We start from the raw sequence: 68,679 nt of genomic DNA, 5'->3' as shown, positions 1-68,679 counted from the left end.
TGAGATTTTTTTTTTTTTTTTTTTTTTTTAAAATGTTTTTTCCCCCCCCCCCCCCCCCCCCCCCCCAATTCTCTCCCTTTGCTTGCACTTTTTCTTTTTGTTTTACTAAATGACCTACTATGGTGGTATGATTCAAAATAATAATAATAATAATAAAATTAAAAAAAAAATCACAAGACCAAGAAAAAAGGAAAAGAAAAATAATCAAAAGATCACTGCTTTCTTACCTTATTATGAGCTATCCCTGCAGAACATGTGAATTCAGTCTCTTCCAATACTTGCAATCTAAGTTCAGAAACAATAAGTGCTCCACAGGCTAATAATTTATCACGGTGGTCAGCATCACTCTTGAGGAACCATTTCCTCACACTCTCTCTAGCATTGTCTCCATCCTGCTTTACACGATAGTTTAGTATAGCAGCTTTAACAGATACAAGTAATGAATATAAAACAAGGCAGACGGGGGTGGAACAGAAACTCCACACATAATCCTACCTTTCAGAAAAACAAACATTTTTTCCCATAATATGGTATCAACTACGTTTCTGGAATTTCTTCATAATATGGCAAGAATAAATGCTCATTTATCTCAAAAGCAATAGAATGATGTAATGATATTTGCAAAGTTTTGCCAACGGAAGGGATCACAATTACATAGGTTTTGCACTTTAGCTAACAATATGCCCTATGAAACTACTGGCCTTTAAATCTTGACCATAGCCAAAAAATGGCAGAACCATAGATGGGGCTGAGGAAGATATTACATTTCTATTTTTTGGGGTGGGGCAGACGCCAGGGGGGGTGCGGGGTTCGTATGAGTAAAATATAGGTCATCTTGTCACTCTCGGGTTGTTGCCTCATTGTAGCATAATTTACATCTTAAAATAACGGACACTAAAGTGAAATATCCTACCACATCAAGCCCCAAGACATGTGACTTAAGAGCTTCTTCATTAATTGATTCCAATCTGTGAGGTGGAAGTTCAGCCAACATTGTCTCTGCAGATTCAGTAAGGTCAAGATACACTTCATCAATAGAAGCTCGCTCACATCGTCCCTTCCTTGAAAGGATAGATACAACCTGCAAATCTTCCGCCAATAATTAGAAGATATAATACAATTGAATTATAAAGAAGGTTTCCGAAGTCTTTTAACCTCTGAACCGGCATTCCGGTACACGCTCAAATCAGCTTTTCCACGAGCGACTGGAACTTGGACGAGCTGAATTTCCGGACAGACTTCCTTTGCTTCAGAACCTCGCATGGAACTAGAAATTACACAGTAGATTTCAACACTCAATGGTGAAAGATTGCCCCAAATTTTACATAAAAAATTATCAATATCACATAAATACCGTTTCACCCCAAACATACGAGCTTCATAACTGACAGCAATGAGGCCTCCACCTTTCCAGGAGTTATACTGCACCACTGCAGTTGGTTGACCTCTTAAAGTTGGCTGCTTACGCTGCTCGACTGATGCAATGAAACAAATAGTTATCCTGGAAAAATTCTGGATACAGTAGAATGAAAATGAAAATAAAAAAGAAGATTAACAGACAGCATGCTAGCCTTATTTATGTTGCTACCTTGGAAAACAACAGATACAAATACAGCCCATCAGCAATGAGGTAAAAAAAATGTTTGATCAGTTTATTCAAGAAGGATGAAAGACTTTAACTAATTAATGGTTACTTAAAAAGGACGTCTTCAAACAGAATTACTACTTTTACCAAGTATCATGGTGCGAATAAATTTTCATGGGTCTACCCAGAAGTTCTGAGCAAACCAAATATCCAAAATGTAAATGGAAGGTGCAATGTTTTTGTCCAAAAAATTCAGACTTCATCACTTACCAAATTGCAAATCCATTCCGAAGGGAACAGTTAATGCCTTAATGGGTCTAAAAACAAGAGAGGTTAGTGATTTTAGACGGAAATCCATTTCTACTTGTTCCTTTCTGGTTTAAAATAAACTTAATGCTTTTACATGCTTCTGGATTTAAATTACCAATTTGAAATCATGAATTTTTTTATTTTTTATTTTCAAATAGGAATTCGAAAACTGGCAACCGATGTCTGGGAAACAATAATAAAACCTCAATCCTTTTTTCCTATAAAAATTGCTTCTAGAACTGGCTTCGTTCGCATTGAGTTTACTTCCATTTCCCATCAGATTAACTGATAAATTGAAGTTTGAGAGCAGCAAATCTTTGTAGAAAAGAAACAAAAAACAGTAAGTAGAAGGAAAGAAGGACCTTGGACGTAAAAGCAATCCATATCGACGTGAGCGATGATTCTCGAATCTGATGACTGTGCCCTTGACACCGGCATCCTCGCGTCCTCCCTTCCCGTATGTGCCGGGAAACTGAAAATGAAAATCTTCTTAGAGCCCTAGTAATAATGCCCTTTGGCTCCCATTTTTTGAAAAAGTATTTTTTTAAAAAATGAGAAGTTAAAAAAAAAAAAAATAATTCTATTTCCGTATAATATTATTTTGTGAAAATTTGTGTTGTTAAAAATAGAATGGAGAAAAATGAAATGTAATGTAATGAAATTTAATGAGGGTCAAACGAAGACAAATATTTTGGAATTGAATAAGTTTTAGAGGGCGTTTGGGAGCCATTTTTTATGTAAAAATGCATTTTGGAATAGTAAATTGATGGAAAATATGTAGTTGAAAAATAAAGAAATTTTTTTTATTTACATGTAATATTATTTTAATGAAGAATGTGTAGTTGAAAAAAAGATAGAGACAAATGTATTTTTAAAAAAAGGGTACCAAAAGGGGCCTAAGATAGTATTTTTTAGGGAAGTATATAATTAAAAAACAAGTAAAAATTTCTAATATACGTGTAAAATATTTTATTATTTGAAAGTATAGTTGAAAATGATCATGCAACAAACTATAAAATAAATTAATAATCGTCAAACAAACACTAACACATATTGTTTACACTTTTGTTAATAGAAAATAAGGTTACATGAAGTTTGACCATTAATTTAATTAAATCAAAGACTAAAATACGTGTTATCGCACTTTTTATCTACAAATATGTACATATAATAGTATTATTTTGGAATAGTGATTTCTTAAAAATTGTGTGATTGAAAAGTTAAAAAATATATATTCATGTTTATGTATGAAATTATTTCCTGCACTTCAGTTTCTTCTCTTCATTACTCTATCAGGAGAAGAATCAATGGAGAAATCAATGGGGAAGGAAGAAGATCAGATGGATAAGAAAGAAGAAGGAAGCTAACTGTATTAACTGATACTTGAAGTGGAGATGACATCGTTTTGGGTATTATATTAATTGTAATTAGTCCTTTTATGCTTTTTCTATTTTGCAAATTGGGCACATGCTTTCACCGTTGGGAGATAGAAAATATTGTTACCTTAACTATTGAAGGAGCAAGAGGAATGAATGGGAATGGGAAACTGACTCCTCTATATAAGTAAAGACTTTGAATTTATAGGGGAAAAATTTCTCCCCAAAACCCAAACCCACTTATGGGGTGTCATCTGTGTAGTGTTGTCAGTACCTTACTCTACTTGGATTGCTCAACCCACTTATATTATACCGACTATCGACGAAAGATGAGCAGACAAAAATAAAATGCGTAGAGGGATGAAGATGTTACCCATTATCAATAAATATCGACAAGAGGTAGAGGGGTTAGTGATATTGGATTGTACTAATAATTTTCTATGAAAATCAACAACGTGAAGGCTACTCAACAGGCGCTATACTCCTTGCTAGGCTGTTGAACCCCATGAGTGCTCTACATCCATGTTCGGCCGTTGACTCCCATGAGCACTCTACGTCCATGTTGGATTGTTGACCCCATGGGACCATCTACCACGACGCAATCGACCTAGCACTTAGCTATAAAATCATCAATAAATTGAATGGAGATCGCTTAACAATTGTCACGCACGTAACCAACTGTCCAATAGTTGGAGGCTCCCACTCAGAACGTAGGGTAGTGGAAAAGGTAACTTGGACACGTGACACCATAACCGCCCAGAATTCACGTGGCGTCAGACACCTATAAATACACTCAAAGCGAAACAGTTATCTCTCAAAAGAATTTTGACTATCTGAAAACATTCTTTGTATTTCCTCTCTCAATACTAATTCTCACGTTGGAGGTAAAACAGGGAAAATCGCCGTACCCTCATTTTTCAGGTAACATTTGTTCATTAGAGTTGCAGGAAGACCTTGCACCTCCAAGAGGGCACGGAGTATTATTTCACAACTACTTAAATAACCAACCAAATCCCACTCAAATTTTTTGCAAAAGTCAGCCACTCAACCCTCAACCTATTTTTCCAATAGGTGGGACTGTCACCGAATGTCCCGTGTTGGATGCTAGCTTTTTTCCTATGCTTCGTGTGATAGCTTTAAGGAAAAGGCCAAAAAGTAGTGATTAAAAGTGAAGAGTCACAAGAGACTTCCAATCAAGGCGGCATGCATGGTCCGTATCGCAGTATTCATAACGCCAGCTGCCTCTGCCTCTGCCTCTGCCTCTGCCTTACCTTCTTCAGATAAATCAATCGAAAAAGACCAAACCCTATTGCATTTCTGTGTCAAATCTTAAGTATAATTGTTGGTTTGAGAGGTTGAAGCTGCCAGCATGATCTGGTAACAAGAAGTTGCCATTGTAAAACTGATTTGAAGTTAGTGTTAGGTTCGACCAGGTCATCTAGTAGCTTCAATCACTCACCAACAATATCAAAATTACTCAAGATTCCTCTTCTTCTATATACGTTAATTGCTTGGAGTCAGGTAACTATGTGCACTTATTAGTAAAATTTGTTCCATTTGTATATTCTTACCTCATTCTGCCATTTTTCTAAGATTACTGACATTTTGATGAACAAAATTAATATGGAAAATAACCAAATATTATAACGAATCCATTTGTTTGCATCCTCAACCCAAACACTACAAACACTAAAACGCAATGGTATAGAAATTGCTTAATTTTGTTCGTTTATTTGTTGATTGTCTGTGAAGCACCAACAAGCTATTGACGTCGGTGTATTGATTTTCAGTGTGTCAGTGTCCAACACCTATTGGATACCAGTACGTCTCCGACACTGTGTTAACACATGTTGGAGGTCCCTTATAGCGATTCTTGGTCAAGAAGAAATGAAGAAGGCTGAGGGCTGCTGTGGATGGTTTGGTCAAGAAGAAAGAAAAATCAGGCGGCTGAAAAGTAGAAGGCTAAGCTGCTGCTTCGACGGGAAGAAGAAATCCATAATTTGTTGAAGAAAAGTGAAGAGGCGTGGTTATACGCAAATGAAAAAAAAAAATATTGGCTCAATTTTTTTAACAACACATTTACTACTTTACCCCCATTTCAAAAACAAATTATAGGTTTTATAATATAGTTATAAGGGCATAATAACTTTTATTTATACACTCTATTTTAACTGCTGTTGAATTTCTCGATCTTCGCTTATTGTAATAATTATTTTCTTAATTTTTTCGTCAAATTTTTTTCTTCAACTTTCAATTGATTAGTAATCTCATTGTTGATGATGATTTATGACAAAATATTTTATTTTCATGCATTGAGATGGGGGGATAAATATTTTTATGTTTTTTATTTATTTATCTTTTTAAAATATGCTGGAAAATAAGTTGATATATGCTATTTCAATCGGACGTTTTGTACATAAATTGTTATCAAATACAAAGTGTGTCTGATAATGAAAAGTTTTTAAGGATAAGAATGCCATGAAAAATTATTAGGACATAAATGCGATGATGAGTAAAAATTGAGAACTTTAAGTGTAATTAAAAAATGGTGCAAGAAATAAGAATGAAGCCGTTATTTACATCCACCATTATTTTATATACATCCACTTTTAAAAGAAAATTATATTATATTTTTAAAGCTTATGTAAATTCACTTAAATAAACATGTAAAATTAAATAAAAATATATCACTCTAACTTCAATTACTAATATTTATTTTCATTGAATTCTTTTGAACATTTTTATAAAACCCTAATATTCATAAAATATCATCTTTAACTAAAGTCAAAACAACAATGGAAGAGATACCTTAAAGCAAATACATAAGACATAGCAATACACAAAGAAGAATTTGAAAAAGTAATGATTTTCTTCTGTTGGAATTATCATTTTTCTTGAATTGAAAATATTGATGGCTATCTTTTTTTACTAGGATTATCAAAATAAGGATTTTAGGTTTTCTATTGGGATTATTTTTTTTAAAATTCAAAACAATGGTGGTTAATATGTTGGGATTATCGAAACAAATAAAGAAATTTGAAATATGATGGCAATAATAGAAATACATCAAAGAAATTATGACAGGATAAACGCATAAATGGTATGGATGTACGGATATATAAAAATGGTGTAGATAGATAGGATTGAAGGAATTACGATGGAATAGATATATAAGAATGGTGTGGATATATTAAACAAATGAATTTAACAAGGGTAATATTGAAATGTGATGTGGATGAAAATAATATATTTTTTAAAATTTTAAAATTTTAATAGAATAGATATAGAGTGAGGTAGATATATAAAAATGGTGTATATAAATACTAATATTGACTCTCAATAAAATTTGTTAAGTGAATATAATTACCTTTTTAAAATTAAAAAAGAAAGGTAACTTTCGAATCATCGTAATTTATAATTTTATCCCAAATACGTAGAGATGTTAATTTAGCTTATCAACTCGGGTGGCAGTGGCTCGACCCGAGAAAAGTCCATGCTGGTCGTGCTCACAGCTCGGTAGATTCGAGTCGAGACTAGGGTCGAACCCCATTTTGGAGCGTCGGCCCAAACTCGATCTAGTTGAAAGCTCAAGTCAAGCTTAGATATTTTAACCGAGCAACAGCTCTGCTCATGAACCGAATGGGCTCATTAACATCCCTAGATGGACATTTAGGCCCCGTTTGGTAGCCATTTTTTCAAAATGTATTTTTCCCTCTCTTCTTTTCAACCACATATTCTTTATTAAAATAATATTACATATAAATCAAAAATTCCTTATTTCTCAACCACGCATTTCACATCAATTTACTATGCTAAAACGCATTTTTACATAAAAATATCTATCAAACACCCCCTTACTTTTATGGAGTTTGAAGTGGGAAGGGTGAGGACCTTTCTACACCCCATCTACAAGTGGTGAAAATATACAATTTTTTTAGGGAAAATTGCAGCCACAATACCAAATATTTCAAAAACTTGCACTCAAAGTCCAATTTAACATAAACTGTTAGTTGACCAGAGAATTGACCTTGACCATTATTTTGACTAATTTTAAAAGGATAAAATTGTAATTTTACATTTTTTAACAAAAAAAAAAACAATTATAATATATTAATAATTAAATAAAAACAAAAATTAAACACACCATCTACCTCCATCCACTTTTTTCCCAAACCCTTTACCCTAAAACCACTAGCGGCTATTGCTGGCAACACTGCCACCCTACGTCAACCACCAATCCTATCAAAATCCATAATGCACAATATAAATCTCACTCTCAATTTGTACAGGTAAATGAATTGAGCATAAAACAAGTATCGAGCATTGTGTTATGAATTTGGTTCTTATGAGTTTACTTTAACTCAATCTGTACTTGCTTATTGCGATGAAGTTGTTAGGCTTGAATCTTGTGAGTCCTTCTCCTCTTCTTCTTTAGTACGTGGTGGTGTCAATGGGTCATTACCGTGCTAGTAATAGTGTGGTGATGGTGTTAGTAGATTTTTGCTATGGCTGTGGGCTGTGGCTATGGTGATGGTGTTTCGATCTCTTCTGCCATAGATGGCTACTGATGTGTGGGATCTGGTGGAGATGGCAATGAGATTGTTTCAACATGTTGTTTCAATATAGCAGCAGGATATGATGAGTAAGACTTGGTAAAGGTATAAACAAGCAAAATTAAAGGTAAAACCCATATTAATGGTGTTTTATTACAAATGGATGGTGGTCAATGGAGAGGATGGCTGTGATCGGGAAATTGGGTAAGTTCTGGTTTTTGGTTTCTTTTTTTTCTTTTTCTTTTTCTTTTTTTTTTTTAGTTTTTTATTTTAGTTATTTTAATTTTTTTAATTATAGAAAATATAAATTTATCATTTTAACCTTGTAAAATTAGTTAAAATTTGATCAAATCATTGACTTTTGGTCAACTAACATAGAAAGTAATGGTTTCTGTTGTATTGGACTTCAGGAACAAGTTTTTGAAAGGTTTGATACCCTAGATGACACAAATTAAAAATTTTGGTTAAGTTTGCATAAAAGTGAAAGGTTTGGTACCGTGGCTCTTTTTGTTTTTAAGGAAGCAAAATTTAAGTTGTAGCGTTTTTTTTCCTGATGATTTGTTCGACAAGAAATTAATTGATGATTTAGATCTTTAAGGGAAAGTCATGGATAAAACCTTAAATTTTAGAGAAAAATAATTTCAAAAAAAGTCGAAAAAAGTATTTAAACTCAGTAACCTCACATGACTCGGCCATTGATGTGTCGTGTGATGAGTGTGCCAAGCCTTTTCGCATAATTTAGTTCATTATGACTAGTCAAGTGATTGGAGAGGGGTTGCCTCGTAGATCCTTGTTTTTTCTACAAGTTGAAATAGATCAAGAAAGGAATGAAAGATCAGAGAAAAAGGGATCAGACTTAGAAGTTCATAGATGGTTAAATGCAATCCTTGGGAGAAAGAACTAACGTAACAGGGAAAGAGAACTCCTTGCAATCGCATCATTACTTAGAATTCACATGTAGGTTATTTAGAATTTTGCCTTTATATTTAAGATTACGTTTGCATGTTTGAAATTTGTTTTTCCTTTTTCACGTTTAGTAATTAATTTTTATATATAAATTATATTGTATCTATATATAATTAATATTTTTAATCTGTTCAAATAAATTATGTCATTTTTTCAAAATTATAATTTATTACTCCCGAAGAAGCGCAACTGTACAAATCTTAATATTCTAGCATAAAACATGCTCTTGAAGAGTTAATATTTCTAACTTACAATTTGTTGGTGCTTGTAAAGTAGCATGACATTATTAATATTTTTTAAAATATATTAATTGTTTCAAAAGAGTATGATATTATAATTTCAATATTTCAAAAGAATATTGATCGATTTCAATGTAAAATCACGAATTAAATTACTCTATTTCTTTACATGTCTATTCTACTGTATACGTATTTATATATTGATATTCTAATTAAATTTTGACTTGCTCTAGAATAACATAATTATATTTTTACTCCTGAAGAGTAAATCTTTACATGATCTATTTTAAAATAATTATAATATTTTATAACTCCTGCAAAGCATTATATTGAAATTTCAATATTTCACAAGATTATTGATATATTATTCTTGAAGAAGTAATAGTAAAATACAAAATGCTCTCGAAGTAGCATATCTCTAAAAGAATATGTGTAATTTTTGAATTAGTATTTATCCCTTAAAGAAAACATATAGCTCATGTCATGTGGACACTGATTATGCTGACTATTCGATTAGTTATTATATGATTATAAAATATTAATTATAATACAACTACATATACTATTATTTACGATAAAAAAATATTTTCTAGACTTAATATTAGTAGAAAATTATGTTAATATGACATTAGTTACATTAAAAATTGAAAGCTCCGAAAGAGTTTGTATTATTTGATAATAAAATTATATATTGACGATACATTTTATTCTATTAAATTCAGAATAAAATTGTTTAATTTGAAAGATATCCGCTAAAATAGGTTTCACATTGAAATGATACAAGAAAATAATATAAAATATATTTGTACAATTTCTTTTGTATTTGACCAGAAGCAGATAAAAGAAAACCCTCGATACTCACTTCTACATGTACTATACTTTCAAATGATTAAAATCAAACATTATTAGGAACTTGAAGTTCTTTGACCACGTATTGACTCTATATACTATAGAAGATATTTTTGATTATTTTGAAGTCAATCTGGCAGAAATTTGTAGAATCTGGATGGCCTGCACAATTGTAATAAAAAAAATTGATATCTCAGCATTTCGTGGTCCAATCGTCATGAAATTTGGATGGGAAGTTCACAATTCATTACGCTGCAAATTCAACAATTCTTATCAAAATCTAACAATTCAATTGTGAGAAACAGCTACATAAGCAGTAGCAAAATTTTTAAATACTATAAAATTTTCAAATTTAGATTTTTGAAAAATGTGAGATTTGTCAACCATTCAAGGTTTTCTATAACTTTTAAATTGAAGTAAGTATATTCTATCGAAGTCTTTCTAATCCTGTTGTATATTATGTTTGTTATTTTTTAAACTAATCAAATATTTTGATTTAAATTTTTGCTCTTGAAGAAGCACAATTAGAAATTATATTTATACTGAATGGTTATAATCTTAATGTTCTGGAAAAACACAACTCACCTTATATAAATGTTTTAGAAAGAATTATCCTCTCCTGAATAGCATAATAAAAGAGAATATGAAAGAGTCAATACTGCAACGTGTTAGAGAATATAATATTACTATTAATAATAATTTATTCTCTACTAAATTAAAGAGAAATATATAATTGAAATAAACACTTTATTGAACCAAGATTCAATTTGATTTTATTCTTTGGCTTGACCAATTGAACCATTAATAGATCAATAATAATGTGAAACTAAAAATTTCAATGGACGTTCAATGAAAAACCTAAAATAATTTTAATCTAATGAATTCATATACGTTGTTTGTTCTTGTAATCGAAAATTGATCACTACACATCATTATTTAAAATAGGAACTAAATTCCATGTATTTTTGAAAATTAATCGGGGTGATAAATGGGGCTCTATCATCTTTCATGTTGATTATCTAAATGATATTTGTATCTAAGAGATTTGATACATATACTATACGATTACATGGTGTTTGCAACCTGAAGTATACGAAATTATTGCTCAAATTTAAATTATGAGCATATTTTTCAGATTATGCATTCAAGATGGTAAGTTTTGATGATAATAGTGATCCTAAATCTCAACATTTTAATTAATGTAAGTTGGAATGTCGGTAAATGGTTTAACATCATTATTTATAAAACACCTCCAATTAATTTAATTGAAAACAAAGTACTTCTATTTCTGTTTAGGGAATGTTATTGTGCATCATGCCAACATCATAATTCTTCTTGTTATAATTAACTTATGGTCAAAGCCTAATATTTTTTTCATCTACTTATTTTTTATTGTGTAATATATGTAAAACTGATCTATCACTATACACTAAGATGAAAAATAAAGAATGCTGAGAATAAATGAGAAGTTTGAACCCTTGTAGAAAATTCTCTTTAAATGATGCTTTTATATGTATGAAACTTCCGAAGAAATTAATAAAAATTATTTTTCAGATCATCACGTTACTGTAGTTATCAAATGTTGATAAATATCTCTATAAAACAAGATGGTATTATTCGGAAACTGTATAAGACAACATGAAACATGCTTTACCAAAAATTACAATATTGAAGATATTAACATACAAGATATGGATCGCTTGATACAAAAATTTTATTTATTGAAATCAAGGGAGCAACCGTACTATTTTTCCTTCAATCAAATTTTGTCTTACTGGATTTTCTCGGCAAAGTTTTAACAAGACAAATATTTTTGTAATATATCATTCAAAAAGTGTGTTGTAATGATATATTTATCTGTGAATGCCAATTTTACCCTTGCAACCCTCGTGATTATTTGCATTGTATCCTTAATTCTTCCATATAAATATGAGACTTTGATTCTTAATAAAATATATATATGTCTATTTCTTATCTTTTTCTTGATGAGCTTCTCTTCTTGCATGACTTTCACACTTTATTTTTAGAATATGATATATGATTATTAAGCACAATCACAATTGTCACAAAAGTTTAATTTTGGTAGAAAATTGTTCTTTTAGAAGTTTAGACACAAAAATGAAACAAATTAAGAGCTTGTTTGGTAGGGATTTTATTAATTAATTTTTTGATCGTTAGAGATAAAGTGGGTCATATCTGTGAGAGAAGAATTCAAAAAAGACGAGTGAAATAGTAAAATAACGTTCAAAAAATTAATTTTAACTGAATTTTAAGTTGTATCAAACATGCTCTAAATCCTACAGAAGTGAACAGAAAATAAATTCGGTTCATGCACTTCTCTGCAACCGCAAAGCACAGAGAAACCTCCATATTTTCGAAATGGGAAGGTGGTTAACAGTCTCATCATCCACAGTGGTTCTTTTAAGATTTTCTCAAAAACCCCTTTTGTTTTTCCTTATAATCACCTAAGAGTTTCACTTCTAAAGAATTCTAATGCAAATCCATTGCCTTGCATCGGTCCCAATTTTGGGTTTTGTAGGGCACTTCACTTGACCTTTAGAGCCATACATACCACTAGAACATTGTGCACAAATGCTGTTTTATCAGAGGTTCCCATTCAAAGTCAATTCTCTAATGGTGCAGAATTTACAAGCAGGGGCGGACCTATTAAGGGTCCAGTGGAGGCAATTGCCCCCATTGGACCCTAAATTTTTTTGACATTCAAAAAGGCCCATACAATAGATTAATAGAAGCCCATGATTTTTAACCCAAGCCCAACAATCTATAAGTTTTTAACATTGAAAATATGGTCCATAATTCCCAAACCCTATGGACCGGATTCCAGAACCAGTAAGAGGCAACGAGAGTGGGCGACTGTGAGACGGACGGTGCGATGCGAATAGATTGAAGAAAAAAATTTTGGTAATCAATTTCTCTGTGTTAATCTTATTATTTATGTTTTTGTTAGTTATTTATGCAAATAGCAAGTTTAGATATTTGGTTGGATTAAAAAAAATATTTGAAGCCGTAGCCGTCAGCCGTGAACGATGAATCAGTGAAAGTGAATGAAATGAATTGATATTTCAACAATATGAATTGATAATGTGACCTTGAATTGTAAATTGTTAGATAACTTATATTTAATTAATTTCTTCCTAAGTTCCTGTCTCTTGGAAATTGGAATTTGGATCAGGGGCAAAGTCGAAAATGTGTTGAATTTGGAATCTTGGATTGTAGATTTGTAGTGGTTCAGTTGTTGCCTTGTTGGACTTGGATTCTCAAATGTTAATTGTTACCAATTTTAGTTATTTTTATCGGAACTTATAAAAAAAATTTACATTAGGATTTAGGTCTCTTGGGTTTTAGTTGCTTATATTTGATATCCAAGTATCCATCTGAGTATTTGTATTTCATTTATATTACTCAAGAAACTCACTTATTTTTTAGATCAAGGTCGTTTTAGTTCATCAATTTTAGATTCGGAGTTCATCTCTTAACTTTCCATTTCACCGTTGGTATATTTATGCAAGCTTTGTTTGGCTTGTAGGATAGGAAGATATGTTGAGATATTTTAAAAAGGTATCTCAAATATCTACTGAAGAAAATGTTGAGGCAAAGAAATAACGCATTGAGGAAATTTCTATTGAAGAAAATGTCGAGGCAAAGGAAGCCAATGGTAAGGATGCTACTGTTGGAGAAAATGATAAAGCAAAGGAAGCAAGTATTGATGACACTAATTTTCAAGAAAATGATGAGGTAAAGAAAGCAAGTATTGAGCATATTGATGTTGCACAACTTCCCATGGATCCCGGATTAAGAACTCCAATATTGGATTATAATGTTAATCTTCGAGATCAAATAAGAAGAGCATACTTGCAGAGAGGTCCATGTCAACCTCGGAGTCATGTGTTTCCACGTAAAAAATCAAGGTGATTCATTCCTGCTTGGTTCAATGAATATCCTGATTGGTTAGAATATAGTATAAGTAAAAATGCTGCATTTTACTTATACTATTATCTTTTCGGACCAAACAATGGGGAACAAGGAGGTGGCGATACTTTTGTAAAAGAAGGGTTCCATAATTTTAAAAAGAATGATAGACTTGGAGTTCATGTTGGAGATGTCCATAGTGCACACAATCAAGCCCGAAGAAACTGTGAAGCCTTGATGAATCAAGAGCAACATATTGAGACAGTTTTATTCAAGCAGTCAAAAAGAGCATGGAGTACATATCGAATTCTTTTGAATGCATCAATTGATTGTATACGACTTCTTTTATGTCAAGGACTAGCTTTTCGTGGTCATGATGAGTGTGAAGAGTCAAATAATCAAGGTAACTTTCTTGAACAGTTGAAGTTTCTAGCTGATCATAATGAAAAGATTAAAGCTGTCACTTTGAAAAATGCTCCAAAAAATCACAAACTAACATCACCAAAAATTCAGAAGGATATTGTAAGTGCTGGAGCTATTGAAATGATTGATGTTATCATCAAAGATATTGATGATACATTCTTTTCAATTTTAGTTGATGAATCTCAAGATATCTCAGTGAAGGAGCAAATGTCTGTTGTTTTATGTTATGTTGATAAGACAAGACATGTGGTTGAACGTTTTATTGGAATTGAACATGTTTCCAGTACTACAGCTCTATCACTTAAAGCGGCTATAGATAAATTATTTTCAAGATATGGGTTGAGTATATCCAGATTGCGAGGTCAAGGTTATGATGGGGCGAGTAATATGCAAGGTGAGTTCAAAGGTCTTAAAACACTTATTTTGAAAGAGAATCCAAGTGCCTTTTATGTTCATTGTTTTGTTCATCAACTTCAATTAGCTCTTGTAGCTCTGGCAAAGAAGCATAAGAAAATCCAAAAACTCTTTAATTTGGTTTCTAGCATGGTGAATATTGTTGGAGCTTCTTCTAAATGTTGTGATATTCTCCGAGAGAAACAAGAAGCCATAATTTCTGAAGCACTCATTAATGGTGAGATTTCAAGTGGGCGAGGTCTAAATCAACAAGTACTATTGCACATTTTGGTGATACACGTTGGGGATCACATTATCGTACTTTGGTTAGTTTGATATTGATGTTCTCACCTATAATTGATGTCATTGAAATGATTTCAATTGATGGATCAACCCGTGAACAAAGATGTGATGCTGATAATTTATTGGACTCAATGCAGTCATTTGAGTTTGTGTTTAATTTACACCTCATGAGAACTATCTTAGGAATTTCCAATGAATTGTCTATGGCATTACAAAGAAAAGATCAAGATATTGTAAATGCCATGAGTTTAGTGACAGTATGCAAACAAAGACTCCAAGAAATGAGGGACAATGAGTGGGATTCTTTTTTGGATGAAGTCGTTTCTTTTTGTCAAAAGCATAATATTATGTTCTTGACATGGATAGTGTATTTGTACGCCCAGGTCGCTCACGGCGTAATACTGAAGAAATGACAAATTTTCATCACTTTCGTGTGGATTTATTTTATTCTGTCATTGATATACAAATTCAAGAATTGAATGATCGTTTTTCTGAGGTAAGTACAGAGTTACTTCTTTGTTTAGCATGTTTATGCCCCGATGATTCATTCTCTGCTTTTGACAAGGATAAATTAATTCGTCTTTCTAAGTATTATCCTAAAGATTTTTCAAAGATACAGCTCATGACACTTGATGATCAGCTTCGAAACTATATTGTTGATATGCGCTCTAACAAGGAGTTCAGAGAATTGAAGGGACTTAGTGAACTTGCATTGAAGTTGGTTGAGACCAAAAGAAATAAAATGTATCCATTAGTTTACATGCTTGTGACTTTAGGATTAACTCTTCCAGTTGCTACTGCTTCAGTTGAAAGAGTATTTTCGGCTATGAACATTGTGAAGAATCGACTGCGTAATCAAATTGGAGACCAGTGGATGAATGATAGCTTATTTGTGTATGTGGAAAAAGATGTATTTAACGAAATCGATAACAAGACTATTAGACGGCGTTTTCAAAGTATGAGAAGCCGTAAGGAACAATTGTAAAAAAATACTACGTTTTGATTATTATCGTTATTTCTAACTTGAAATTCTTTTTTACGTAATTTTTTCTCGCCCCCACTGGATCATAATCCTGGGTCCGCCCCTGTTTACAAGGCCATTCCTTCGAAGTAGTTTCTTCAGGTGGTTGAAAATGTCGCCAAGTATGGTGCTCAGATTTTCAAGTTTTCCCTCAAAAGTAGACTGTTTTGCATATTTGAAGGACTTTTTAAATGTTAATGATCATTATTAAATATGTTATTCAAACTATCGAACAATGAACTCAAAATAACAACACACGGTTAAGATAAAATAGGTACCTTTACATGATTCCAAATACAACTCCAATGAAGCTCAGACTCAAAATCGTACTCGTCTGTTTGACCAAACCCTAAAGCACACATTTGGTAATTAATGGAAGCTACAATGATCATTCAACAGTACTCCCTTCATGACACACCCAGTGTACATATTTAAAAATAGAATTAGAAGAAATCAACTTCCATTCGAAGTTTTGGAAAAAGAACGTGAAGAGAGAGGAGAAGAGTTTGGAAATCAAAATTAATAATTAATTTTAACCATTATTTCATAAAATTCACAATTTTTCAACCACACATTTTATTAACTTTTATCAAAATATACTAAAAATTTGATTTTAATTTCCACCAAACGGAACCTTATTCTTACCTTTATGAAAGAATTATATCAATTTTCTTACCTTAGTCAGTAAAGTGCATGGCTTTTAATCACGTGGTCGTGGGTTCGATTCTCAAAGACAACGTTCCCATTACATTCTAGTTTTGCTAGTTCTTGAACAAACTTGTGAAAAATCAACCTTCAAGTTGATGAAGTCACGATGCAATTTACCCTATTTATTTTAAGTCATTGTTTGATTTTCATTATTTACAAAATACATTTTCCTTTCTTCTTTTTAACCACCTATTATGCATTAAAATAATATCACACGTAAATAAAAAAATTTCCTTATTTTTTTATTCACATATTCTCCATCAATTTACCATTCTAAAATTCATTTTTCCATAAAAATGGATGTTAAACACCCTCACATTTTTCTTTATTTTCTTTTTAACCACAAAATTTTAATAAAATAATATTATACGTAAATTCATAATTTTATCTTAATTTTTAACCATACATTCTCTATCAACATTCCGTTTCAAATTAGGGTCACACCAATCCAACATTCTTTATCCAAGTAGTTTTGGTAAAATGAATCTTGCAGCCACCTTACTTCCCCCAAACCAATCCAATCCAATCTCCGTGCGCGCGCGCTCTCTCTCTCTCTAAAACCAAAGAGTAGAGAAAAGGGCTGCAATATTATGCTACAGTGATCAAAATTTCAAGATCTAGAGAAAAAAATACTTATAGAGGTGAATAAACCCTAGGAAGAAACCAATCAATCCAAAAGCTAAATTGAAAGTGGCGCAAAACAGCATGAAAACGCTAATCTATGCGTTGGTGGCGCGTGGGACGCCACCAGTGGTACTGGCTGAGTACACAGAGTTCAGCGGCAACTTCAACTCCATAGCTTGCCAGTGCCTTCAAAAGCTTCCTTCTTCCAACAATAAGTTCACCTACAACTGCGATAACCACACCTTCAATTACCTTGTTCACGATGGCTTCAGTATGTGCTAATTTTCCTAGTAGTAGCTCCTATAAATAGTTTTTTTCTACGGCTTTGCGTCGTTACAGTAATTTTGAATCTAACGTGAGGTGTTGATTTATAAGTTTGGAATTAGGAACTGGACGATCTGAGTCATGATTATTATATTAAGTTGTTTGTTATTGAAATGTGCTTTTGCACGCATTTGTTGTTAAATGGGGATCCCAAGGGAAATGAGCAATATTGCCTTATTTTGATTTCTTCTGATCTCTGTTGACTTGCAACGTTTAATTTTCTTAATAATTTGAAAGGTCCCTGGATTGTGAATCGAAAATTGTTAACTGCTTAAAAGGAAATTATTTAAAATGATAAATTTTATGTAAATGTGATATGGATGCAGTTCTCATGCCTTGTGCGTGGCTGATAGGAGGCAAGAAGTTATTGCATTAATGAACTATGTTGTATTTGTGAACAGATTTTTGTAGATTCTTCGTGATTAGATTTTGCTACTTGTGCAATTGATGCAAACACAGATAAAACTACCATCTTGAGAATATAGTTACTCTTATATATTTGCCAGATATCTAAGTCATAGTTTTTGTCCATTATTGGTTGTGGAAATTCTGTGAAGCGTACTGTGTGGTTGCTGAAGAATCAGCAGGAAGACAGGTTCCTATGGCATTTCTGGAGCGTATTAAGGATGACTTTGTAGCAATGTATGGTGGTGGAAAGGCTGCAACAGCTCCTGCTAATAGCCTTAGCAAGGAATTTGGGTAATTGTAACAGTGATGAGATAGTTTGAAATTCTTATTTGTTATAATGAAACTGATACGTGGAAGCGCTTTATTACAGACGAAAGTTGAAAGAACACATGCAGTACTGCACTGATCATCCTGAAGAGATAAGCAATCTTTCAAAGGTGAAAGCACAGGTTTCAGAAGTTAAAGGTGTTATGATGGAAAATATTGAGAAGGTATGGAGAGTGTTGTTTTGCTTGTATGTCATGAAAAGTTTGACAATCTTTTATTGTTTTGATGAATCATTATATTGAGATACATAACCTAATTTCTGACCAGTGATAATAATAAATTAATTGTTCTACTGTCCTCCAAACATAGAAGTGTTTTCTAGGAGCAATGCTAGGATTCTCATTGATTCAGTTGACTTGAAACTTCGGTTGCCTCAATTATAAATTCTGTGCCAAAGGGAGGAATAGCAGGTATTCTATAACATGAGAAAAGATGGTGGATGCTTGAACTGCTATGAGAAAATTTTATGCTAGCTATGACTACTGAATCCTTTTCTAATCAATATCATGGAATTAAGTGGACAAGTAAAAAACATACGATGAATAGGAACAACAATCTATCAAACTGCTTTTCAAACAGAATTTTTTTACTCTGAAATACCAGGTATTCTTGATATTTAAAAAACGCAGATGGCCAATCTGTTGGATAGCCTGTTCTACCTGCCCCCCTGGGGATTGAACAGTAAGTTATCCCGAAATAAGTAATTTTTAGTTTCGATGCAGTGGAATTTATCACAAACTTTTTAGATTTATCCTTCTAATATGATGGAACTTGCGAAATTAAATTGCATATTGGCTTATTAAGTTGTGTTTTCCCTTTCATGGTGAAACTTGAAGGAATGTTATATTATTCTTAGGGCAGAGTGCTTCTAACATTCATCTGTATCCTTTCGCTACTCTGATGCCTTTTCTCTTTCCTTTTCATTTTTCCTTTTGACACGTGGTTTCGTTATTTTCATTTTTTGGAAGTGCCTGATGAGAACACAAGCCCAAAATGGGGGAGAGATTTTCTTTTGAGCAAAGCATGAGAAGTTAAATTGAAAAGAAATCTTTCATTATTTGATGCATCTTTGTGGATGAATGCCATCTTGGCTTTGTTCTTTATTACAGGTTCTTGATCGTGGGGAGAAGATAGAACTTCTCGTGGATAAGACGGAGAATCTTCATCATCAGGTACGTCTCTATCTCTATGCACTCGTGCTTTTAGCTGTTCTTTTAAATCTGTTGAGATTGGTTTTGATGTAGCTACATATGGCATGATAAAAATAAAATTCAAATAGCTAAACATTAATAGCTTGTTTGAGCGCCCTTTTTATTGATGCATTTTGGAATAATAGATTTATGGAGAATGTGCAGTTACAGAATAAGGAAAAGTTTTGGGTTTTCATGTAATATTATTTAATTGAAGAATGTGTGGTTGAGAAAAAGAAAGAAAAATGTATTTTGGAAATAATGGGGATCAAACAAGGACTAAAATTATTGATGAGAACAATATTTTGAGCATGTTTGGGTAGTGTTTATAAAGATTTTAAATTATAAATAGTTAGAAATGAGTGGGGGATAAGTAGGTAGTACTTATGGGTCCTCGAAGTCCTAGGTTCACTTTTATAGGGTAAAGAAGTTAAACTCAAAGGAACTTTTAGTAAAATAATTTAGTGCATGTTTGGTAAATCACAAAATTGTTTTATTTTTATTTTTTAAGTTGGTCAAACATACTTTTTATCTACACAATATGTAGGCCAACAACTTACTATGAACACATTGTGTAGGACCCAAAGCACTTAAGAAATTTAAGCTTTGCCAAGCATGCACTTATATCGAACTCTATTTTAAGATCCCATCTCTCCTAATCCATACTTTTATTCCTCATCAAATAGTTATTATTCTCATTACCTCTTTAGAATTCAAAACTAAAAATTTGAATTGAAAAAATGTACTAACAACAGAATGAAATGGGAATGTTGTGTGCCTCAATGGTAAGGCGCATCATCAATATAACATCATTCCATGGACATTCCTAGTTGACTTAATTATTTTGCTGAAACAGGCACAGAACTTCAGGAACACTGGAACAACACTTCGGAGAAAAATGTGGTTGCAAAACATGAAGACTAAAATCATTGTTTTGGCCATTGTGGTTGCCTTGATCCTCATCATAGTTCTCTCTGTCTGCAAAGGGTTCAACTGTCAAAAATGAAATTTATCTGGCTATGACAACTCAATTCGTCTCTGTTGATCTTGTTGCTGAAGCCTCTGATTTGATTGACTTCCAAGAAATCTGTTATTACATGTATGTATGAAAGTATCTGTAATTCTCATATATTGCTGCAGGAACTCGGCCCTTCTTTTTTTTCCACCCAATCAGAAAACAATAAAAATCACTAGTAGTTATATTACAGTCATAAATTTTGTTTTTGCTAACAGTTTGTTGAACACCTCCAGCAGTATATGCACCTTTTGCTTCCCCAGAACTGTTGTTTCGTACTATCATTTTGGGTTCCTCTTCGACTTAGTATGCTTGTATATATCCTCTCTACTGCTCTGCAAAAGCAAAGTTGAAATTCAGTTTGATTACAAAGTTAGATGACTATATTAGTTCTATTGGAGTTAGCATCCAACATCAGTTGAAATTGTAAACCGAATGTTGATTAAAGCCGATCCCTCCAGGAAACTAAATCAGAATAATTTCCCAGGATCTTTTAAAAGAAGGAAACGGACAGATAGAAGAAGAATAATGCTTGTTGATGAACTGATGATCAAAAAATTGTAGAAACATCAGCTATATATAGCCAATTACAAGTTCAAAAAAGTGAGTCCAAATCCCTAAAAAAGTCCACTAATTGACCCACTAAAGCCCTATTATATTGGCATAACAATGAAACTGAAAAATAGATTCCTAATGGACTGTAAGACTTACTCAATATCATTGTGGCTCAGCTAAAGAAAAAAGGCCGTTTGAGTTTGATTTCTAACAGCCTCCCTTAAACTCAAAACTAATCATTCCCATCATATTCTTTTAACTTGGAAAAAATTTAGCTTTCAATGACTTTGTAAGAATGTTAGCCAATTCATCTTCAAATTTACAGAATTCAACAGCTACTTCATGTTCTTTGACAAGCTCACGAATGTAATGAAAATTTATGTAGATGTGTTTACTTCTCCCATGAAAGACTAGATCTTTAGTCAAGCAAATAGCTGACTTGTTATCACAGAAAATCTTCATAGGAATTATTTGTTTCTGATTTAATTCTTCCGACAATCTTCCCAACCAAACAGCTTGACATGCAGTAGAGGCAGTTGCAATATAGTCTGCTTCGATAGTGTAAAGAGCAACAACTTGTTGCTCGTGAGCCCATGTGAAATACATAGCCAAACGTACTCGTCCTTTCTTCAAGATCACCTGTCCAATCACTGTCTGTGCACCCAACAAGGTTGTGGTTATCAAGAGATGAATAAAAGATACCTTGACTTTGATTACCTTTTATTTATTGTAGGATTCGCTTTGCAGTTTCCGAATGAGATTGGCTTGGTGTTTCCATAAATCGGCTAATAATGCAAACTCCAAATGTGATATCAAGTCTAGTAGAGGTCATAAAATGTAGACTACCTACCATACTTCAAAAATAAGTTGGATCAACAAATTTTCCATTGCCATTTTTATCCAAATGAAATCTTTCTTGAAAAGAGGAGTTTTGATAGGATTCCATGATTCCATCTTGAATCGCTTTAGAATATCTTTTGCATATTTCTTTTGCGAAATAAATATTCCTCCATTAGTCTGCATCACTTCTAGTCCAAGAAAATAAGACGATTCCCAGTTCAATCATTTCAAAGTTGCTAGTCATAGTCTCCCTAAATTCTGCAAACATACTTGGATAATCTCCTGTAAAAATCAAATCATCAACATACAAACATATAATAATCATATTTCCATGTGAATTAGATTTGATATACAATGTGGGTTCATACGGACACTTAAGAAAACCATTTTCTTGGAAATACGTGTTAATCTGAGTGTACTAATCCCCCGTCGCCTTTTTAACCCGTAGAGAGGCTTTTTCAATTTGAGAATTTTTCCTTCGTGTCCTTTCTACCCATAACCATTTGGCTGATCGACATAGACCTCTTCTTCAAGAAAACCATTTAGAAATGCATATTTCACATCCATCTAATGTATCTACCATTTCTTTTGAGCGGCTAGTGCAATATTATACGAATGGTATCAAGTCGAGCTACAGGTGCAAAAATTTCATAATAGTCTATACCTGCCTTTTGCTTGTACCCTCTTACAACCAATCGAGCCTTCATCCGATTGACTTGACCATCTAGTTTGAACTTTGTTTTGTAAACCCATTTTACACCAATTGACTTCTTTCCTTGCGGCAAAGAAGTTAGCTCCCATGTAATATTTTTAACTATTGAATGAATTTCTTCATCTATAGCACGAATCCATTTATCAACTTGAGCTGCTTCTGCAAAAGCAAGAGGATCACAATCTGCAAATAATGCAAAATTTTACTAATTCCTCATTAGAAACATCATTATCATTGGCTATGATATAATCTTGCACATAAGCTAGCATAACATGCCTTTTAGTTGAACCATGAGACTTCAATATGAGCCAAAGAAGTAGAATGATTTATGTGCTGGAAATCTGAATGTTAGACTATATATTACCAATATTAGGTTCATCCAGATGAATCCCTACCTATTGCTCCTTTTACTTGTCCAAGCCCAAGCTTTACTTTCATCAAATTCTACGTCCTTGCTCATAATGATTTCACCTTTTTCTGGATCAAACAATTTACAGCCATTAGTTGTATTACTATAACTAATAAAAATACATTTTGTACTTTTACCATCAAATTTTTTTCGTTTCTCAACACATGCAATGCAACCAAAGGCTCGAAGATCTTGAACATCTGGCTTATAGTTGCTCCATGCCTCTTCAGGTGTTGTATTACAAACACTTTTTGTAGGACACCAGTTTAAAATGGAAACAACACATGCCACTTCCCCTGTCTCCACCCAAAATATTTTTGGTAAATTTTTTCCTTTCAACATGCTATGTGCCATTTTGGTTATTGTCATGTTCTTCCTTCTAGAAATCCCATTTTGCTGCGGTGTATAGTTGGCTGTTAGTTGATGCTTAATTCCATGAAATTTGGAAATATCAAAGAATACATTGGAAGTGTATTCCACCCCTCTATCTGTATGAAGCACCTTCAAAAAACAACCACTTTGTTTCTTCATATAGGCTTTGAAGCCTTTAAAAGTATTAAAAAACTTCAGACTTATGTTTCAAAAAATAGACCCAAGTTCTCCTGTATAATCATCTATGAAAGTGGGAAAATAACAATTACTTCTATGTGATTTAGTCTCCATTTGTCCACAAACATCTGAGTATACAAGTTCTGGTAGTTGTGTTGCTTTTCGAGACTTGCTTACTAGAAAAGGATCCCTATGCTGTTTTTCAACAACACAATCTTCATACAATTGATTAGAGTTTTCTAATAAAGGTAGCCCTGTAACCATTTTTGTATTTACAAGCTACCTTAAGCCATTGAAGTTCAGGTGACCAAAACACAAATGCCATAGCCAATCAATATAAAAAAACACAGCAACAATAAAGAAAAATAGTTGTTTGGCTTGAAATGATAAAGAAAACATGCGATTTTTAGTCATCTTAACTTCAGCAACATGTTAATTTTATGATATATTATGGTGCAAACTCCTTTGTTTTTGCTTCTCACCTGGTTGAGTTGAGAGAAAAATAATCTATCACATATGATATAATATTCTTATCTCATTTTCCTGACGAGCGATCCTGATTTCCAATGCAGGGTTGCGTTGCCATCAACGAGTTCCTCCTAACAGCTGCACTTCATTTGCCTCTTCATCCATTTTTAGGGCAATTTTGAGATTGCACGGATTGGCTCCTACATAGTTCATCCCCAACGCTTGGACCCAATTAGTGGGAACCTATTTTTTGTGGAGACTTCCCTTGAAGAGGATATGTCCCTTCACGTCTTCTAAACCATTTTCGGTCCAGGGTTTCAGGGAAAGGGAACATGATTCTCGGTGAGGGAGAAGTTGCAATTGTGTAAAGTTCCTACCTCCTACTCAGAAGATCGTGAGTGTTTTAGTTTAAATGGATTATTGATATGGAAGTTGATTCAATTCGAATTCTGATATGTCTCTTGATTTTGGCAAGCACGGTTGATCACTTCAAGTTGAGCCAATCAGAGCTAGAGGTTATGTAGGACATCTACCTTCGTCCTTTATCTTCATGGGAATTCGAAAGGTTGATCGTTGCTCGCCGATTCTTTGAAGAGTTTTGTCTAATGGCTCGAAAAGGTAGGTGTACTTTTTGTTGAAATATTTTCCTTGTGTTTGTAAGATTTCTAAGCAAAAAATTTTGAAAAGAGGAGGTATCCCACTCAAAATATAGCAACAATACCTTTTGCCAACTCCACCACTGGGAGGAAGGGATTGAGCCCTCATCTATTACAACGAAGCAAGTGATATACCAGATTAAGAAGGTCAGTAGGGAGATTTCTAGCCATGAAGGAAAGGGGACGACCTCCTATTTAGGACAAAGGAAAAATAAGTTGGAGAAGGTCCCCAAGAAGAAAAAATTTCTCTGCCACCGAAGATAGTGGATTGATGGCCAGCCTACCACCTTGCTCCAAAGTCCTTACTGGGAAGAAATTAAAGGTAGGATCTATTGTTGCAGTCAAGGGGGCTCAGAAGAGGCCCACTGCTATGGAACCCTAAGGTAAGATTCCTAGAAGAGGGCGAGTACATCAAGTAAGTCCATTGCATTTGATGCAGGTCCTCGTCCTAAGCTCTCCGTTTCTCAACGGAGCGACGAGCTGGCTCCTAAGGTCCTGTCAATGTTGCCGCCAAAAGTTCAAATTGCGACATATCTACTTTTCACAAATTTTGGACGGACCATTGGCAGTCCTTTGTAGAGACCAATGACTGGATGGACATCTTCACCACCATGGTGAGCCAAATGGGGAAAGCATTTGGGATAGCCATACAGGCGGGATCCCTCTTTAAAAACCTTCAAAATAAAAATAAAGAACATGTGAAGAAGTTAAAGGCTTTGGCAGAGGTAGACGCTTTGAAGAAACAACAGGTTGAAGAGTCTATGAAGCTCGTTTCTGCCTTAGTAGAAGTTAAAAATCTGAAAAATGATGTCCAATTGTCTAACAATGAAGTGGCCTCTCTGACGAAGCAGGTCGAGACTTCTTATGCCCAGCAAAAGCTGGCTGTTAAGGCCCTGAAGAAGGCTAATAAAGAAAATGCTGCACTAAAACAACAGGTGGGAGAGCTGAATTCCAAAATATCAGGCTTAAGAAAAGAAGTGGAGACGGCGAGAAGGGAAACCGAATCTGCTGGCAGTGAAGTTGAGAAGCGATATATTGCCAACTTTCACCTTACTAAGGAATACCAAAGCTTTGCCAAATACTAGCGAAGGTATGCCTACACTTAGATGATTGAGTGGATCAAGGTGAACTCTTAGATATTCAACACCTCTAAGTTAAGGTCTGAGTTCTTGAAAAAGGGAGGAGAGCCTCAAACTCCCACGGAGAGTAGCCATATAATCGAAATCGAGGATGAAGCAGTTGAAAAAGAGGTGGCTAAAGTGGCTCCTGATGCCGTTGTACCATTTGTACCTCGTCCTTCCCTACTTGTATAGTAGTAGGTCCTTGTAGTCGATGACCTAGAAGCCCACCTTTTGTAATTTTTTTCTCAATGAAAAAGATTTTTGTTACTTTCTGTCTTCGATGTAATTTCATTACTTTGTAGCATTTGATTTTATCAATTGGGACTTGCTGCATTCCCTATGTATGAATTCATTGCATTTGTGGCATTTAACTTTGTCATTTAAGACTTGTTTTTACTTGCAATTTGTGCAACTGTTGGCAATTCATGCCTTCAATTTATTTTCCTAAGTATGGGGTTGAGTAGTTCGCCCATGCTGAGGCCTTCTTAACCTTAGTTAATGATCATTTTAGGACCCACATTTCAGACTTCTTTAAATAATTCTATTAGTTATGAGGTGGTCCAAATTAAGATCCCCCTCGTCATCGAAGTGCCATACTTCTCCAAATAAGTACACTTCGTCTATACAGAGGCTTCTCCCTTAACTTTAGTTCCATACAACAGAGATTTTGAATATGGAACTTTCATTCAATGTATGCAAATCATACATAAAATTCATTTACATTTTCACCAGTAATACTTCCGTAGATGTTCTGCGTTCCATGGATAAGGCTACACCTTTCCATCCATACTTTCAATTTTATAGGTCTCTAGTCGAACCTCCTCTTTGATGCAGTAAGGACCATCCCAATTGGGGCCCAAGGTTTTCTACATTTGGGTCCTTAGTGGATAGGAATACTCGACCAAATCATTCAAGCGAAATGACATTTTCTTAACTTTAAAGTTGTAATACCTAGTCATCTTTCACTGGTAGATAGACAACTTTGTTGGGGATTCACCTCTCATTTCCTCAATAAAATCAAGCTCACATCTTCTCAACTCGTCGTTGGATAATGGATCTCTACCGCAGTGAGTGCTTTACTCATATAATACACAGGTATCTGGTAACCCCATTCTATTCTTACCAGTATTGAACTGGTTACTGCCTGACATAACTGAAGAGGTTCTCCAACTTTAGGTTTGGAAAGGAGAGGAGCCTATCCCAAGTGCTTCTTCGGCACTCGCAAGGCTGTTTCACATTCCTCTATTCATTGAAACCTACTTCCTATTTTCAAAACTAAAGGGAGACACTTACTTGTTGGATTTGGGATAAAGCAACTTAAGGCTATTTTGCACCAGTAAGACTCTGTACCTCTTTAGGCATTTGAGGTGATCTCTTTTCAATTAAAGCTTTGATCTTCTTTGGGTTAGCCTTAATGCTTCTTTGATTGACCAAGTAACCCAAAAGTTTCCCTGAGGCAACTGCGAATGCACATTTGAGAGGATTAAGCCTCATCCTGCACCTCCGAAATATTTGAAAGCTTCATTGAGGTGTTTAACATGATCTTTCATCTTCAAGCTTTTCACAAGCATGTCGTCCTCATACACCTTCACTGTCTTTCCAATGAGATCAGCAAACATCCTATTAACCAACCTTTGATATGTGACCTCTGTGTTTTTCAACCCAAAAGGCATCACTTTGTAGTAATATAAACCGATGTTTTCAAACCCAGACCAGACCGGTCAGTTCAATCGAAAAAATTGGGAATCGAATGAAAATCCGATCCGACCACAATATGAAAATTGGAGGTAAAGGAAACGGTACGAAATTTCTTGTCGACCAATAGACAATGGAGTTCAACATTTCTTTGCTAAAATCTTTATACAAGGTTTCAGTTAAAGATAAATACTTTACCTTCATCCCTAGTACAATGCGTGGGAGAGAGAAGATAGATCATGGAAGAAGAAGACAAATGCAGCCAAAACTTGAATTAATTGATTCTTGGAGTTAAAACTTCTGTGAAAATATGAGTGTGGGTGCTTTAGCAGCAAATCATGTGTATCATGCTAGAATAAAGCACAAAGAACTGGACATTCACTTTGTCAAAGATAAAGTCCTTGGAAAAGAATTAGAAGTAAGATATGTGCCCTCTTCTGATCAAGGAATTCAGTTAATAGTGGTTTCAAAAGATCATCCATGATTCAAGGAAATGGCTCCAACTATACATTCTAGAATACTCTCCGTGTCTTATCTTTCTCAATTATTCTCATTGTAAAGTCTATATATACACCCAATTGAGGTTGAAGAATTAAGGTACAAATCACTTTAATATCCATCACATTTCTTGTAACATCCCGAAAATTTTAGAATAAAAACATATTTGTTTTATATGTTATTCTACCAAAAGTTGAGGGACTAAGATGCAATATATTTTAAATTGTTATATTTTTAGTCAAATAATTAAATTTTGGTAGAGTGAGAGTAAGAATATCAATATTGTACTCGTTTGATAACTTGTAATTAATTATCCATTTTAGGCTCGAGAAAAAAAATTAATTTGAATAAGTTATGGCCAAGATTTTATAGTTCTAAAGTTTTAAGCTTTGGTGTTAATGAAAATGGTAAGTAATATTATTTTAAATAAGATGTGTAGCCACGTGTGCTTTTGATTAGGATTAGTCTTCTTTGGTACAATAGATTACGTTAATTGAAGCCATGGTGGAGTTTTAAAACCTTAGTTATAATTAATCTAATTCTAGTGTTTAAATCCTAATGTTGTTTTACTTGGCCAAATCCAGTTTTATGTTTAGAATAAATTAAGTTAAAGAGATCAAAGATTAAGGGATTAATTCACTTGGCAAAATTGGACGTGACTTCAATACTGCAATCATGATTCCTTATTAGTCAGTTAAATTAGGATTTGGAGTTAACCATAATGAAACAAGAATTTATGTTACTGTAATCAAATTTCATTAAAGCTTCCACATTTTGCTCTCGGTTTGACAAAAGAGAATAAACACTACTTTCATGGAAATTAGATACAAGTCTTATTAGTTATTTATTAAATTGTTTGTTTGTACTAAAATAAATTAAGCCTTATATCCAATGCAATTAGGAGTCCAACTTATCTTAATGTCTGCGTGTATGGATAATGATAACTTAAGTTGGAATAAATGAATTCAAAGAAACTTATTTAATATATATTTTCAAATAATGTCCCTTTAAAGATAATTAGCAAAATAATACAATATTTTATAATCATGATTATCTTTAAGGATTTAGTCATACCCAAATTCTGTTTTTCCATTTGAAATCCAGTGTAACAGAATCGATTTCCGTGGACATGTGATTAACTAGAGAGACTGTATCTTTCAAGATAATTGGCAAATCTTATAAAATATTTTATTTGAAAATGATTGAATCCAATTGTGTTTTCCATTTGATAATGATTATAACAAGATTAGTGTTCTCCTACGTGTACATGTGTTGAACACGTGTTGTATATAACTTGGTTTTCCCCTATGTTTACACGTGTTGTGTATAAAATTATATATAATGTAATTTATCTCTATTTTTAGTCATTATCCTTATTTTGAATTATAAGACCCTTTTGAATTTTAAACAATATAACAGGTAGATTCCATTTATTATCTACAAGTTACAACTAAAATTATACACATCGTAATTATATAAAATCTGATCACATAATGATTATTCTTGATTTTTAATTATCCTTCATATAATTTGGATAAATTTCAATCTTATAGAGGATAATGACTAACACAGTTCTAACCCTTATCAACTACTTTATATTTGCCTATAAATACTAATGCCATACACTTATTTTTGTCATGAACCCCATTTCCTTAGTTTTTGGTTTCATTCTTTAAGTTCAGCAAAAACCCCCTATTATATTCATATTCTACCAAAATTATAATTCTCTTTGCCTCTTTAATCACATCTATTGCATGCACATACACGGCAACAATTGCGTTGACAGAAAATAAACATTTGGAGCGTGATTCTTGGATCTTGTTTTCAAAATTCGTAAATTAACGAGGTAGGATACCATGTGCAAGTGATTCATCCTTGCAATATTATAATTTTTTTTATGTGATTTATTTCATGAAATAATAATTGACCTGCGGGTCCCTATGAAATGAAATGTGAGATCGCCTTCAGGTCTTCTCAAATGTACTAGAGCTTTCGATTGATCACCGATTGCTTTTGATGAAATGATGGTATGGAATGTTATAGATTCGTGTTTTAAAAGTTATCATATTGTTTTGGACGCACGTATCCTACTGAGTATAAATTACTCACTCCTTCCATTTAACTTTTCAGATCAGATTGGTCAACGTGGATGGTGGCTGAGTGGTACGCAGGTTGCCAAGTAAAAGAAATTTTTAGGAATCCATAATAAATTTGTTAGGGCATTTATGTTTCTCTTCAATTCCATTCATGACGCTATGTTTATTTGATTCAATATTTGAGTTTCAATAAATTAAGGTATTAAATTTTAAATTTTATTTCCGCTTGATGTATGATTATGGAATGATATCGGTAACTCCTCAAATTTTAAGTCAATAATATTTGGGGCGTTACATTTCTAATTGTCAAATACGAGATACCATCAATTCATGTAGAGTATCACCTACATTCGGAACAACCAGAAATGTGAATTACTTTTGTTCTTTGACTCCTAGTGTGCTTTATAAGCAATTATAGCCCATAATTTTTAATGACCAGAACCAACTTAAGATAACCACACAAGCAAACACAACAAAGAAGGTGAATTGTACTTTTCCCCAAGGTCCATCCTTAGCCTGCACCATTTCATAGATTGTATCCTTTCTTTCATGTGGTGGAGCAAGCAACTGATAATTTCTTCAAGGATACACCTACGTCTATGTCCAAACATTCCAACTGTTCCTTGAGGGTAACTAAGACATAAAATTCCGTAGGCACGTAATTTGGCCTGTTGTTTTTCTCAAGATCCAACAAGGAATTTCCTCATACACAATATTATTTCCCCACATATCCATAAAATAATTGAGAAGGTTGATTTCTATGTGAGGATTTATGCCATCAGTATTGTCGAATGTAAAGGAAATGCTGAGGGCTATAGTCAGCCTTGCAATAGTTTATTTTGTTTGGTGAATCTACGAATAACTCTTACTTTCAATCCTTTTTATTCACCAGTCACTTGTTTCCTCAACTTTATGACACTGCTCACTCTGTTGTACCTTTGGAAAAAAATATCTTAAACTATCTATTTTACCGGTGTTCACGAAATTATTTCTTTTGATTTTAAACCACCGCAAGTGAACAGTTCGTTAACAAGTAATAAAGTGGATTAAATGAGTCCGAATATCGTCCCACAGAGATTGATTAGCTCAAATTTTACCTACCGTAGCCTTAACCGAAACTAAATAACCAAAGTGAATGTAGACCTAATTAAATCCCAATTATGCAATTTTTTTATGATTAAATTGAAATTAATATGCAAAACAATAATTTAAAACTCTAGAATGAAATCTAAAAGTTGAGAACGCACATTATTATAATTATTGGGAATTAAATATGCTAGGATCACGAATTCCCATGCAATTATCACTTTAAACCTAGTTTCACAATATAACAATACATTTCAATTTTGAAGAATCAATGTTCCTAAATCTATTGAATACTCTCTCTCAAGATGTATCAATCCTATTTCTACATACCACCGGTCTATATGTCTATGACAAGAGCATATGTAAAAATGCATGGGATTTTATGAACACTTAAAGATTCACGTAGGGTATAGCGGTATATTTCTATCCACTATCGGACCCTACGATGATTTAAATTATGTCAAATCTATTCCAATTCTCTCGAATGCAAGAATAAATCACTCAAATTCACACAATTACGAGCCCTTAATTGCGGAAACATTAATTGCATATAAATTATTCAAAACAATAAAAATTGTGTCTTAATATCAAATTGCAAAACGAGAATATTAAAATTCAAATCACATGGTTCATCAATCTCCTAGAATAATAAAAATCTAGCCTAGCATGATTAAAATAACACAATACATCATATTTTGAATAAAAGATATCACCGGGTTATGAAATCTTGAATAAATCTTGAAGTTTTTCGTGCCAATCGTTGTTCTTGCACTCAAATCCTCTCCAAGAAGTATTTTTTCGGCCTCCAATTACGTTCTGGGCATCTCTGGAATGTTTTTGATATTTATATCTCGTGGAAAATTAGGTTACCATAGGTGTTTCAATCGTATAAGGAAAGAAAAAAATCGCGCCGAAAACGTACCATACAACCGCATGGTTATTCTCTATTTCAACTTGAATACCTTGCATCCCTTTGTGCGGTGGCACGACATTTCTACCATGTGACCGCATGGTAGAATTCAACTTTCATTTTCTGCAAATTGGTCCTTTTACTTGAATTTTCCACTTCTTTGCATCTTTTCTTCATTCTTCACATTCCATCATCCCAAAATGTCATAAATTTGTATTTGGAAAACTCAATTTCTTGATTTGTTCATCGGATCAACTTTTGGGTAATTGCACCTTGGTCCTTGAACTTTCACTTTGTGTCATTTTAGTCTTTTTTCGCGTCTTTTCTCATGTATTTCACCATGTTCATCGGTGTTACCTACAATTCACAAATGTAACGAAATTAAGTTATAATTCAATCATTTTATTCATAATTAAGTCATGTTTATGACCTAAATAAGTGTGCAAAAACACACTTATCAAACCCCCCAAACTTGAACTATTGTTTGTCCTCAAACAAGATAGTGACTAAATTCTGAACAAACATGGCTTAATACCCTGCTACGGCTCAGGATTGGACTAAGTGTTTGATTTGATGAAGATATATCAGTGCAAAAATGACATCAACCTTCGTCTGTTAAATGCGTACTTGTGAGTTCATGCTAACATATTAGGTTCATGATGGATTTGAGTCCCAACCCCGACTGGTCAATTATATCCTTACTCGCTCGAGAGATACACAACCCCCCAAAACTTATTTTTTTTTACTCAATTATTCCAGGGTTGTGTTTCGAAACTAGGAATTCACGTAGCTGTAGTCCTCATCCTCTCACAGTTTGGATTAATCTCACTATCACAAGTTTACATTTGAACAAGTGAAGGCTCTCCTAAGTTTGATCGCTTTGACTCTCAAGATTAAATTAGGTTACTTGCCTTGCTTCAAAGGTATAGTTTCTTTAACCAAATGTCCAAGGGCTTTTCTTCATGTTATCCTTTCTCTTTTCTCTAATTTTTCTGATTTTATTATCAATCTTCTCATTTTTTTTCAGTTTCATCTTCTCATTTGCTTTCTATATAAGCCATGTAACGAGTTTTAGGCCGGTGGCTCCCAAACCAGTTGGCTTTAGGGCACCAGGTTTTAAACCCTTGCAGGCTTATTCACTCGAATTATAAAGGTTCGATCAGATGACTTTCAATTAACCTCTTTCCCTCTTGCTTTCTATATAACCCTTTTAGTGAGCTTTAGGCCGGTGACTCCCAAGCCAATTGACTTTAGGGCACCAGATTTTGAAATATCCTTAAAAGCTTACTTGTTCGAGTCATAAAGACATGAAAAGAAGTGTATTGTTTTCACAAATTTATTTTATGCCCTTATTGTTCTAGACATTTAGTTTCCAAAACCAACCCCGAATTTAAGATTTTCACCTAATCTTCACCTCACTGGTCTAGGCAATCCACACAATAGAATTCATGCACGGAGCCTCCACTTATCTCAATGCTCCCTTACAATAGCTCAACCATCACTAAACTATCTTAAGGCAGTTTAGGTTTGATTCAATAGAGGGTTATCATTCTTTTTCTATTTTATGCTCAAAATCCAGTCATTTAGCTAATATGTCACGCATGAATTGTGTGCATAGATAATGTCAAGTTTTGCATCAACAAGGGTCAGCTAGCATAGTTGCATTAGATCCAAAGATTTTGCAGTTTAAACTAGTCCAATTATAACATCATAGCTAGCAAGGTTATCAAGCCCACACAAGCATGCATGAAAAGAATTAAAACAAAACTGAATAAAATGTAATTTTTTTTTAGTTCATGCACTCATACCGATGAACACAGATAACACAGATACGTAGTTAAAATTATGTCTCACCTCCCCAAAATTTGTTACTATATTGTCCTCAATGTAAAATTAACAGAAGATTAAAGACATAATTTTACGGACAACATAAAAATGAAAATCCAAAATGTGGTCAATAGTACTTCCCTTGAATCAAAATGGATGAGGTGGTGGGAAACTGGGTCCTGCTATACCATCATCCGGCGGAGGAGGGTGTTGTCCAAGGAGCTGCCGCATCATCTCATTCATTTCCCGCATCAAGGTAGACTGCTGTGTCTGCTCGGCCTGGAGAGCTCTCATGGTCTCCCAAGTTTCATTGACCTTCATTTGGATACCGTCCACCCGACCAACATACATGTTCAGCCGGCCATTCATGGTATCAACCTCCCGTCGCATGATTGTAGCATGATCCCTAGCATCTCTGATGTAGTTCAACACAAGTTGATTGTCTCTTTGTAAACTTCCCAATTCAGCCCTCATGTTACCAAAATCTTGAAAGAAGCTGTGAAGGTCTCAGCTAATGCCCGTGGTGGTGGAGAAGATCTGTCTCAGCAACTGATTATCCATGTCAGCTTGTAGTGCTGGAGCTCGTGGGTGTTCCTGATCTTCAGGGGTTTGGCCTTGTTCCGCTTGCTGTCTACGTCGCTCATTTTCCTGCTCTTCAAATGTAGTTCATTTGATCATGGTGCTGGGTTTTTCAGGTAACTCCTCAGGTGGGAGGGCAACACCAGCAGCCCGACATATGCCACTAATGAGGCTCGGGAATATCAAAGTGGAGCGTCGATCTCTCCAAGTTCCCAATGAGTGTAGTTGATTGTATATATGAGTAGCGAGATCAATCTCGTTACCTCGAGCCAAGTGGTAAATGAATCATGCTGTCTGATTTGGAAATGTAGTCCTGTGCGATATGGGCTCAACATTGTGGCACATAAAGAGCCATAGAATAGCCATGGAAGGGGTAAGCTCAATCTGATGCCACTCGGTAGTGTCGAGGGGCCATGCATTCTCCCGCCCCATTAAAATCTCAGCCACCTCATTCCAGTGAAAGTCAATTGGGAGGGGGACCACATTCTCCATGGTAAGCTGGTAGTAATCATGAATGATCTTGGGGGAGAACATAATCCATTTCCCCTGTATCCAAGTCTGATGAAAATGCTTGGAGCCTGGCGTGTCAATGTCACTGTTGAAGTTAGCGAAGAACTCTCGGAATAAAGTCTCATAGAGTGGAAACGGTCTCTCCACTAACTTTTGCCACCCACAGAGCTGAATTAAATTGACCAACTCAAAACCCGAGAAGTCATCAAGCTTAACAGATCTTTCAGCATGTAAAGTCCAATGGCGTACGATGTTTTCATATCGTGCCGCGGTAGTTGCAATTAAGAATTGCTGAACTTCGCCCCCGAGCTCTCAAGTACGGGCTGTCCCAGTGGAAGAGCTTGCTTTTTCCTTCTCATGCACAGTTCTTTTAGGAGGCATCCTGCAAAGTTTGTAAGATTATACTCATTAAGTTCGATGTGAAAAGAATAGGCAAGAAATGAGAAAATAAAATATTCATTGCACAAATCCTCCAAACTTTCCTAGATGCATGTGTTACATGGTGTGCACTAGTCAAGATATGATGTTTACTTGAACTCAAGCACTTTCCCAATATGAAAAATTTGGCAGAACAATGCAATATTTCAGAATTTGGAACCATGAACGAGTGCATACTTTCGGCCCTTGACATCATTGAGAATTATTAAAATTTTCCCGGACATTCTCGGGGCATAACAAAGTATTCATTGAAATGTAGCACATACTAGAATTTCAACTCAATTGGATGTCGTTTGGTATGTCAATTGAAGATGCAAAGTAAGGGACGGAGGATGCCGTGATGTGCGGTGACCTAGTCATTATGTGCCTATGTGGTGCAATGTGAAAATAGTGTTTTCTTGTTCAAAGTATTTGGGAATCCATGAAAATATCTCTTGTGCCATGTTGGTGAATCAACGTATATGCAAAAAGCACCTAATTGTACACAAAAGGTTATTGTGGCATTTTATCAAATACTTGGTGTGCATTATGTGAAAGTAGCCCTAAATTATTAAAATTAATATCTAATTCATCCAAAAAAAAAATCACACAACACAATCACGAGAAATCCATTTCTATATGAACTAGCCCATTCTCCTTCAATTCATAAAAAGAACGAATTCAAAGACGAAATTCCCAAAAGACATAAAAAAAAAGGGAAATGAGAGAGAAGAGGCAATACTTTACCTTAAGTGGATAGCGTGGTATACCGGATGAATGCCGTGTGATGCAAACGTGATTGGAAGGGAAGAATGTGTGTGTGAAATTTGTATATGAATCGGGAGGAGATTATGGTCGAAGAACACGAAGAGAGGAAGAAGAAAAAAAAGTTGTGAAGAGAAGAAATCAGGTGTGATTTTAAAATCACACCCATCTCTGCCATGCGACCGCATGGTTATAAAGCCTGTGGCCGCATGGTTCAAGTGGCATTAGCCACTTAAGTTTCGGCACCTATGTGTGTGGTTGCACCATGCGACCGAAGTAAATTTTTTTTTTTGGAATGAAAAAAATGATAATAAGAATAAAATAAAATAAAAACACGTTTTATATCCCCAAAAACCTGACTTTTGACTAAAATTTTGGTTTTCAATTGATGAATTGACCCGGCTCTCAATGTCCCCAATTTTTCAAAAGCATACTGCTAAACATTTTGGGACGTGTATAGGTCTTAAACTTAGTACCCAAAACCAAATTTTTGTATTCAAAGTCATACATTGACATGTGAAATTTAGAAAACAAAAATTACATCGAAATGCGTGAATTTCACACCTAATCACCCAAGCTACTCCAATCAACCTGAACTCGTGTGTGATGCTTAGGGACTCGTGTGAATAGTACTTTGACTCTTTTAACATGTATGGATGATCGATGACCACATAAAAAAAATATGCAAAAATGAATTTAAGAAAAAATTAATTCCTAAGCTAATGCAAAAAGCATAATAAATTAAATAAAAAGGATACAGTGGGTTGCCTCTCACCCAGCGCTAGGTTATAGTCGATAGCTCGACTTTTCTGCAACTGCTTCATTCTGGCGTCTTGAGTTGAACAGTGGACTTTTGGTTTGAGAAGTCACCGCCCCAATAGCGTTTCAGTCTTTGCCCATTAACAGTGAAGGTACCCTTAGTCTCATGGCTCACTTGTATAGCCCCATATGGTAGGACCTTCGTGACAGTATAAGGACCCGACCACCTTGATCTTAGTTTTCCTGGGAAAAGCTTGAGTCTCGAGTTATACAATAGCACTTTCTGCACCACTTCGAACTCTCGCCTCTGAATATGCATGTCGTGCCACTTCTTGGTTCGTTCCTTGTAAAGTTTTGAATTTTCGTAAGCTTCCATTCTAAACTCATCTAACTCATTAAGTTGCAGTAGGCGCTTTTCATAGGCGGTGCTCAAGTCTATATTCAACTGTTTCATAGCCCAATATGCTCGTTGCTCCATTTCTAGTGGCAGATGGCACGCTTTCCCAAAGACTATGCGGTATGGAGACATGCCTATCAGGGTCTTGAATGCTGTTCTGTAAGCCCATAATGCATCGTCCAGCTTTTTAAACCAATCCTTTCTAGATGAGTTCACAGTGACCTCGAGTATTCTCTTCAGCTGCCGATTAGATACCTCAACTTGCCCACTGGTTGGTGGATGATATGAAGTAGCAACGTGGTGTTTAACACCTTATTTATTCAACAACTGCTCAAACTGGAGATTACAGAAGTGCTTGCCCCCGTCGCTGATTATAGCCCGCGGTGTACCATATCGGGTGAAAATGTATTTCTTCAAGAACCTAATTACTGCCTTGAGTCATTTGTTTGTAGTGCAACTGCTTCCATCCATTTTGATATGTAGTCCACTACTACCAAGATATATTGATTTGAGAACGAAGGGGGGAAGGTCCCATAAAGTCAATTCCCCAAACATCAAATATCTCCACTTCCAAAATGTTATTCAGTGGCATTTCATTCCTCCTCGAAATATTCCCAGTGCGTTGACATCGGTCACACCTCTTGACAAACTCAAATGTGTATCTAAATAGAGTAGGCCAATAAAACCCTAATTGTAGAATCTTTGCAGCTATTTTTGAAGCCCCACAGTGCCCTGCGTATGCAGATGAATGGCAGTGCTTGAGAATCACATGTACTTCTTCCTCAGGTATGCATTTCCTTACTATCTGATCAGCCCCTCGTCTATAGAGAATTGGGTCCTCTAAAAATAATACTTCAATTCGGCGAAGAACTTTTTCCTTTGGTGACTCGAGTAGTCTGGTGGTGGGATGGAACTGGCCAAGTAATTGACGATATCTGCATACCAAGGTGCTTCATCTACTCTCAACATCCGTTCATCTGGGAAGATCTCATTGATGTCCACTAATTCTTCTGTCTCCCCAAGCTCTAATCGGGATAGGTGATCCGCTACTACATTCTCATTGCCCTTCTTATCTTGTATCTCGATGTCAAATTCTTGCAGCAATAGCACCCAACGAATCAACCTCGGCTTTGCATCCTTCTTTGTGAGTAGATACTTCAATGCAACATGATTTGTGTAGATGATGACTTTAGACCCGACAAGGTATGATCTGGATTTGTCGAATGCATATACCACGGCCAAAAGCTCCTTTCCAGTGGTGGCATAATTGATTTGCGCATCATTTAGAGTTTTGCTTGCATAGTAGATCAAATGCAAAATCTTGTTCCTCCGCTATCCTAATACTACACCCACGACGTGATCACTAGCATCACACATCAATTCAAAAGGCAGTTCCCAGTCTGGTGCCACAATTACTCGTGCTGTCGTGAGCTTCTCCTTTAAAGTGTTGAATGTTGTGAGACATTCCTCATTAAACTCAAAGGTTACGTCCTTCATTGGTAGATTGCATAGCGGCTTAGTGATCTTCGAGAAATCTTTTATAAATCTCCTGTAGAACCCCGCATGCCACAAGAAGCCGCGAACCCCTTTAACTGATGTAGACGGTGGTAACTTCTCAATAACTTGAATTTTTGCCTTGTCCACTTCAATTCCTTTTTTCGAGATCTGATGCCTGAGTACAATGCCTTCCTGTACCATAAAGTGACATTTCTTCCAATTTAAAACCAGGTTAGTCTCCATGCATCTCTGTAAGACCAAATTTAGGTGTTCTAGACATTCATCGAATGAATATCCAAACACTGAGAAGTCGTCCATGAAAACATCGATAAACCTTTCAATCACATCGGAGAATATTGCCATCATACACCTATAAAATGTGGCTGGAGCGTTGCAAAGATTAAAAGGCATCCTACGATATGCTAGCAAAATAAAAATTGAGTTCGAATTAATGCCTCGAGAAATAAAATTAAACTAAACTCAATCCTCAGCAACAGCGCCAAAAACTTGTTCGCGAAATTATTTCTTTCGATTTTAAACCACCGCAAGTGTACGGTTCATTAACAAGTAATAAAGTGGATTAAATGAGTCCGAATATCGTCCCACAGAGATTGATTAGTTCAAATTTTACCTATCGTAGCTTTAACCGAAACTAAATAACCAAAGTGAATGTAGACCTAATTAAACCCCAATTATGCAATTTTTTTATGATTAAATTGAAATTAATATGCAAAACAATAATTTAAAACTCTAGAATAAAATCTAAAAGTTGAGGAAGCATGTTATTATAATTATTGGGAATTAAATACGCTAGGATCATGAATTCCCATACAATTATTACTTTAAACCCTAGTTTCACAATATGACAATACATTTCAATTTTGAAGAATCAATATTCCTAAATCTATCAAATACTCTCTCTCGAGATGTATTAAACCTATTTCTACATACCACCAGTCTATATTTCTATGACAAGAGCATATGTAAAAATGCATGCGATTTTATGAACACTTAAAGATTCACGTAGGGCATAGCGGTATATTTCTATCCACTGTCAAACCCTACGATGATTTATATTATGTCAAATCTATTCCAATTCTCTCGAATGCAAGAATAAATCACTTAAATTCACACAATTACGAGCCCTTAATTGCAGAAACATTAATTGCATATAAATCATTCAAAATAATAAAAATTGTGTCTTAACATCAAATTGCAAAACGAGAATATTAAAATTCAAATGACATGGTTCATCGATCTCCTAGCATAATAAAAATCTAGCCTAGCATGATTAAAATAACACAATACATCATATTTTGAATAAAAGACATCACCGGATTATGAAATCTTGAATAAATCTTGAAGTTCTTCGTGCCAATCGTTGTTCTTGCGCTCAAATCCTCTCCAAGAAGTATTTTTGGGCCTCCAATTACGTTCTGGGCGTCTCTGGAATGTTTTTGATATTTATATCTCGTGAAAAATTAGGTTACCATAGGTGTTTCAATCATATAAGGAAAGAAAAAAATCGTGTCGGAAACGTACCATGCGACCACATAATTTTAATCCGTGCGGCCGCATGGTTATTCTCTATTTCAACTTGAATTTCCTGCATCCCTTCGTGTGGCTGCACGACATTTCTATCATGCTCTGATACTAACTGATGCGAACCCGTGAGCAACGAACACTCACGAACCCACAACGAGATTGCCACAGTTCCCGAGAACGCCAATGGATCGATGGTTTTAGATTTAATCCTCAAACAATGAACTAGGCAACCGTAGATATATTAAATCTACGACCTCCTAATCACAAGGCTTGCGAATCTCACCCGAAATTTGTGGATCTGACTCAATAATCATGAACCAAACAACCGCCACAATCACTTGGATATGCCGACCTTTTGATTACAAACAATTAATTGAAATCACACCAGAGTTTTGTTTGAACGCCACAAGATTTGTTAAATCTTGATAAGTTCGGTAAATTGAAGCATCACACCTCGAGAGAGAAAAAATCTCCATTAATCAATTCATCATAAAAACTTTGTTCAATACAATGAAAATTCCTATTTATACTAAAACCCTAAACATAATTAAAAAGAAATTAAACTATTAAAACATATTTAAAAAAAGGTAAAATAATAAGCAAAATAATGAAAGAGACGTGAAAAAATTAACTTCCTAATAGAAAAACGAATCCTACCGAAATTCTTCGATTTTCCTTAAGCCGAACAAGTTGCGTGAAAAAAAGGGAATTCTGCCCCCTTTTGCCTTATGCGAATTTATTCCAATTTCCAGCCTCTTAATCATCTAACTTCAGCCGCCCATATGTTTATATATTTTATAAATTCAGCCATCATTTTGCATGCATAAAAGTGTGGATAATTAAATTCTGCATTGCTCCAGCTTGCTTCCTTAAATTTCCTCCAGCTTGCTTAGTTCTTCATTCCCAACACATAATTCTATTCAACTGACTTGTGAACGTCAACCTTATGAAACCCATAGCTCAATTACATATTGATTGGCTTTATTAATTTTGTTGAAGTCCCGGACTCAGCTCTAACTAAACTTGAATTCCATGGCTCTAACATATAAACAGCCGGCTTTGATGACTTCAATTAATCTCAAATGGGTCCTTAAATTTTTGCCAACAAACATCAAATATTTGGTAGCTCTTGGCATAGCTCGGATCACATCATCCTCTCTCTCTTCAAAAGGATTCGACCTCGAATCCAAGTCTTCAATGTCCAAATTATAGCCTTTATTTTCGATCATGGTAAGCACATGAAATGGTCCATCACCTCTAGGATGAAACTTGGACCACTTTTGAATCCTTATCTGCCTTTTGCATAAATAAATCCAATCACCCTCGCAATGATCAAAATGACCGCGTCGTGATTGCTTACTTCGCCCCATTTGAGATGCTCCAATAAGAACTTCACTTGATAGATCACCTTGCACCCTCGATGTCCTCCTTCGCCTGGGTAGTAGCAACAATAACACTCCGAATGGGTGCATTTTCCCCGACATATCACTTTTGTATTTCAGCTCCTTGCTGGTTCAATCCAACACATAAAAATTTATTCCACGACAACTTCTTTACCTTTTCAGGGATAATAAATTCAACTTCCGGTATTATGGCGATTTCCAAACCAAGGTGCGGTTGTTGATTGATTTCTTTCACAATTTGATATCCAATTCCTGGGTCAAGTGGTATTCCAACAAAATTAAATTTTGGAATTAAGTCTTCATTGACCTGCAAAAGAGAAATATCAAAAGTAGGGAGGGAAATATTAGTTTTCTCCAATACTTCCTCAACTCCACGCTTATTTTCATCCAAGCTCACTTCCATCACTTCCTTCACCTTCGAAGACCCTACTTCATTTTCCACTTCCAATTTAACCACTTCTTCATCCTCATTTTTACTCTCAATCTCCTTTTTATTTTCTCGTGGCTTTTCCCTAAATTCTCGCTCACGCCGATTACTCCTATAATAATTTGGTGCATATCGTCTCCTCATAATATGCCTCAACTCATTCCAAGTTTCAACACGCCTCTCTCCATTCCTCCGCCTAGATTTTGTCAACTGATCATACCAAGTAGTTGCATAACCCACAAAAGTGTACATAACTAACTTTAATTTTCTCTCCCCGGAGTAGTCATGGCAATCAAACACTAATTTTAATTTTCCTGCGATGATTTATATTATGTCAAATCTATTCCAATTCTCTCGAATGCAAGAATAAATCACTTAAATTCACACAATTACGAGTCCTTAATTGCGGAACATTAATTGCATATAAATCATTCAAAACAATAAAAATTGTGTCTTAACATCAAATTGCAAAACGAGAATATTAAATTTCAAATCACATGGTTCATCGATCTCCTAGTATAATAAAAATCTAGCCTAGCATGATTAAAATAACACAATACATTCTATTTTGAATAAAAGACATCACCGGGTTATAAAATCTTGAATAAATTTTGAAGTTCTCCGTGCCAATCGTTGTTCTTGCGCTCAAATCCTCTCCAAGTATTTTTCGGCCTCCAATTACGTTCTGGGCATCTCTGGAATGTTTTTGATATTTATATCTCGTGGACAATTAGGTTACCATAGGTGTTTCAATCGTATAAGGAAAGAAAAAAATCGCACCAGAAACGTACCATGCGACCGCATGGTTTTAATCCGTGCGGCCGCATGGTTATTCTCTATTTCAACTTGAATTCCCTGCATCCCTTCGTGCGGCCGCACGACATTTCTACCATGCGACAGCATGGTAGAATTCAACTTTTATTTTCTTCAAATTAGTCCTTTTACTTGAATTTTCCATTTCTTTGCATCTGTTCTTCATTCTTCACATTCCATCATCCCAAAATGTCATAAATTTGTATTTGGCAAACTCAATTTCTTGATTTGTTCATCGGATCAACTTTTGGGTAATTGCACCTTGGTCCTTGAACTTTCACTTTGTATCATTTTAGTCTTTTTTCGCGTCTTTTCTCATGTATTTCACCATGTTTATCGGTGTTACCTACAATTCACAAATGTAACAAAATTAAGTTATAATTCAATCATTTTATTCATAATTAAGTCATGTTTGTAACCTAAATAAGTGTGCAAAAACACACTTATCAACCGGCCCAATCCCAAATGCCCAATTAACTTCATCAACCAATTATCAACCTAACAAGACAATAAACTGCCAAAAATTCAAATGATTAAAGTAAAGAGTAAAAAACTAACCTTGAACCTTCCCCCCATTCTTTAACCTATGAAGAACAGTTAAACATAAAAAAGAAGAAACTATACGGCTAGTCTTTGCTGCTTGCACTAAATATATTGACTTATTTGAAAAGATTAGATTGCTTTTTGGATACAGTTTTTTGCTTATAGAATACTATTGAATTCATGTTCCTGTTGCGTATGTCGAAATAAGTATTTCAAAATTAAAATTATTAAAATATTATTCATGATCAACCATGTTATAAGAATAATTGAATGGATTAGTTTTGATATATATTGAACAAGACTTGCTAGAACGTATTGATTACGAAAGTTTAATTAATGAGTTTACTTCTAGAAATGCTAAAAGAAATATTTTTACATGATTTGTTGCATTTCAAGGTTTACACATAGTATTTGCTATTTTTTTTGTTTTATGGTTTGCTTACATGAAATTGTATGTAGAGGTTAGTGGCTTGATTGATTTTTTGTTGACGACATACGAATTTTGATGAAATTCGGGAGCTACCTTTGAGCTTTAAGCGTACTTTTCTTATTCACTACTTGTAAAAAAAATATGCAAATATTTAAATATCATATTTTTATAATGAAACAATATTATTTAAATGTATTTTTTCTTTTTAATGTGTTTTTTAATTACATGAAAGGGACACCATTCTAAAATGTCACATAAACCACTCAAAATCTCATGATTGACCTTGAGTGGAACACTGAATTTCTTATAGAGATATTTTTTTATCAAGTTAAAGGACATAAGATTTATGGAAAAAGCAATAAAGAATCATAATATCAGGTTCACATTTTTTAAAATTTGACATATTATTAAGAAAAGAAAAAATTGATTTTAATATTTTTTCAGTTAATGGCCAAATGATGACTCTATTCATTTTAATCTGTGAATTATAAGTGTCAGATTCATCGTGAATACATTGGTAAAAAATTTAGCCCATTTTCCCCAATTCCAATGCACCAAACGACGTGACCAACCGTCTAATCTATTTGTCATTGTTTCTCCTTTCTTCCATTAGAATTTAAATTAGATTGGTAATGCGTCCAATGCCATAGCTAACTGAGTGTGTGTGTGTGTATATATATATATATATATAATTTTTTTTTTCCAACTCACTAAAGTGTAAATCAATGTGTCAATTTTTATGTATATATAGAATGATCTAAAAAAAGAAGAGGAGTCAAGCTTTTAGAGATACTCAGTTAGCTATGGCATTGGACGCATTACCAATCTAATATATATATAGTCATGTCATGCATGATAGATCAACATGTATTATAATTTATATGTTTGATTTTGTTATTCTTTCACATTTGAATTGGGGTATGGATTTAATTGTAAAAAGTGTAATAAATTCTTCTGTATTTGACATTATCTATTTGATTGGTGGTGCATAGGTTTATGGTACCAGGTATTAAAATATGAGTACAAAATAATGGACTGAGCGAGTACCACTGGTGCCAAACTCCTGGATCAACCTCACGTTGGTACCAGTAGTATGGTGAATATAGAATCTCTCCATATTTTTGGAATCACTCCAAAGAAAATTAAACTGAATTGAATAGTCAAAAACTACTTTCGTTAGCATATGGCAGACGATCATAGGGATCACGTTCGATCATAAAGCCACAGAGTCCCAATAGCATATGGCAGACGGTCATAGGGATCACGTCGCACCAAGCTTCGTCAACATAACTTTTTCCCAATGAGAATTTAACCAAGCAATGCTGCTTCACTAGGACTGAGTTGGCTTCATTAACCCAGCTAATCCGATAAGGAGTGGGATGTTTCTCTGTTTTCAGCCCCAAACTTTCAACAGCAGCTTCGGAGATCACATTCATGCCGCTGCCATTATCAATAATGACATTCAATGCCAGAACATTATGCTCCATGCGCGTGTGAAAAATTTTAGTACGCAACCACTTGGGACTAGCCTGGAGTTCTTTCTTAGTCCCAGTCAACACTCTATGGATCACGCAGCTGGGTAAATCTGACGCACTCAAGTGCTCTTCTTCATCGTGGCTGCTCCCATTAGTCTCTTCCCCACCCATGTCTTCGGCCGTGTCCACGACTAATAATTCATTTTCACATATAAAGGCTAGTTTCTTATCCCTTGTAGGACACACAACAGTATAGTGCCCAAAGCCCTTACATTTATAACATTGGGGTCCTTCGCTGGCTGCTTTTGCCCTTTCTTTCTGGTCCCCACTCACCGCACCTCTAGATTGATCTTTCAGCACGGGAGGCCTTTGGAATGAAGGTGAGGTGACATGTTCAGGCCTTGAGTCTGTCAACATCATTGTCCTTCCAACCGAAGGCCCCATTTGTTTCTCAATAATTCCTCCACGTTGATTAAACGAGCAGTCCACATCTCCTTGCGTATCTCACTACGTAATCTGGTATGATATCGAGCTAAAGTCTATTGCTCAATCTCCACAATCTTGCTACGGACAGTTAATTCGTGAAAGCTATCCCTAAATTGCAACATCTCTTCAAACATCATTTGCTCATAGTCAACGGGTAAATATTTTTCCTTCAGTCGCTCCTTCATCTCTTCCCAGTTAGAGACTGCTTGTCATCGTGTACAACATTATTGTTCTTCCACACTTCCTCACCATGCTCGTGCAAGTCCTTTCAACTTCATCCAAACATATAGAACCTTTTTATTTGTAGGAATTGGTTCAAATAATTAAACAAAATTTGGAAAATGAAAAGGTGTGCAAAAGTGGGAAATGAAAAGGTGTGACTACGTGTCAACTTCGACCAAATATTCGAATTTGATCCGATAGTCAAATTATAAAAGTAAATAGACCAACTTATTCTACTCGTCGAGTAGATCGTCATGATATATTTGAAATCTAGAAACGAATTTCGGATGAATGAAAAATTGCGGACCAAAGTTGAAAGAAATGAAGTGTTGCGACTTTTCGAAATGATACAGGTTTTGGCCAAATGTTGCAAATGTTCAAAAGGATGCAGGTTTTGGCCACACACTACTTCATTTGCACCCTTTCTACATCTATAAATAGGACCATATAGACATGATTTTGGGTACACCAATTGCATTGAATATTCATTCTCCTCTTGCAATTTCTCATTTCTAATTCCATAGCATTTTCATGCATTTCCTTTGTAGAGGGAAAATTTTGTCAAAAGTTCGTCGATTTCTTGTGGTTTGAAGTGTTGCTACCACAAGTTGTGAATTCATTATATCTTGAAAGATAAATGTCATTTACTGTGAGTACCGTAGCGGGACAATTTGCCTTAAGGAATGAGATAAAGTTTCGCCTTGGATTATTCTCCATTTCTACTCCTTCTTAATCCTTGTTTTGCGTAATCGTGATACCGAAACTCTGTCCAAATTTCCATTCATATAAATTGTGTTTTGATCACGCTCTTGTAGGTTAAAACTGGTCAAACAAATATATCAAAAACCAACCCTTGCATAACTCTTTTTATAAGTCGTCTCCAACATTATCCTACGATACGACAAACCAATTGAAGTAATCCTCGATAGCTGTTAGCCAGTCCTCAAAAGCGTTGGGCTTTAATTTTCCAAAAAAATCCGGCACATCAACCTCATCAACCTTCCTTCTCTTGGTCAGTTCATCCAGAGGGTGATAACCTGTACCATGACCAGCACGACCTCAGGGAAAATTTTGCCTAAGATGTTGGATACGAGGCTGCTCGTGCTCTGTGCCCTCTCCGATTAAGGGGCCCCTGCTCCTTTCGAACGTAATGCCCCTCCATGACATCTAGTCGATGAGTAAGCTGCTCCAACGCTGTGGCGATCTGATCGATTTGGTGCTGCAACTAGGGCTGGTCTGTGTTCTAGGTGTTTGGATGTTGGTCATTTGGATCTTGATTGCTTGCCATGGCGTATGAATTGCCACTGTAGGTTACAGGCATGGGACGTGAAACACTGTAATAAAGGAACCTGGGAGTTGTGGGCTTTGATACCAAAAATTGGTACCAAACTCCTAGATCAATCTCACGTTGGTACCAGTAGTATGGTGAATATAGAATCTCTCTATATTCTTGGAATCACTCCAAAGAAAATTAAACTGAATTGAATAGCCAAAAACTACTTTCATTATTTTCCATCCTCCATTAAATAACAAACTGATATTCCAATCTCCATCCCAAACTAGGAAAGTAATAAATTAGGAAGAAGTTAACTAGGAAAGTAATAAACTCGAAAAGAAATAAACAGAATAAAAGACGAAATTGCAACAATTACGTAAGCTTCCTAAAGTCTTCTTCAATTGTTTACGGAATTATGGGTGATTGCGGAATTACAGGGTGTCTTTGTCATTCTCATGATTTGCATCAACCATACGAAATTATATAACCCTCGTTTGTTTCTCATTTTTTGAAAAATGAGAATGAAAAATATATCTGTTATGGACCTCATACAAGAGAGAGAAATTCAAATTTGGTGGTTTGATGTGATGAATAACGATCATATTTTTAATTTTAATGAAGAAATAATGAGAATCAAACAAGAGCAATTTATTTAATTACACTTACTGTCACCTAAACTGGTGTTTAACACCAATGATGTTAAATAATATTTCTCGTAAAAATATACACTCTATCTACTAAGTTATAATTTGGGAGGACAAATTAATGCATAGGTCATAGTAATGATGTGAATAATTTTATTTAGCATCAATCTATGTGTCAATACTTGATAGATTCAATTAAATGAGTCATATGATATTGTATTTAATTGAATTTGAAGTTGTCATATAGACCGGTGATTGAAATCAGGAATTTTGAATAACATATCTCTTAGAGAATGGCAACTTTATAAAGGTGTTTAAAATAAATCTATAAATTAGCAATGGCAAGAATAAACGGTTACTTTCCTTAAAAGTCTATTTTAGAGATTATTTTTTCTTTCTTCCCACCTAATTAATATCGATGACGAAAATATGTTAAAACGACATGTTAACATTCAATGTTGCACTCGTACGAGTGTTGCATACTAGGCACTCTTTTAGTTGATTGGACCCACCACCGCACACCTCACACAGGCACGGCACGGTAGCAACAACACGCACGCCTCTTTTTTCCTGCACTTGTGGCACATCTTGCTCTCTTTCTCGCAGGCGTTACTATCGCAACACGACTCGGCATCCTCCGCCTCGGCCCTTCGGCCACCATCCCCAACATTCCTTAGGATTTGTTCCATGTCGGTACGCAAAGACTTGGCCACTGCCTCATTTGTCTCTGCCAAGTTTTTGTACATTTGATTTTCGACAAACAAACATTTCAATCTTTCTTGAAGAACTGAATTGAACCTGTCCATTCTTTGAATCTGTTCATCCTTTTCGTTCAGTTTCTTCATTACACCTTCTCTTATTGCTGCGACAACCATTCTGGCATGATGGTTTTGGCTCGTTTCCAATTCTATTTTTATCTTCTTTGTCTGCGAATTAAAAAGTAGTGAAGAATAATTCTTTGTAACATAAATTATCAAAATAAAGCCTTACATGTTGAGATAAGATGCTATCGATGTCCAACCGGTAATTCTGGACTTGATTAAAAACGTTGCTGACACCGTCGCCGACGATTGATGGGAATTGATTATTCGATGTGGCGGCGTAAAACCTATCCGTTGAATCTCTGGTTCGTTTTCCTAGAGCCAGAACGCCCGATGAACCCTTCTGTAGCATATACGCTAAAGCGCTACCACCTTGATATGAAGAATTCATCAAACCTCTGAAATATTATTTGACTTGTAAATATCAGAAACAAACAACCAGGATTCATTAAACTTGAAAGCATATACCTTTGAGGGACAACTTGCGAAGGTACGAAATTCAGATGTTTTTTTTCAATTGCCATCAGATTTTTTATTTTTGGGAAGAGGAGAGTGATTAGGTCTTATAGTATTTATTTAAGAATTTGGTTGTGGATGGAGACAATTAAAAATGTAAAGGGAATACAATTCATAGTGTACAGCTAAAATTTAGTGAATTTGGAAAAATTTGATACAGTGATTAGGTAAATGTTAATCAAATTTTGTTAAGATATAAATATGTTATAATAAATACACAATCTTGTTTCAGGAACTGCATTATTATTGTTATAATAAATACAAAATCTTGTTTCAGCATCAACATTTGTTTCAGAGTGACGTGGCAGTGAATTTGGATGCCACGTCATCGCACGTCAGAATTCTAGTCCAAGTTAAAGGCAAACGTCTCACATACAGCACGTTTGGTGTGGTGTGGTTACAGATGCAGATGCGGACAATTTTTTTATGTTTTAAATAGTAGAAAAAGGTGTGCCGCCTGACTGAGACCCACCTTTTTAACACGCGCGCGCACACACACAAATAAAGGTTGAACCCCAACCTTGAGGGTTACTACCGTCTCACCCTTAGAATTATGTGAGAGAGATAAATCGGAAAATATGTTCCATCAAGATAGGGAATAAAATCTGTCTGTATGAGATATATATATATATATATATATATATATATATATATATATATATATATATCATACAAGGTTGTCCCTGTTCATTAATTGAGAATTGTCGCGTGCAAAAATTTTATAGAGAAATAAAAGTTATTTTTTCCTTATTCTTGCTATATTAATTTAATTAAAATTATTTCCTGAATTGAAGAATGTACCAAAACACAGTGGTGCATCCTTGAAATTAAATTTTGTACATGAAACTCTTGTTCTACTTGGTAACAAATCAAATAAATTAAGAATAACCTATTTCATTCAATCTAGAGACGGATTCATTGACAACATCGCTAGAATTTAGGAAACTTAGTCAAATTGTAGAAACGTATACTTTTATTAAATTTGTCCTTTGACGTACAATTCATTTTGCTTGGACTTCCAATAGAAAAAGGAGATCTAATTATTCATTTAATTTTGGAATGCAGATTGATTTTCCTCAAGATTTAAACTAAAAAATTTGAAAAGTCTAATCTATCAATAAATTCAGAGCAGAAGAATATAAATTACGTACTATAAAATCCAAGTGACAACCAAACTCGGAAAGTAACACAAATTTGACTCAATTACGTGTAATTAACTAATTATGAGAGAGTATAAATTTTAATTAATATAGTATTAATGGTTCTGTTCACAGAAATTTATTTACTCGGTAATGAATTCATGTTAGAGAAACATAATTGGTAATTGATCCATTCCATAAGGGAAGGGTCAAGGGAGATTATGGAATGAAATTTTTTTTAATAATGTGTGTTACACCTCATGTCCGAGGCACTTATTGAAGGCTGCGTCAATGTCACGTGAAGATACTAGATAAGGATAGCTAGCAGTCAACAAGATAAAAAAATAAAGAAAGGAACAAGATACTCTTTAACTGAAGTGCTATCCTTTGTCCATTGGTAATTATTTTTCGACCATATTGCTGGTGCTCGAACGTATTCGTCTCATGCGTTTGAGCATATCCTACGTCCGTTGTTGTCAAAAATCCTCCGATTGGTTATTTCAATGGAAACGTGTTGAAAATTGCATGCATAAGCACAAGTGGGCTCGACATCTGTTATCCACATTGCCATTGCAAAAAAGGGGGTCAATAGACTGGCGCCGTCTGTTGGAAACAATACATTCAACCACGAGAATCTTGTGTTTAAAGGCCAGCAATCATTGTTTCAGAAGACATCTTGCCATTGAAGAAAATGAGGTGTTCTTGAATAAAAGAATCACCAACTATTCTTTCAAACTTACTTTTTAACAACGCCCTGGAAATTCCTTGAACAAAAGAAAATTACGATGCCAATAAATTAAGTTGTACAGAAACATTACCATAAGTTCTTCCAATAACGAGTCAGCACCTCGGAGAGTTAGGGAATACCCTGAAGAAGGGATACAGTCGCATGCTGCTCCAGCAACTCGCCATCAATTCCACTAACCGCATAGGTGAGGAGAATCAAGAGGAGGGTCCACAATAGCAGTTAAACTCACTAGAGAAGTAGCCACCATGGCTACCAGTTTGAGGAGCATAACCCAATAAAACCTTGCCATGCAGGAGCTGATAAGAAACATGCAAGGAAAGGGAGGGTATCCCGTTCCTCTTTATACAGCTCAGTCAATGCATTCCAAGATATATCTCAAGGAAATTAATAACCACAACGAAGATGAGGTTCAGAGCCAAATGGCTGGATGCCAACAATATAACAAAGAAGATGGCCTTCAAGAAAGAGAAGTTGAGGTTGATCCACCAACTATGCCACTAATTGACCTCACAAGGTCCCATTCAACTTTCCTCCAAGCTATGATTCGGAAGACCTGCCTCGTAGGTCAGTTAGTATCTTCAATAGGTTAAGCCTAAGGCAACCTAGAAATAGGCAGCAGAGATTGTTACATTTTGAAAGATAAAACAACAAGGTGATACTGACATGCCTTTGAATCCTTCACCTAGAAAAAGGCATGAGAGGAGGGCAGAATAGATAAGAAATCAAGTAGGACCTCAGGAAATACAAGTAAGAGAAGACAAAGACTCTAATGAGCCGTAGAGTTCCTGCGACCTTGATGATGATGACAATACGCCATTTTCAAAAGGGATTATGAACGTTCCCATCCTGAACGACTTTACGCTTCCCAAAATACCCAAATATGATGGAAGATGTGATCCTACAAAGCACCTCAATAGTTTCAAAACCCACATGAGCTTAAGAGAACTATCCTTCCATGAAGTGCAGAGCCTTCCATCTAAAGGTATGGTACACCAAGTTCCCAAAGGGAAGCATTTGAAGCTGGCTAGATTTTAAGAAAGCTTTCTTTAAAAACTTCACCTCAAACAAAGAGAGTGAAGAACCAATACAACGCTTCTAGGATATGAGGTAGCAACAAATGAGTCATTAAAAAATTTTCTGTCTCGTTTTATTGACAAGATTACTTACTATGTGCAAGTCATAGATAGGGAGGCACTAATGGTCCTAAGGGGAAGATTGGATATGAACTCTCTCTTTTAGAGAGCTTTACAAAATAAGGACCCTACAAATTATGATGCCTTGCTAAAAATGATAAGGTCGGAGATCATCAATGAAGAATTGAGAGATCATTGGACTAGGGCAAATTGAGGACTTTTATCTCAAAAAATGCTCTGCCTATTACGAAGTACTTAGAAGACTAGCCTTAAAAGTGTTATGGACTGTAACATCCATTCACCACCTGTGTATGAAGTTTCCAACAGAAAATGGCATAGCCACAATCACTAGGGAGTGCAACTCCAACTCTCCTAGTAAAGCTGAGCTAAGGGAGGCCAATGTTGTTTTAATGGACGTTGATGAGAATGATGACCTTGTGCAAGGGTAAATTCCTGAACATTTAAATGACGTCAAAATGATAGAAGCTTCAAAGAAGAGGCTATTTTCGAAGTATATTCAACCCCTGAAGAAAGGAAAGCTACTAAAGAAGTGACATGTCTTGATGAGCTGGATCCATGTATAATAGATTGCGAGCTAGGACAGCTTTGATTGAAGAGTTGGAGAGCTTTACCGTAGATCATTGGTACCCCTCCAAGTCCTTGTAGGTCAAAAAAGACATGCCAACAATAGCTAAAAAAATTTGAAATGCTTTTTACGTGAAGATTTGGATGTCTTTACATGGAAGTATGACACCATGGTTGGCACTTATCCAAAAATTAGTTGCCATCACCTGAGGGTCAATCCAAATTCTAATCCTCACCAGCAAAAAAAAGGAGTCATTAACCAAGAAAAATATGATGTTTTGAAAGATAAGGTCAAGAAATTGATTGATAATCACTTCATCTGGGAATCTACCTATCCGAAGTAGGTATCGAACCCCGTTCTAGTAAAGAAACACAACGGGAAATGAAAAATATGCATGGATTTTTTCAATCTTAACCAAGCCTGCCCTAAGGATAGTTTTCCACTACCACGAATCGACCAACTTGTTGATTCGACTACTGGTCACAAAATGTTGAGCTTCGAGGATACCTACTTAAGCTACAATTAGATACTAATACACCCAGCAGATGAAGAGCGTAAGTCCTTTATAATAGACTGAGGTTTATATCAATGTTTTGAAAATCGAACCAGTCATCGACCCGAAAATTGTAAAGGTTCAAGGGTCAAACAGTTGAACCGGAGTCGACCCGGAGTTAAAATAATAAATAAATTTAGATACTTTAAAAAAATTCTATTGATTTAAATAGCATTTTAAAATCCATATTTAACATTTATTAATTCAAGGAACAATTTAAAATTAAGTGTGATATATATGGGCCAAAAAATACTTATCACACCATAAGATTGTTATTAACACTTGTAACAATTGAAGTTCTTTGAATAAAGGTCGAATCCAGGCAATTTCTAAGGTTGCAGATGTGAAAGCTCTATATTCTGACTCTGTAATTGATCTAGCAACGACGTGGTGCTTTTTGATGATCAAGCTATCAAATTATCTCCTACATAGATGTAGTATCTAGTTGTTGATCTCCTGTCATCAGGACAGAAAGCCCAATCTACATCTAAATATCCATTCAAAGTTAATCAATTGTTTCTTTGTATCCACAACCCTTGATCTATTGTTCCTTTTAGATACCTTAGCACTCTCTTCAATGCCTGCCAATGTGTTAATGTTGGTGATTGCAAAACTAGCTCAATTTATTTACAGCAAAGATGTCAGGTCTAGTGTGTGTGAGATATTGCAACCCTTCTACTGTAGTTCTGTAGATTGAATGATCTTTTAGTACTGCAAAAGTGAGAATAAGTCCTAGAGTTGATGTTTTGATAATTGGAATAAATTTTTTATCAAAATCAACTCCAGGGGTTTAATGAAATCCTTTAACTACCAGTTTTGCTTTGAACCTTTAAATTGATCCATCTGGATTGTGTTTCTCTCTAAAAACCCATTTGATTCCCATTATGTTATAAAATGTGATGAAGGTACAAGTTTCCAAGTTTTTTCTTCATCAATGCATTGAACTCTTCTTTCATAGTTTCTCTCTAATCTTTATTAATTAGAGTCTCGGTAACATTTTTAGGTTCTATTGGTTCGAGCTTTTATTCAATTGATCGACCTAATTAGACTTTTGGTTTAAACACTATAGCTTTCCTCTAGTAATCATAGGGTATTGTAACTGATCACCGAACCTTTGCTTATATCTCTATCTTAGCTCAATGTTGACTTGTTGATGACTAGTGTGATCAACATAACTATCTAATTCAAGTCTTTCATTGTTCTATGGCAAATCAACTTCTATTTCCACACATTATTTATTCATATCACTGATCAACTCTTAGGTATTTTCATCATCTTCAACATTGCTAATACTGTTAGGCTGATCATTGCCACTTCAGCTAGGAGGCAAGGAATAAATAGCTCGGGTTGCATCAAGATAAGTTGTATCGACAAGATTTGAAGAAGAATTGTTTCAAGTACAATAGGGCTTGACTGATTTTGGGCAAGAAATTTAGACTCAAATGGAAACTCGGACTCATTGAATTCAACATGTCTTGAAATGTACATTTTTCCTATTGAGCTGAGACACTTATAGCTTTTATGAGACTTATTGTAATCAAGAAAGATACATACTTGATAAATAGGCTAGTCATTACTATTGAAGCTATCATCCTTGTTTCTACCTTTTCTTCCACCTCTAAAGTTACTGTAGTTTGAGGATCTCCCACCGTTGTTGAGCTTGCAGGATTTGAAATGATGCTTGTTTGATCCTGGTCTTTAAGTGAAGTAAACTGATGTCTGGTCAAGTTTGATCATGGCTATTTCATTCTTAACAACATTGAGATGTTCAAGTCTACTCTCAAAGGTCAAGAGAGTTTATTGAAGTTCTTCCCAAAGTATGGAGTTCCTAATATTGATTGGAACAACAACATGTGTATATTCCTCAGCCAAACTAGCTAAAACTTGAGTCACAAGATCTAGGTGAAGAATGATTTTACCAGCAATCGAAAGGTTGTCTACCAAAAGCTTCCATTTATTTAGATATTGATTAATACTTATGGTTCATTTTCTTGAATTTTGGAGTTTCCCAATAATAAAAGTTATCCTGGATCTGTTTTGAATGACATAACTCTCATTCACTGTAGTTTATAGCTTGTTGGAACCCATAACTCTCATAGCTACGTCAAGAGTCATTGAAGAGTAAAGTCATCCCATCAATAGTTGATCTGTGGATATCCATTGACTATATTGATGATTTTTTGTCATCTCAAATCTAACTCTTGCATCTCCAATGATTTGAGCACCAATAAATTCTAGAGGACATACATTTATACCCAAAATACAACTTTCAAGATTGTGTGATGGGCGGGATCATATTCTGCCAAAGCAGAAAATTGTCTTTGACAACCTTAACTAACACAATTTGAATTAGATTGACACCAAATGGTGAGAAATGGTTGCTTCCCTGTATTGGAGGTACCATTGTGCTTGGGCTAACCTTCATCGACATTTTCTGTTGAGCTCATATTCTAAAGTGCCTCCATGGGCCGTGTTCCTTGGGCTACTTTCTTTATTCCTTCAAAGAAGTTACCTCGGAAACTGCCATACATTTTGTCAAGGATTTCAACAGTGTCTTCTTTGTAGTGTGGACTAGACTATATCAGGTCATATGCCCGGCAACAATATAAAATGACACGTATACCAATATCGGTAAGAACGATGTACTGGGTTGTGAAGTATGCTAGCCATAATGTTATACACAAGCTATTAACAATCCCAAATTCAAACGTAGATGCTGAGATAACGAGGATCTAAAAATGAAATAACTTAATAAAAATTTGCAGAGGTATCTATAGTAGATCTTGTCTCAAGCCCTGAAGTAAACTTAGTTTTTGTTGATGAAAGAGTTGAACTTATGTACCAAAGCTACCCATTTCAAATACAGTATGAAGGGAGCTGAGGTCCTCATTTTTCGAAGCTCTTTGGCATGTTATGTGCATTTCTTTCGATTTTGCGAAGCTAAGCCGACGGCTAGTGCATAGTCTTCCTTCCCAGTTAGTCGAAGGGGGTCTGCATGTTTTGGGGGTGGTCCTTTGTGGGGTCTTCCCTTATCATTTTCCATATTTGGCAGTTCTGTCGAGGTGTTTTTATCTTCACCTCTTCTTTGAACACGCTTCTTTTTCATGATTTGGTTCGAGACTATACATAGGATGGGGCTATGCCTTCTTTGACCCATTCTGACCCTACTCTTTGGATGGGGTTGAAATCTTTAGCTCCTTAACAGGAGAGTTAGCATTTACCTTTTGAGCTAAAGTTTCTTTAGGCAATATAATTCTATGAGACTTATGCCTGAGCTACTTTGGTTGGAGAAGATGGCAGATCGCACTTTTTCATCGCTGTTGTTGAGGGGCTAGTTCTAATTGGCTGACGTTATGGGGTGCCTCTTTCCGCAAGAGGATCTATCCTGAGGTAGCCAAAATTGGCTCACATCCTTTTAGGCGAGGCCCTTTACCTTTTTCATAGAGGTAGTTCTCAAGATTTCCATTCCTCGACTATATCTTTTGGATGGGATGGAGTAGACAGCAAATCATTTTTCTGTGGGGCTTGTACACTTGGTTCACTAATTTACTGCAAAGGTTGACTCATGTTTACCGAGATCGTGAAGTCCGACCTGGCAGTTATATGTCTTAGCGGCTTTTTCTGTGTTAGGACTTTACCTGGAGTGATCCATTTTTACGGGGACATATCTCTAGGCTTATACCTTTTTTTCTTGTGTGGCCAATCTAGGTTAGCCCGCATCCAAGATAATGCAGCTCGTCTTTCGCGCCTATTCCTAGGTGGGAAATGCATGTATCTATGGGCAAGCTCAATTGTGGCTCCCGGTTGAAGTTGTTGATGCTGATTTTCCACTGATGAAGGTCTGAACAGATGTGGCTAGCTCAAGGAGATAGGAGGGAGTATGGTCTAAATAGGCGGAATGTGGGGTCGGTTCTATTTGTTTCTTGTAGGACCAAGTATATCAAAGACACTAGCCCATCTTCTTGATGCATTAGCCCTGCTGTATTCTGATGGAACAGTAACTTTTCCAATCATTTTATCGGTGGTATAGTCGGCAATCATGTCCACATCTACCTCTCTTTCTAGTGGAATGACCTCCTCGTTTTGTGAGGAGTTAGTCAATTGACCTTGTATGTGCTCCAGCAGTTCTCGCATTGCAGTGTTTTGTTGGGAGATGGTCCTTACTTTTGCGGTAACGGCAACTAACTCCCTGGTGAGCCTTGTTACTAGTTTGGGCCTACCCCTCGAGCTACTTTTTTGGAACTGTGGGGATAACTGGCAGTGGCTCCTGGCTTATTGGGGCACTCTGTGAGGATGCTTCCTTTCCAAAGTGTTCTTTAGTCTGTTTAGTTACGATTTCTTCCTTTGTCAAACTCATGGCTATCCCTTCTCGACAGATAACCTCTCTTTGGCCCCATTTCTAAGGTTGTCTTCCAGACTCAAGGATTTTTGTAGAGTTTATTTTGAGTTGCTTCCTTTAACACATCAGTCAAGCCTTGTCTTGCTCTTTTCCAAGAATGTCACCCTTTGTTCAAAGGCTTTTTTATCCTTTCTTAGGAAACTTTTAGGTCTCTTTGCTTTTTTCACAGGGTTCTCGTAGTTTTAGCTATTCTAGGTTTTCCACAAATGACGCCAATCTGTTGACCTCGAAAATGACCAACAGGTGTTGTTAGAAAATAATATACATGTGGACCTGTTTTGTAGTATTTCTACTGTAAATATAAAGGTTTGAAGAAGAAGATATAAAGACAAAGGAGAGATATATTATGTTTTCTTTTCCATTCATAGATTCATCCCTTTAAACGATACAAGAATTTTCTATTTAGAGGGATGAGGCCATCATGGCCTTCATTAGATCTGAGTCACGTAGCTTGATCTGAGACCCTTAATGTCACATTAACTCTACTTCATTACATTGACAGACTCTTGATAAGAGGTCAGTCGCCCTACAAATCTAGGTTGACTTCTCTGACACTTAATAAATGGGCACGTCGCATCAATCAATACTGGAGATGTCCCATCTGAACCTGCCAAGGGCCTCGGATGCTACAGGGAGTTGGGTAATAAGAGATGAGCAGGAATAGGACCACCTCGACTAATCTTAGTGTAACGACCTCGGCATTTAATTGTAACTAGCTCTTGGATAGCTTGGATGATTGCCACACGTAAATATGGGGGTCCATGTGGCCATTCTATTTGACCAGTAACAGATTAACTCTTAAAATTGACAAAGTTTTGATAGTTTTATTATTTGAAAACTAAACTTGTCAAACCGCTCTATTCAGCTGGAGACATATTACTGTACAAAACTTTGAACCTTCTTGCATGAAGATAGTTGAAAATGTGATTTAGTTAAATATGCTTTTACTTTGTTGATTGTTGTTATTGAGGATAACATGGTGTTATTTATGTATTCTAATTATCTGTTATAGGGATGTCACAAAAAGTTCTATATAAAGAGTTGATAAGAACATGATAAGGTTTGCCAATTACATCATGGTGAACCTCAGTTCTTCTAGTTGGGTTAAAGTAGATAGGGATAAATGCCATTGTTAGAAGATCTTTGGTAGAAGAAAAATCAATTGAATGTTGGGCTTTGATTGACTTTACCTACGGTGATTGATTTCAGTCGTATGTGGATGCATTCATCAATAATTTGAGGCATCACTGCAAAATCCTTGAAATGACAATGGATGAGCCTCTTCACGCCAGCAAAAGAATTTTTCATATATTTGTAGGATTAAGGGACTTCTTAGAAGTGTTATTGAAGAGGCTATATATGAGAAGAAAAAGTGGCAAGTTACAATTGATTGTTTGTGTGATAACTAGGGATGGCAATCTGCCTCGTCGACTTAGAAAAACCTCTAGCTCGCCCGACTCGATCCTCGAAAGAACTGAGCTAAGGCTCGGGCCGAGCCTCATTTTGGGGGCCGAGCAAAGCCTGAGCCGGCTTGTGTGGCTCGCAGGCTCGGGCTCACAAGCCTATATATATATAATTAATTTTAAGGCAGCGGGTTGCTTCCATGTTTATAGGGAAAAAAACACCAAAACACCGAGCTGACCTGACTCGACCCAGCTCGGCTCGAAACGGCCCAAGCTGAAAGCTCGGGTCGAGCCTAATTTTTTCGAGCCTAGAAAAAGGCTCGATCATTTTACTCGAACTGAGCTCGAACCTAAAATTTCGAATCACGAGCCTCTCAACTTGACTCGTTGACATCCCTAGTGATAACTATGAAAGATCCTAGCTACAAGCTTCTAAAATTTTTGTCTAAAAGGACATGACCAATTTTGTATAAAGAATCAAAAATCAATCCAAAACCTAGAGGAAGGCTACCTAATTTTGAGTGTAATGTTCATTAAGGCTAGGGTACATGTTAATCATCCAGGTTGTTCGTCAATAGATGCAGTTGTTGGCAATGTCATTTGTCTAACACTAATCGGTATGAAGTTGGTGTGCTTTTGGTTGTTTGGGAATATAGTAAAGTTTGATTTGAATGTGGATAACAAAATGCTAAGTCTAACAATGTAGAAACGAAGTTAAACAAAGTAACAAATGAAAACACTCTTTTATTAAGACAAATTTGTCCCACAATGGTGCTAATGGAGTAATGATAGTTGTCTCCCAAGATATAACGAATTATTTCCTTATAGTAGAAGTACTTCAAACTATAAGGTAACAATGAACTTGAATTGATTTTTCTCTCTACAAAAGAAGATTTTGAATCCAAAGTTTAGGAGAGTTTTTGGCAAGCATTCTAATGGAAAACTGAAGAATATAAATTGGGATGTATAATGGATATCCAAATGGTCTTATTTATAGAAGAAAGGATGTTGTGAATGAAGTGACACGTCCTAAACTTAGCAATCTTCACAAAGGGAAGCATCATTTGTTGTCATCGGCCTCTCGCTCGAGCGCCGGTGAAATATTTTTCATATAAACTTTTCATCCGCCTGTCGCTCAAGCGACAGTCGCTAGGCAAGCGATGGAGTTAGGTAAATTTTCAAGCCAATTTTTCTCTTTTTTTTTCCAACTTTGGACCGCAATTTCTCATTCATCCAAAATTGCTCATGAGATTTCATATATATCAGACGATCTACTCGACGAGTAGAATAAGTTAGTCTATTGACATTTATAATTTAACTATCGGATCAAGTCTGAGTATTTGGCCAAAATTAACACAAGTTACTTTTAATGTTTTATACTTAAACCAAATTTTTCAATCTTTAAACCAAATTTCAACAATCCTCCACATGAATAAAAATTCAAATATGTTTATGCTATGCAAAAGTATGGTATTTAGAAAAAGAGCAAAAAAACATTGCATTGGATAAGGTAGCTTCCAATCTTGAACATTCCTTAGTGAAATACGATCGATTTACTTGGCTAATTGGTGAATATGATGTCCTGAACCATTCACCCATTGGCGTAAACCAAGACAATAATACTCACATAGATGTCTTTCCTAAATTGTTCGTGGTTCTCATGACTTGGTTCATTTTAGCCCTGAACCACTCTTCTGTTTCATAAGTGTTTAGAAAATTTTAGCCTTGAACAATTTTCGTTGAGGTGGCCCCTCCTTACACTTACATAGGTGACATCCTAATAAAAGTATTCTGCCTTACTCCACTTGACTTAATTAAGATATAGAAATCATTAGAAGCATATATTTATCTTTAACATTCTACAGAAAATACTTTAATTATCATAGGAATGAGTTAGGAAGTATTTCCCTAAGTGCTATATTGAATCTTCATTACTTAGTTGTCCCTTTAAATCAAGATCTTGGGATCTCCAGTCGATAAAATAGAGTTACCATTATAAAGATTCTTACATAGAATGCTGTAATCATCTTCTTTTTGATAGGCAACATACTTGATCTCTTGATAGACCATTCATAAGTAGATCTGTAGTGTTCTCCTTTAATTTCACATAACCTATGGAGATGATACTATTTAAGATCAGTTACTTATTGGTATTGTATCTATGACGTACATGTCTAGACTTAACATTATACATGTTACTCTACGCCCTTCCAATAATCGATTGATTATCACAATTTATATTTATTGCAATTGTCAGTTTAAGCAAACATGGAGCATCTTCCAAGAAATTACTAAGTCATTCTGCTTCTTCTCCAACTTTATCCAAAATAATAAACTCTGATTCAATCATTGATCAAGCTATACATATTTACTTTGTCGATTTCCATGATCCAGCAACTCTACAAATGTTAAATACATAACCATTAGTCGGATATCCAATTTGAATCACAATATCCTTCCAAAACCCTGGAATATTTTGTGAAGTGTAATCCATAGGTTAAGGTATACTTCAAGTACCTAAGAACCCTTGTTAAAGCCTTCCACTGATCACGGCTTGGATTACTTGTGAATCCACTAAATTTATTCACAGCAAATGCTATATTTGGTCGAGTGTAATTTGTAATATACATCAACCACAACTTTTAAGAATATTTCCAATGTAGTGAGATTGGGAAAGTATAATTTCTTATGATGTTCTAAAATCTTAATTCCTAATATCACATTAGCCACACCAAGTCTTTTATATCAAAATGTTTTGTTAACATTCTCTTAGTATTTTGCATTATTTCATGGCTATTGATCATTATCAACATGTCGTCTACGTATGTTTTATGCATACACATTTGTCGCAATCGCTTATCTTAAATCTATTAGACAACATCGTTTTATTAAACTTTTGGTGTCATTGTTTAGGAGCTTGTTTCAATCCATACAAAGAATTAACTAATTTACAAACATTTTGTTTGTGACTAGGAGAGACAAACCTTTCAATTTATTCCATGTATATCTCCTCTTCTCAAGTTTTGGAATGCCTTCTTTTCAATGCAGTGCTTCCACTGTAGACATTGATTCATCAAAAGTTTTTTGGTCATTCTCTACCATTTAGGTTGGAAATTTTAAGTTAGACAAAGTAGCTATTCTAGCCCTTTTACTACGTCTTGATTCTTCATCATTTGAAGTACTACTTGCAGTTCCATAGATTCTTTTATTTGAACTTGCATTTTTCTTGTCTTTACATGGAAAAACATTATCCAAGAATGACATATTTTCGATTCAATTATGGTTCTTTCATGTATATCTTGAATTTCAGATTTATGTACAAGAAAAGATATACAATTATATTATTAGTATATCCAATAAATATGTAGTCAATCATCTTAGAACTGATTTTCATTTGTTTATGCTTAGGTATTTTAAACTTAGCCAAACACCCCCACACTTTTAGGTGCTGGTAGAAAGGATGATATGACCTTTCCACAATTCATACAGAGTTTTTTCCATTTTTTAAGGGGCATCATGTTAAGAATACTATTTGCTGATAAAAAGATTCTCCCAACAAGTCCTAGAGTAGACCCGAACTTATCAATATCGCGTTCATCATATATTTAAGAGTTCAGTTTTTATGTTCAACAACTCCACTCGATTGAGGTGAGTAAGGTGTCATTGTTTGATGAATGATTCAATGCTCAAAAAAATATTCTTCAAATAGTGCCCTGTATTTACCTCTTCTATCACTACAAATATTCTTTATTCGCTTGCCAAGTTGATTGTCGACTTTCGTCTTATAATGTTGAAAGCATCTAAAACTTTGTCTTTACATCTTAGTGTTGGAATATTTCTAATATGGGCTTCACATTTGATCATTTATTTTATGGGTTAATTGAATGGCTCATAATGATATTTGTGTTTGGGTCAAACTTGCTATGTGATCAATTGGGCATTTTTACACCTTACAGGTTGTATTTAATATGATGTGGTAATTTTAAGTATGTAGGCCAGAAATATATGTAAACCCTAATTAGAGTTTTGATTGTTATGGAACGGCTTAATAATTTCCTATACAAAGGCTATGTCCTCTCTCCTCTCCATATTTTTTTTATTAGCTTGCCTCATTGACAACTAATACTTTGTGAGGAGCAAGAAGGAGAAAATTTGGCTGCTATTATTCATATCAATAATGGCTTCCACAGGTATTATTATTATGTGATTCTTGATCCTTAGCATGATTACAATTAAATTTCAACAATTGGTATCAGAACATTCATGCTAAGATCGGGATCCTTCATAGAAATAATATTCTATCTCGATTATTTTAAACTTTTGTTAAACACTTTACACCAAAAAAAGGAAAGAAAAGGGAGAAGCAGAACCCTAAAAGATAGAGTTTCAACCACCGTTTCTTCTAACTACTATCCCAATGTGCATCTTATTTCTTTTATTATTCTTTACTAGAGAAAAGCATTCCATTAGACTCTTAGGAAGGATTCATGATTGAGAGAAGTTATATATACCCTCTGCCTTGTCCTATCAGTGCCGGTCTCGAGAATTTGGAGGCCCTAGGTGAAAATTTTTTTTTGAGGCCCTATACTTTTTTTTTCATATGCAACAATATTTAAATAAAAATATATATCTATATTTATATGAAAACTTTGTAGAATCTAAAAGATAAAATTGTAAAATATTACTTACAACCCGAAAATGATATGGAATGTAGGGAAAGAAAATGATCGTTGCCAAAGAAAGTAAACATTATTTTATGTTTGCGTTGATGATGAAAGACAACCCTCCAAAAGTGTGTTTTCATGGTACAATGGATATAATGTTGAACTCTTATGTCAAATTGTTGAATTTATATATCAAAAGAACATGATTTTTATCGATGAAATAAACGTACAAATTTTAAAGACAACTCGCTAAAAGCGTGTTTTCATAATGCAAATTGATATAATGGTGAGCTCTGATATTAAATTGCTGAATTTAAATACCAAAAGAAAATGATTTTTATTGATTGAAATAAACTTACAAATTGGACACACCAAAATTACTAACCAGTTATAAATATAATATTATTTCGCAATGGAACGCTCAATTTTATTTTCTCTCACTTTCCACTCAATTATTATTAGCAATGGTACACTCATTTTCTCTCACTTTCCACTCAACTTACAGCAACCAATTTTTTCGCCACACACGACTCTCTCTCTCCAATAGCTCTCATCAACTTACTCTTCTTTCTACTCTCTTTTCACAGTTTCACACTTTCAACTCAGAGGCTCACAGTCTCACACCACGCTTCTCTTCACACTCACACAATCTTCATTTCTTCTCTCATCCCACACACACATATTAAAATAGGCAGCAACATATTTATACAGTGTAATGTCGATAGCTTCCTTCTTCTACCATGCTGGATTGTTATACTCTGACGACCGACTGTTAATATTTAGTAATGTGAATTTTGAGGCCGTGGGCCTAGGCCATATTTTTGAGGCCCTAGGTGATTGCCTAGGTGGCTTGGCCTCAAGGCCAGCCCTGTCTCATATCTCTATGCTTATTCGTAATCAAAGCTAATAAATTCTTACATAAGTGACAGTTTTCTACACTTTTCCAGCTACCGCCCGCACAGGAAGTTCTGGATCCAATTCGGGTCCCAAATTGTCGTTTCTCCAACTGCTTTTTAATTTCATATAGTTATGTGAATTGATGTTGTGTGTTGTATAATATGCTAAGTTGCTAATTGTTCCATGTTTAGATATTTTTCTTGTTGAGAAATTGAGAATTGATGTTGTTGGAGGAGGAAGTGAAAATCATCAGGGATTTTGGTAAATACTTTTGAAGCTCTTGAATCAAAGAGTAGTTTAAGCATTATTTGATGTTTTGTGGACTCCAAATGCACCAACCCATCTTGTATATTTTACTGGACCTCTAATTGCAAGCAAAGATAAAGGCAATAACAATGATGAACGTGAGTGTCTGAGTTGGTTAAATTAACAGCCCAGTAAAAGTGCAGTCTTCCTAGGTTTTAGCATCCTAATTCTGTTGAAATGCCCTTGGTTTCATCATCCATGGGTGGACTACGAACCGAACCACCCAAAGAAACCAATGGCCACTATTTTCCAATTCGGTATTTTTTTACAAATCTGTATGAAATAGTGGAATCGTCGCCTTTTTCGTCCTGACGTGACTTCTTTTTTTTTTCTTTTGGTCATCACCTCGCTAACAACCAATGATGAAAAACAAAAAAAAAATTAAATAAATAATTCTGGGGTTTCCTATAAAAACCAGCCAAAGGAGAGATGGGGGCCTGTGTTGTAATTTGAGTAGTTACAGGCCTCTTGCTTGCAATATGATTTAGGGTTAAGTTTGTAAATATTAAAAAGGAGGGTCTGCTTGTAATTTGTGATATTGAAGGACATAGTTTTGATTTGAATTCAGGGTTAAGATATAATTTTCAAAAGGAGATTAAACTTCAATTTTAAAATTGGAGTTTAAAGGTTTTGACCCTAAAATTTTAATTTTTGACCCAATTAAAATTTCATTTAAAATTGACCCGGCTAAAATTATATTAAATAAATAATAATAATAAAATTAATTTAGGACTTTTATATTCTCGTCAAAATGTTTGTGTACTTAAATGTAGCTATTATTTGTGCACTTCAATTTCATTTTTCATATATATATTGAAATTTCGTTGTCAATTTTGTCTCTCAATCACATATGAATATTTGTCTTTCATTGATTAATGATTATGATTTATTGCATAATTATTGTTCTGTAATTGAATTTTTCATGGGTTTTGAGACGATCCTTATTTTCTCACTAAGATAAATATTTTTGAAATAAAAATGGGTGGTAGCTGCTAAAGTGGCGCACTCATTATTTTTTATTCGTTTTCTCTAGAACAAAATATATATCTTTGCGCAACAATTTTAGTTTATTGCATATAATATATTGCCAAATGTATTGGAATTTCGAAAATCAATGTGATTTTTTTTAACTAGCTACATGATATGTTTTAAGAATACCTTATAACATGTTATATTGTCAGTCCAAATGTGACTTTATGATGATGCATCTAGGCTCTTACCCTAATTAGATTCGTATGCTTTTGATTTTAATTAATTACGAATCATCTAATTAATAGTCCATGTTAATTAGTTGGATATCTTATAATCAATTTGATTGCATGCATTATGTTTGGATGATATTTTATGTTTCAACAGTTTATAATGCTTCATCTCTTTTGAGTCACTTGTCTGCCATTGAAACCTTGACTTGAAATAATTATGTGAGATGGAAACGAGATGCGAAGATAGCATTTGGTCTTTTAGGCTTGGATTTTGCAATAAATAAATAAAAGCTTACGAGACCCGCAGATAAGAGCAATGTTGAATATGTAGTCGAGTATGAAAAATGGAAAGGGTCAACAAACTTTGTTTGAAAATACTTAAGTGCTCTATTCCATTGTGGGTGCTATCCGGACAATGAAAATGCCAAGGGCTTTTTGGATATGCCATAAGAGAAAAGTTTATTAAGTCTAATAAAGCCGAAACTGGGGATCTGATGGATAAATTGATGAATATGAGATGTGATGGTACAAGTAGTGTTAGTGAACACGTTATGAAGATAATAAATATATCATCTGAACTAAAGGCTCTTAAAATTTCTTGGCCTTAGTTTGTTTTGAGTCTTCCTTTGTGTATGTGCCTTTGAATTGTTGATGGTTAGACTCTCGAGCTAGTATTCACATTGCAAATTCCTTGCAAGTGTTCGCAAGCAAACGGAGGCCAAGTGAGAATGAAGTAAGCTGGAGCGTTGGAAATGGAGTTCAAGTGAATATTGAATTCATAGGAGTAGTGAAGTTATCTTTGGAGTCCGATTTTTCTCTTGTTCTAGAAAATACAGTTTTTATATCACAAATGAGACGGAATTTAATTTCTATATCAAAACTTGATGCTTGGAGTTTTTTCTTTGATTTTGGTAATAGAATGGTTGGGTTATTTTATGATTCCCGTTTGATTGGAAATGACATTTTATGTGATGATTTATATAAATCATCTTCGGCTAATTTTGGTGAAGTCTCTTGTGTTACCAATGTATCAAGAAAAGGGCTTTAATCAGTGAATCGTCCTCTATGGTGTGGTATAAACAATTGTGCATATTTCAATGGATAGAATGGAAAAACTGGTAAAGGTTAAGATTCTTCCTCTCCAGACTTCTTTGATTTTGACACCTGTGTGGATTGTATAAGAGGAAAGCTAACTAAGTCTACAAGAAAAAGATCCACTAGGAGCGATGATATTTTGGAGTTGATACATACTGATATTAGTGGACATTTGCCTTCCACTATATGTGGGAACAAATACTTCATAACCTTTATTGATGATTTCTCACGATATAGATATGTTTACTTGATTAATGATAAATCTCGTGCACCTGAGAGATACAAGATTTCCAAAATAGAAGTATAGAAACAATGTGGAAAAAGTATTAAAGTTGTAAAATCTGACCATGGTGGTGAGTACTATGAAAAATATAACGAGTCTAGTTAAAACATGAGTGATTTTGCAAAATTTTTACAGAAGTGTGGAATAATGCCTCAATACACTATGTCAGGGACACCTAAGCTTAATGACATTTCTGAAAGATGTAATCGAACTCTGAAAGATATTATCAGAAGCATGATGAGTAGAACAAATTTGTCTGAATATTTATGGGGTGAAGTCTTGAAAACTGCTATGTATATTTTGAATAGAGTTCCAAGTAAAGTCGTTGGAAATACATATTTTGAATTATGGACAGGACACAAGCCAAGTTTGGCGCCTTTCAAAGTTTGGGGATGTCCAGCTAAGGTTAGGATTTATAATCCATTTGAAAAGAAATTAGACCGTAGATCAACTCCTGATTACTTTATTGGGTAACTAAACAGATCAATAGGATATAAGTTCTACTGTCTAAATCTTTGTATTAGAATTGTTGAGTCCATTACTGCAAAATTTCTCGAGAATGATTTTGGTGATAGTGAAAGTTCCACATTGAGAGAACATTTTGTTAAACGAAATCAAGTTATTGTTCCAGTTCCTATTATACAGGAAAGAATTGGTTCTCAACCATTTGAAGTAGTTAATGAAGAACTAAAGAACCAAGAGGAACTTCTAATCCCTTCAACAACGATTGAATCGGTTCCCGAGCCACGAGTTAGGAGATCACAAAGAGAATGAGATCTGC

At 34.9% G+C, this 68,679-nt stretch overlaps 4 protein-coding genes and 1 long non-coding RNA gene across 14 annotated transcripts in view; 3 read left to right on the top strand and 2 right to left on the bottom strand.

Moving 5' to 3' along the window:
* Positions 1-2,404, bottom strand: part of LOC111401859 (DNA polymerase eta) — a 7,365-nt gene extending 4,961 nt beyond the window's left edge. For 2 of the 9 annotated variants that reach the window (XM_023029802.1, XM_023029804.1), the window contains exons 1-5: positions 2,257-2,404; positions 1,355-1,475; positions 1,156-1,267; positions 914-1,081; positions 228-395 (exon numbers count right to left, since the gene is read on the bottom strand). In XM_023029802.1, the coding sequence (XP_022885570.1) occupies positions 228-395; positions 914-1,081; positions 1,156-1,267; positions 1,355-1,475; positions 2,257-2,332 (645 nt within the window). In that variant the 5' untranslated portion in view covers positions 2,333-2,404. Of the gene's footprint in view, positions 1-227; positions 396-913; positions 1,082-1,155; positions 1,268-1,354; positions 1,476-2,256 lie in introns of those variants that run through there. The other 7 variants (XM_023029805.1, XM_023029806.1, XM_023029803.1 and 4 more) reach the window with 6 other exon arrangements.
* Positions 2,405-12,706: 10,302 nt separating this feature from the next.
* LOC111400552 (zinc finger MYM-type protein 1-like) lies at positions 12,707-15,911 on the top strand. Its single transcript, XM_023027958.1, has 6 exons — positions 12,707-12,753; positions 12,862-12,917; positions 13,527-13,760; positions 13,851-14,896; positions 15,064-15,256; positions 15,310-15,911. The coding sequence occupies exons 1-6, from the start codon at positions 12,707-12,709 to the stop codon at positions 15,909-15,911; spliced, it is 2,178 nt and encodes a 725-aa protein (XP_022883726.1).
* Positions 15,912-17,129: 1,218 nt separating this feature from the next.
* LOC111401858 (vesicle-associated membrane protein 721-like) lies at positions 17,130-20,808 on the top strand. Its single transcript, XM_023029801.1, has 5 exons — positions 17,130-17,550; positions 18,161-18,302; positions 18,382-18,502; positions 19,448-19,510; positions 20,385-20,808. The coding sequence occupies exons 1-5, from the start codon at positions 17,361-17,363 to the stop codon at positions 20,532-20,534; spliced, it is 666 nt and encodes a 221-aa protein (XP_022885569.1). The 5' UTR covers positions 17,130-17,360; the 3' UTR covers positions 20,535-20,808.
* Positions 20,809-29,667: 8,859 nt separating this feature from the next.
* On the top strand, positions 29,668-30,365 carry LOC111402732. Its single transcript, XR_002704345.1, has 2 exons — positions 29,668-30,073; positions 30,177-30,365. It is a non-coding gene; the product is annotated as an uncharacterized LOC111402732 (long non-coding RNA).
* An 18,106-nt stretch (positions 30,366-48,471) lies between these two features.
* LOC111402731 (BOI-related E3 ubiquitin-protein ligase 1-like) lies at positions 48,472-49,625 on the bottom strand. 2 transcript variants are annotated; one of them, XM_023031073.1, is made up of 3 exons: positions 49,443-49,625; positions 49,144-49,372; positions 48,472-49,079 (listed from the first exon to the last, which is right to left on the bottom strand). In XM_023031073.1, the coding sequence occupies exons 1-3, from the start codon at positions 49,496-49,498 to the stop codon at positions 48,648-48,650; spliced, it is 717 nt and encodes a 238-aa protein (XP_022886841.1). In that variant the 5' UTR covers positions 49,499-49,625; the 3' UTR covers positions 48,472-48,647. The 2 variants fall into 2 exon arrangements, with proteins under 2 accessions (XP_022886841.1, XP_022886842.1); XM_023031074.1 differs by having other exon boundaries at positions 49,144-49,346.
* Between the last annotated feature and the right edge of the window lie 19,054 nt (positions 49,626-68,679).

The sequence above is a fragment of the Olea europaea genome, chromosome 10 (genome assembly GCF_002742605.1).
Source record: "Olea europaea var. sylvestris chromosome 10, O_europaea_v1, whole genome shotgun sequence".
NCBI classification, from domain to species: domain Eukaryota; kingdom Viridiplantae; phylum Streptophyta; class Magnoliopsida; order Lamiales; family Oleaceae; genus Olea; species Olea europaea.
The sequence above is the reverse complement of the archived record's forward strand: the minus strand, read 5'-3'. Positions and strand labels throughout refer to the sequence as shown.

Coding starts and splice junctions, on each gene's coding strand:
- LOC111400552 (XM_023027958.1), top strand. CDS start 12,707: ATGGACCGGATTCCAGAACCAGTAAGAGGCAACGAGAGTGGGCGACT. Junction 12,918..13,526: donor TGAAGCCGTAGCCGTCAGCC/GTGAACGATGAA, acceptor TTTCTATTGAAG/AAAATGTCGAGGCAAAGGAA. Junction 14,897..15,063: donor GGCGAGGTCTAAATCAACAA/GTACTATTGCAC, acceptor GACTCAATGCAG/TCATTTGAGTTTGTGTTTAA.
- LOC111401858 (XM_023029801.1), top strand. CDS start 17,361: ATGAAAACGCTAATCTATGCGTTGGTGGCGCGTGGGACGCCACCAGTG. Junction 18,303..18,381: donor AGCCTTAGCAAGGAATTTGG/GTAATTGTAACA, acceptor GCTTTATTACAG/ACGAAAGTTGAAAGAACACA. Junction 19,511..20,384: donor CGGAGAATCTTCATCATCAG/GTACGTCTCTAT, acceptor TTGCTGAAACAG/GCACAGAACTTCAGGAACAC.
- LOC111402731 (XM_023031073.1), bottom strand. CDS start 49,498: ATGGCAATTGAAAAAAAACATCTGAATTTCGTACCTTCGCAAGTTGTC. Junction 49,373..49,442: donor TCGCAAGTTGTCCCTCAAAG/GTATATGCTTTC, acceptor ATAATATTTCAG/AGGTTTGATGAATTCTTCAT. Junction 49,080..49,143: donor ATAGCATCTTATCTCAACAT/GTAAGGCTTTAT, acceptor TTTAATTCGCAG/ACAAAGAAGATAAAAATAGA.